The 71927-nt window shown below is 38.3% G+C and overlaps 4 protein-coding genes across 5 annotated transcripts in view; 3 read left to right on the top strand and 1 right to left on the bottom strand.

Moving 5' to 3' along the window:
* The first annotated feature begins 1763 nt into the window (after window positions 1–1763).
* Window positions 1764–5053, top strand: rrad (Ras-related associated with diabetes). The gene is made up of 5 exons (XM_042486582.2): window positions 1764–1917; window positions 2201–2591; window positions 3280–3353; window positions 3457–3661; window positions 4076–5053. Exons 2-5 carry the CDS (start codon window positions 2219–2221, stop codon window positions 4351–4353), a joined length of 930 nt encoding a protein of 309 aa, XP_042342516.1. The 5' UTR covers window positions 1764–1917; window positions 2201–2218; the 3' UTR covers window positions 4354–5053.
* A 177-nt stretch (window positions 5054–5230) lies between these two features.
* On the top strand, window positions 5231–38301 carry cdh16 (cadherin 16, KSP-cadherin). Of its 2 annotated transcripts, XM_042489388.2 has the most exons (18): window positions 5231–5338; window positions 5880–5930; window positions 6035–6127; window positions 9108–9242; window positions 9499–9628; window positions 10629–10787; window positions 13093–13289; window positions 19092–19217; window positions 21462–21612; window positions 22537–22749; window positions 24602–24678; window positions 28021–28212; window positions 32002–32243; window positions 32354–32484; window positions 32786–33025; window positions 35814–35930; window positions 36985–37101; window positions 37357–38300. In XM_042489388.2, exons 2-18 carry the CDS (start codon window positions 5886–5888, stop codon window positions 37455–37457), a joined length of 2466 nt encoding a protein of 821 aa, XP_042345322.1. In that variant the 5' UTR covers window positions 5231–5338; window positions 5880–5885; the 3' UTR covers window positions 37458–38300. The 2 variants fall into 2 exon arrangements, with proteins under 2 accessions (XP_042345322.1, XP_042345312.1); XM_042489378.2 differs by lacking the exon at window positions 5231–5338 and having other exon boundaries at window positions 5865–5930; window positions 37357–38301.
* Window positions 38302–57966: 19665 nt separating this feature from the next.
* Window positions 57967–67093, bottom strand: ca7 (carbonic anhydrase 7). Its single transcript, XM_042486867.2, has 7 exons — window positions 66938–67093; window positions 65745–65942; window positions 63011–63129; window positions 62684–62779; window positions 62157–62219; window positions 61906–62061; window positions 57967–59363 (listed from the first exon to the last, which is right to left on the bottom strand). The coding sequence occupies exons 1-7, from the start codon at window positions 66972–66974 to the stop codon at window positions 59244–59246; spliced, it is 789 nt and encodes a 262-aa protein (XP_042342801.1). The 5' UTR covers window positions 66975–67093; the 3' UTR covers window positions 57967–59243.
* A 1038-nt stretch (window positions 67094–68131) lies between these two features.
* The window catches only part of nae1 (nedd8 activating enzyme E1 subunit 1), an 8148-nt gene continuing 4352 nt past the window's right edge, over window positions 68132–71927 (top strand). Inside the window, exons 1-14 of the mRNA XM_042485740.2 lie at window positions 68132–68290; window positions 68725–68828; window positions 68920–68980; window positions 69055–69085; window positions 69280–69351; window positions 69633–69712; window positions 70162–70271; window positions 70524–70633; window positions 70720–70782; window positions 70915–70978; window positions 71071–71162; window positions 71320–71379; window positions 71513–71646; window positions 71804–71879. Of these exons, the coding sequence (XP_042341674.1) occupies window positions 68241–68290; window positions 68725–68828; window positions 68920–68980; window positions 69055–69085; window positions 69280–69351; window positions 69633–69712; window positions 70162–70271; window positions 70524–70633; window positions 70720–70782; window positions 70915–70978; window positions 71071–71162; window positions 71320–71379; window positions 71513–71646; window positions 71804–71879 (1107 nt within the window). The 5' untranslated portion in view covers window positions 68132–68240. The remainder of the gene's footprint in view (window positions 68291–68724; window positions 68829–68919; window positions 68981–69054; window positions 69086–69279; window positions 69352–69632; window positions 69713–70161; window positions 70272–70523; window positions 70634–70719; window positions 70783–70914; window positions 70979–71070; window positions 71163–71319; window positions 71380–71512; window positions 71647–71803; window positions 71880–71927) is intronic.

Consider the following 71927-nt stretch of genomic DNA (forward strand, 5'->3'; position numbering starts at 1 on the left):
CAATATGTCACTATAATATATGTCGATAAAATATCCAATACTGGTCAGGCTAAAATGCAAATCACTTCACTTCATTTTTCATGGCCATAAGGTGGTGGCCTTGTTTCTCTTTTAAGGTTAATCTGTGAATGTCTTCTACTGTAATGGGCCTTAGTTGTCACATTCAGGTTATTTCAAGTATAATACACGTGCTCTATATATGTATTTTATTGTACAAGTGAAGCACCAACGAATGGCAGCACAGATTTTGCAGAGGATTTAGGGGAAAACTCTTTCAACTATCTTTGACATTGTACTTGCTCACATCAAAAGTAGCCTACATTAGCAGTGATCAGTTGACTGGAACAACACACACATCAGCCCTTAGGATATTGTTTTCTTGTTGTGATATTTTACCATGGCAAGTACCTCTTACACAAACATGTATGATCTCTCAGGACCTCAAGTGAGTTTTAACCAAACTCTGGTCTATAACATTTCCCTGAAAGTGTACAGTCACACTTCTTAAATACTGTGTATAATATTTGCAAAGTATTTCTACAAACTGTGACATAGGATATTTCAGGAAACACTTCCAATCCAATCCTTACATTTTCTATTTTCTGTCATAGAGATCTGAATCAATATGTGGACCCCAGGGAGAAAAGTATGTGGAAGCTAAATAAAGATACACACAGTCACAGATAACAATGGGATACATGTTTTATTGTTTCTTACTGTATATTTATATCTATCTATTTCCCATTTATTTTCTTATGACAGGCATACAGTCAAATGTAATACACGATCTATAGCCACAAGGGGGCAGTAACATACCTTGCAGAATTTGTGATATAAACTGAAAAATAAAACTGTGCAAGAAAATACATGTGAAATATGCTGGATGCAACATTAAACATAAAAAACACGCTGAGGTAAAATAGAGAAAACTGAACTGAAGTCATTTTAGCTCCATTAGAAGAGAGATTTGCCTCAGTTCATGACTTACACAGCTTTGATATTTTAAGTTGAAAGCATTTTGCATTATTCAAATGGCATAGATCAATAAAAGCAAACATTATCGGTGTAATTTAGACCTGTCAGCTGTGAAGAATTACAACCGCCAAAGCGAGGAATTGTGTTTTTCTTGGCTGCAGCCTTCATTTTTCAGTCAGCCAGGTGGGTGGATGGAGAGATACGGATGAATGATAGAAGCATGACCCCGTGTGTGGGATTTGTATGCGTTTTTTTTTTCCTAATTTAAATATTAATTTTCTGCATGTGCACAAAAAGGAATTCAAGCGTTATTGTAGCCTAGAGCTGATTCTGACTACAGCATAAGTACCAAATATTTTGCATGTTATACCTCGGTGCATTTATAATCTCCCTCACATTAAAATGAAAAGAAAATTGGTATTGTGTTGTGCCAATGACCTCCACCTGACAACGACCAAAATAACCAGTTTAAGAAAGGCAAGCTTTCATATTTCCACCAAAGCCTTCATCTGGTTTATGCATCATACCCTAATACACATTAGCATCTTGCATCATGTGGATACCCTTCCACCGTGTCTAAATTTATCTCCAAAATTGATATTAAATATTTATATCACTCTAGCTTTAAGTGGGCTTCCCCCTCTTCAAGGATTCGTCTCTGTCCGCCCCCTCAGAGGTAAGCTCTCCATTTGGCGAAGCGGAAGGGAGATTCCTCAGCTCTTCCAGTCATAAACCCCCTCCTCTCTATGATGGCACCGTTACGCACCACTATAAAAAGCGGAGACGTGATTTTCTGGGGCGAATCCCTGCCGACGTCACTCCCAGTCCTATATAAATATCCCGACTCGGATCAAGCTCGAGCAAAACAGCTTTTCGGCTACAACAAGTCTTCAAACCAAGGATTATTGGATTGCCTTCGTTGGATTTAATTGCCAGCACAGAGTAAGTGCCTTTAATTAATATGAGACATTGGAACTTTAGTTTTATTTTGCTCTGTTCAGTTGAATAAACATTTGGTCAAGCCAGGTCCACATACCAGGAAAATAAGATTTGATATTTGCTTAATTATAAGCTACTGAGCCAGATGTTTTAATTCTACAACATAATTTAATGACAAACATTTTCGTAAAGATTATTCTGTAGACTTTTACACACATCCTTTACGCAAATGTATGTGTAATTAAACATCAGATCACAGATTTACACATGCTGTATTTATCGACAGATCCTCGGTACAAGCACGATGACTTTGAACAAGGGTGACAAATTGCGGAACATGGACAAGAGAAGAGGAAGCATGCCTTTTCCCATGAATCTACCAAACCTACACCGAAGAAGCATGCCCGTAGACGACCGGGACCTGCGCGCCACGATGCCGCAGACGGGGCAGACCGATGAGCTGTCCAACCTCCTGCGCTGCACGTCCTACTCGCCGAACGAGCAACACCGAGGCAGCTGTGCGTCAGACTCCTCCGATTCCGTGATCTCTACCAGCAGCGAGACCGAGTCTCAGGTGTACAAGGTGGTTCTCCTCGGGGAGCACGGCGTCGGAAAGTCCAGTCTGGCGCGCGTCTTTGGAGGAGTTGAGGATGCTGGTCACGACTGCGATGAAGCAGGTAAATGGTGATGCTGGGATGAGTCATCAACCATAGCAACTCGAACACACACTCCCGATGTCTTTTGTCTGTGAAGATAATTAGGGCTGTCAAAGGTTAATTTAGTCTTCCAAATGGACAATAGACAGTGCAATTATATTACAGTTTATGCTTGGAGATACAAGGTTTAATGAAAGAAGTGCAGTTCTGAGATCTGAAGCATCAGAACTTTGAAGGTCACTTTTTGAATTATCCTAAAATTTTAAAAGAAACAGCTACTCAGTAATGAGGCTATGGATTAAAAAAATACATTAAAGCCTTTTTAAATCTCTAATTCAGAATTATGTATAAGGAACATCACATCACATCATAGAGTTTCTCCGATAGATCAGAGAGAAAAAAAATCAGGGATCTTATTTTTGCACGCAAGAGTGTGCATGCATTGATTATTGCTATTTCCATCTGTAGCGAGGCACCAGCCCTGCCCTCAGCTGTCAGACACACATCCAATAGCATAATGTGATGGGAAAACACAAAAGACCAGTGATGGCTTGATCACAGACTATGATCATCTTTCAATGTGTAGACTACAAAAGAAAAAATGTGCTAAAATCAATATTTAGAAATGCAGCAACACACACAAGTGTTCAGAACCGCTTCTCTCCATCAGAGTGTAACCATATATTTCTTCTTTTTTTTTCTCCCTCAGGAAACACTTATGACAGATCTATCGTGGTGGATGAAGAAGAGACATCTATTATGTTGTATGACATCTGGGAACAGGTTGGTTATATATTGTTTGTGTAATGTTCTCTCCATTTATTTTGATTCATTGTAAAAGATGGGGTCAAACGTGTGATGTTAAACATCTGTATCTTTCCTGCAGGATAACAGTCAGTGGCTGAAAGATCAGTGCATGAGGATGGGAGATGCTTACATCATTGTGTATTCGGTGACAGACAAATCAAGCTTTGAGAAAGCGTCAGAGCTGCGTATTCAGCTTCGCCGAGCCAGGCAGTCGGAGAATATTCCCATAATCCTTGTGGGTAACAAGAGCGACCTGGTTCGGTCCAGAGAGGTGTCTGTAGACGGTAAGTCAGTGTGATTGATTAACTTTTGAACCTAAAATGTGCCACAGATGTATGACATGTTAAGATGATATAAGCTTAATGGGAGTGGGTTATGAAGTTTGGTAAACTTAATCTAATTCTATTCATTCTTGCAGCTTAAAAGCTATTCTTGAGGCTTTTCATGATCAAATCTGGCAGTTGTATTTGGGCTTGACTGGCTTTGGTGGATTTGAGCCACATTTCTCACGCGACTACTCCAGTTCAAGCATGACCTATTCAAATACCATGCAGACTAAAGCCAAAGTTTGAAAGCTATTGTAGCTTACTATTTTCAGTTCTCAGCCTTAATCTACTAGAACTTCTACTTCAATGTTTTCTCACTGTGCATCTACTCAAAACACTAATTTTCCATTCTCCATGTGTTCTTTATCTCAGAGGGGAGCGCCTGTGCGGTGGTATTTGACTGCAAGTTCATCGAGACATCTGCATCCCTACACCACAATGTGCAGGACCTATTTGAGGGCATCGTGAGACAGATCCGCTTGAGGAAAGACAGCAAGGAGGAGAATGCACGACGCATGGCCAACTGCAGGCGTAGAGAGAGCATCGGCAAGAAGGCCAAGCGGTTTCTGGGCCGCATGGTTGCACGTAAGAATAAGAAGATGGCTTTCAGGCAGAAGTCAAAGTCCTGCCACGACCTTACAGTTCTCTGAGGAACAGACGGGACAGACGGACAATTTCTTTCTTTGGCCTCTGAAGACCAGATGCTGTGTGTGTTCTAACACTAACCCTAAAGGACTAATAGAGCTGTACAGAAATATATTTTTATTTTTTAGAAACCAACCAAAAGCAAGGAGAGGACTTAATTAATAAATTCGACACTATTCGAGTCATATCATGATAACGTTGATAACCTGCATGACGCTTTGCAAACATTTATTTAATGTTTTGTCTGCCTTAAAAATGTTGCTGTCATAGTATGATCAGTATGTATGAGAAATCCACAAAGGCTTTTTATTTCTAATGAGTTGCAAAGATTGCCTTGCTGTTGGGTTATTGTTTGTGCTCCTTTATTGGAGGGGATTGATGTATATACTATAACATGAATGATGCCGAATGCAACATACATCTCATTATTCTAAAAGACAAGGTAAAGGATCACAGTGCTTGGTCATCTGGAGTCATATTTACTTGAAACGTGGTACGCAGGTTCGTCCCTCGCTCGGCCAAGTCACTGGGGAAAAGCTGAAGAAAACTTCTCTTCTTCTATGTTGTTCCATAACATTGGATTCAGGTTGTGAATGTATGTGTAAAGCAATAAGTTATATTAATCTTGTGAACCATGACATTATTTGGAAATTTGTTTACGTTGATTTCATTTTTTCAATAAAACATAAAATCAAAACATAAAAATCTTCTCCGTCATTTTTCCTGAAGCAAAGCAGAATGTAGCAGAAATGAAGGAGATGTTGGGCAGGCGATTTACATCCTCATGAATAATCATTTGATCGTATCAGTGGAATGGAACCTCACCGGCCATTGGTTTTACAGGAAGGAAACAAGGTAGTTAAGCATGTTTATCTGAAGGTGTTAACCATTAATCCACCAGAGGAGTACAAGTACGCAATTTTTCCACCCAATTTAAACTCCTCTCACACCTCCTCTCACAAGAAGAAGTGCACACTTCATTTGAAGAAGGTAAGAGAAAACCTTTTGTTTAAAATAGGAGAATTTGATATATTTTGCTATGTAATTGAATTTTTTGCCACATTTATTATTGTCATCACCTGCTGTTGTTATTGAACATATCTACAGTTTGTTGTTATTCTTTAGAGGCTTAAATTTGAGTAAAAGGGGTTAATAGGGCATTACTGGTATACAATGCGACATAAACTGTGATTTAGTAATGCTAAAATAAAGCAGCACTATCTAAGAAATATTGGCAGGCATTAAGGCCCTGCTGAAATTACATAATCTTTTTAGCCAACTTGGTTTAACAGACAAATGTTTCACTTGCAAATCAAATGTGTCTCTATTCGTCTTTGTGCCACTAGCATTGCTCTAAACTGTGTTTTGTTGTGGTTATGTATTTAAATGCACACTGTTGGACATGTAAAAACAGTTAAATCTGTGTGTATGAAATATAACCATGGTGGTGAATCAGTAACAAGACAGAAATCATGTTGACTGTTGGGCTGAGGCCATGTGGTTTGAAACACTGAATATGTCACATTTACAGGGACTCATGGCTGACAGAGGTTCAACAACAATGCTCATCATAGCTCTCATCGTAAGATTTTTTTTGTTTAATACTCTTAGCTGTTCTACTTTGTTTATTTTTAAGACTGCATGAACAATGTCTCTAACTACGAAACTTTATTTCTTGTTTCGCAGTTGATGAACACATTTGCACCATGTTCTGGAGCAAATGTTAAAATTGGTGTCCCTGAAAACTACGATGGTATTTTTCCATGGTATCTAGCCAAGGTAAGGCTTTTTAATTTGCTTGGATTCACTAAACGAATGTTCCTCTTGCTCTCATTGCTTTCAGGTGAGAAATTAGACGGGTTATTCTTATAAAATTACTCTTCGTGTCATGTAATTGATAGATCTTTGTAGCCTACAGAACTTAAGGGAGAGATGCTTGAAAGATCTAATGCTAACGGTCAGTTTTTAGAAGGGGTGCCACCTCTAGTTCTGGCAATACTGTTGTCCTTTATGTGTTTAATAATGAGTGATCAACAGGATCAGAACATGCTAAAGCATTGATGGGTATGGTGGAGCGGAGTTTTTGTGGATAACATCTTCTCGCCTAGAGTGTCGAATATGCTAGGTCCAGCACTGATCGTAACCTTTTTAAACTATGTGGATTAGAGCATATGAATCTAAGTGGAATATCAGAAAAAGGTTTTTTTTTTCTTGTGTCATGCTCATAAATATAGTAATCTGGGATAGAGGTTGACCGTAACTCTCTGCCTAGTTGTCAAACAAGCAGTGACTGTTTGAAAAGCCTCAATCCTGATTTTGAGAATGAATATTTTTTTAAAACAATATTCAATTAGATTTTTTGAAAACTCCACTGTCCTCAACATTGAATACTTCAGTATATTTTATAATTACTTAGTTTCCTTGAGACTAAAGAAGGTTGATTAAAACATCTTCTGCCAGCCATTTTAGCCTGTACTGAGAAATATAGTGAAGAGACTACAATCGAGAAAATGAATGTATAGTGGGCCAGAATTGCGTCAGACTCTTTTATTCTCTCCTATCTGCACTTAAGGTTGAAGATGTATGAATATACTGCCGTCACCACTAGACTATAATTGGAGCGTTCACAATGCTGTTGAGGCACCAGCCTCTGCATTCAGTCCAGCTGCGTGGCAGGCGGGGTGCTTTGTTCCAAAATGTCACTCATCCTCTGGATTGTGCGGCAGTATGAGCATGCGGCACTTTGATTAATTGTGACATCATTGCATCTTGTATGAAACATAGTCATCATTTCAACCTGTTGGTTGGACTGAGTGTCATTAACACTCCTCAAATAGCATGTTAATGGCCAGAATGGAGGAGTTGGATAATAAGCCCACTTTGTGTTATAAATGGAAAGGACAATTGTTCCAGGTTTCAAGGTAAAAACTTCTCATGAGAGTTCACTAAAAAAGGGCTCTAATTTTCAGTTCTCCTATTTTATATTCTTAAATGATCAGTTTAGTAATGAGTTTAGCATACTTTATAAAGGACAGAAGCAAAGCTTTAATGGTTTTGTAGGCTACTGTAAATGAGCAGCCAAACACACCACTGGCTCTAAATGCAGACATTTGTATCCTGAGATATTTATATATATAATATCTATAGGACCTATATTTAGGGAATTGGAAACATTTGAACCTTATGGTTAAGCATCTAGGCTGAGCATTCCTGCAAATGATTACAAAGTTGTAGAATTGCTATAACAATTATTTGGTCATCAGGCAAGTTTAATGGCAGGATGCTGGCAAAAATAAAATTAAATGAAGTGTCCATTATTTAATTTTTTTCTTATAGTCAGCAAATTTGTTAAAGGAGCAGTGCATATTTAGTGCCATCGAGCATTATTAAAACTGATAAAATAAAATAAAATGAAATAAACATGAAACAGTTTTGGGTTACAAATCCTGTTTGGCTAGTCACAGATGGGTCTCTTGCCCAGCACCTGCTAATGTGCACTCACCTTTCTTCGCTGATCATTTAAGATCCTGACATTCAGGAGTTCTTACTGGAAGCCGTTTCATGTTTAAAAAGTGTTTTTCTCCTGACACCGTAACGCTTATTGCGGAGAGGCCACTAACTACCTTGGCCTTTACACCTAAAAACGCAAATGGCCCTAGCTGGAGCTAATGTTTATTTTGTCCATTCTGGACTGCCATAAAAACAACGTGGCAAACTCCTTGAACGAGGACTAATTCCTACGTAAACATAAACTGCTCATTCTAAGGTGATGTAAATGCGCAATTTTTTATTTTCAGGTAATTATACACTTATGGAAACATATTTATTATATTTGATTCCATTTTGCCAATATGTCCCCCTTGATCCTACACAGGAGCTTAAATAAAACTAAAATCAGCAATGCGTGGGTCCATCTCTTAATACTTTTTCAACAGCCTAGGCCAAGGCTTATTTCAAACAGCACTAAATAGTGTCAATTTTGGGGACTATTTTCAGCAGAGGATTAATATACATTTAGTGCACTTGTGATTATAGCAACAGGATAGTGTATGTGGAACTGACTCAAAAGACATGTCCATGGTAATAAGGGAACATTACTTAGCACAAAGGTGTTCTCCGTGATTTGTTTATAATAGTCTTTAGATAACAGTTGCCAAAAAAGCCCAGAGGAGCAACACATACAGCACTTGTTAGTTGGATTGATTAATTGTTGGTTTTTAGTCTTTTCACAGCATTTATTGACAGCAACTAATGTAATACTACTACCACTGCTAGTATTACTACTACTAACAATGATAATGAAGCATTTTAATATGCCAGAGACAAGATACAAACACAAAAACACTAGGCACAAAAGCACAAAAAATTGCAAGTGCAGACATGATAAAACAGGAACATATAGAATGTCACCAGACATCCATAATAGCATAAGATACAAGTGGAAATCAGCTGCAGCTCTGGATTGTATTATTGTGTTTATTAGTCAACATTCCACCACACAGAGTAAGAGTTTCATTTTAACTGAGCATGTGGCTTTTTACCAGTAAACAGCAAAACAGACATCACCAATGCAAATTGCATGAGTCATGTATTTTCAATTTGTGAGCAATTACCAGAAACAGTCTGTGTTTCTAATCTCCCCTTCATTTTGTTTTAATCATGCTTTGTTTTCCTAAGTAGTTAATATTTTTAGTATTTCGCAGTTGAACGTCCTGGAATAGAAAGTGATGTTTTTTCAATATTGTTCTGTTCTTTACAGCTGAACAGCCTGCCAGCTAATTACAGTGACCTGGTGGTAACAGGGGATGATGAGGGGATATTCGGAGTCGACGCTCAGTTTCTGTATGCTCAAAAACCACTGGACAGAGAGAAACAACCGTCTTACTCTCTTCAGGTATATCATATCATAGAAGTGATAGCAATTTTCCAAGTCCTAGCCAATGAACTGATGATACAATTAATATAAATTTTCATTTCCTATAATCTTACATGTTCATATGAGGTTCATTGCTTATATTCAATAATGTATGAAAAATGAATCACTCATTAGATCAGTGGATTCTTATGTCAACAGCAGACTGCGTATTCAAACACACCTACAGAACGTGTGTGTTTGTGTCTGTGTGTGTGTGTGTGTGTGTGTAATGCAGGTGTCCTTCAGAACATCACAGCATCGTCAGAGCTTTACTGTTGAAGTGTGTGTCAACGACAAAAATGACAATGTGCCCACTTTCATAGAGGAGAGCATGAGAGGCAGCGTGCAGCTCGGGCTTCTCAAAGGTACGAAAACTTTGAGCTATGAGGTCACTGTGTTGCACAACCTTTTACAGTCTGGGTCTCTTTTGTCAGTCCTGCTGCCTTGAATACAAAAACTCGTTCAGTTAATGAAAAACATGCTGAATGTATCCCTGGAAACTGCAGTTACCAGAGAAATTTCATCTCACGTACTCATGAGTTCATAATAGTATTCATCAAGTAATTTGTATCCACATCTTTTAACCTGGGTACCAGTATATTTTACCTATACAACAATTAAAACATTTTAACCATTTAACATCTGGATGGACATCAGTTTTCTTGTAATTTACTTATTTAAGAAGGTGCAATGTACATGAGTCCACATTTAAACAACTGTAAATACATTTGAGCTATCTTGGGAGCTAGTTGTCATTAGTAGTCCCCTTCCTGATGTTAATAGGCTTCTGAAAATAATTAAAAAAAATATGATATGAAGATACAATATGTGCAATAGATTGTTAGATAATATTACAAATAGCACTGGGGAAAAATGTCCAGAAAACTATATTTAAAATTCTCTTAATTATATATTTAAAATTATGTTACAGAAAAAAAAGCTACAATTTTTTTAAGCTTTCTTGTGGTGATTTTTTTTTTTTTTTGCTTTTTCTATTTTATTATATTTTATTTTAATTTTATTTCATTATTGTTATTAATATTTTTATTTTTTATTTTATTTTTTCTTTTTCTTTGTAGTTTTTTTTCTTTGTAGTTCTTGTACTTCTAATTTCTTTTTTTAAATCTTTTTTTCTTTTTTTTTCTTTTTTGCTATTTTTGCTTGTTGCCTTGCCATGTTTTTGAAAGTTATCATGTCAGTTTGCTCAGGAATCAAAGGGTTAAATGGCTTGTATATATTTGGTTGTCCTTACTGGAAACATCTCTTGTTCTTTACTTTTCTGTGTAAACTGGGAAAGTTAATGTGCTTTGGCGTCTGTAATACAGAAGGTAACAGTTTTGACCCGGCGCCATCACTGTCTCTCAGGGATCCCATTCATGCAGGTGGAGGCGCTGGATCGTGATGACCGCAACACCGCCCACGCCGAGCTCCGGTTCAGCCTCATGGAACAGACACCCAGGATTCCCTCCAGCCAAATGTTCTTCCTCGACTCCATCACCGGAGAGGTTTCCCTCACTGAGGAAGGTCAGTCTAGAAAGTTTCAAGGTAATGTGACATTGTTTGCTCTTACATGCAGGTTTTCTTCAGTAAGCTCACAATGCAGAGATAAGAACTCATTTCTTTCAGGATAACTCCCTGCAACTTTAGAGCAACTTTTTCTTTTCACACACTCACAAATGCTTTCTAATGCATTTTAGCAATGTTTGAACAAGCCACTTAGTCATGGAACCATTTTCATTCCATTAGTTTACCAACATTGCCAAGTAACAACAAATTGCAGTACAGCAATTCTGCAGATATTTTGTCAAAGTTAAGAACCAGTATTGATATTACATAGTTTCTCAACCAGAGAGTGCTGACAGGTTTATCTTCCAAACGTGAAACACCCTGTGTAGTACTTATGTTAAAGACATTTCTTTAAATTAAAAAAAAAACAAAACAAAGGGATTCTACTCCAAAATTTGGTTCTTTGGTTTGTCCATCCTGGGCTTCTGTAAAAACATGGTGGTGCAACAAGGCTATCTCTGTGGACGAGGGCCTGCTCCCTATATTAACATTAACAGCCCATTCTAAAGTAATAAAAACAGAATTTTTCTTATTTTCAGGTGATTAAAAACGAAAGAAAAAACACCTTTATCATATTATATTCCATTTCTTGCAACATACCCCCTTAAATTATACACAGTGGACCTTTAAAATAGGATCAAAAAGGAAAAGATTCACCGTTCACCATTCACATCTGGTGAAAGCCAAACACCATATATTTCAAAGACAAAGATAATTTATCTTGTTAGGGTTTGAGTTACCAGCCTTACTGCATGTTACATAGAAAATAAAATATAAATAATGAATTAAGATGTGTACAAAAGTAATGCATTTATATTGGCTTCTTTTAGGCAAAAAGAATTACACATATATACTGTAATACTGTACCTTTGATGCAGTAAATTCCTGTATGCTGATGCTATTTCTGTAGCTCTGGTGTTGCCCTTTGTTTCGGCTCGGCTTGAGCTGGATGACTTTCACGCTTGCCGGTCCCTTCTGACCCAAACTGCTGCTGCTTCTGGTTTCCACAGAGCTTCATAGTAGCAGTAAATACTGAAAATGACCTTGGTGATTTTCTACTTTATTTTCAGGCCAGCCGTAACTGACGGTTATGATTACCTTCACAGTGGGTTGTTTCCGTTCTTTCTTTTTCCATTTTGGCAGGAGATTGAAAATTAAGTGATGAATCTAGCACTAAGGGACATGTTCAATTTAGCAGGCATTGTGTGTAATGTCTTAGTAATACAAGGGGAAAATAAAGTCTTTCATAGTTTTTTCTTTCATAATTACAGGATGCTTATATGTATATTCTTTGCCTTTTGTGTCTCTTTAAATTTGTTTTGTCCTTTGATTCCTCACATACATTCACAGAGTATACTTAAGACGACTTTGTAAAAGAAGTTAAAGGGATATTTCTAATTTTTTAAGTGGGGTTGTATGTGGTACTAATCCAAAGTCAGCTCATTACATATACAGTAGATGACAGGTTTTGAGAGGCAGACTGGAGTCTGGAAGCTAAGCGGAGTACTGCTGTGGATGAATGTCGGCAACAAAACATATCTGAGATACCTAAAAAAGTTCCACCTAAAAAAATCACTATCAGTTTGCATGTACGCTATACTGAGAGTATTTTCACTGCTTTACCTTTTCATCAGACAGCCCGTTATGATGGGGTAGCCGTAAACCATTTCGGTTCTCGATGTATGCTCTCCTCAAAGTCACCAGACTCCACTGACAAAAATAGTAGTTATAGCGCGCTCAACACAGGAGCTGCTGGTTTACTGCTGCTTCAGTCAAGTAGTTAGTTTGATGCCAAACACAGTAACACAAACAAACTGTTAGAGGCAGTGGTCAACCAGCAGCTCCTGTGTTCAGCGATGTTAAATCACAGTTTTTCTCAATGGAGTCTGGCTTTAAAGACAGCGGTATAACGGCTTTATTTTCCCATTGGAAATCACTGTCCGATATTAAAGTAAAGCGTTAAATATATTATAAATATAGCAAACATATACACTGATATTGATTTGTTTGGGTGGGACTTAAACGCTAAAATGCGTTTTGTTGTTGGTCCCTCTACAGCAGTACACTATATAGCTTCCATGTCAGACTCCAGCCTGCTTCTCCAAACTGGGGAGCATGCTGGCTGACATCTACTTTTTGTGATATACTGTCTCTGAGTAAGTATCCTATACAGCCACACTTCAAAAAAATCTGAATTTTACCTTTCGTTCAGATATAAATCTGAGGAATCATTTAGTGTCATTTATCCCACTGCAACTATCAGGAGCCTCTGCTCTGGACCCGGAGATGTGCGGCCGTTACAAGCTCTTAGTGATGGTGAAGGACATGGCTGGGAAGGCAAACGCTTTCTTCACCACCGGCCTCGTTACTGTGGAGGTGACTGGAAACACCTGGGCATCGCCCGACCCTGTACGACTTCAGGAAAACCTCCCAGGCCCCTACCCCATCCCCATCTCACAGGTGAGGCAGCATCACCCCTATAAACATGTTCACTCTGAAAAAGAAATCCACCACTTTTGCACCTAAAGTGTTTTTACCCATCTGCGTTAAAACCACGTTTTAATTTTTTGATCTCTGCCATAAATCATGCAAACAGCAGGGGGTAAGCGCTGGCTTTATTGTTTATGCAGTTCCAAGTGTTATATCATATTACAATAAAACAAACTCTGTCAATAGCCCGGACTGAGTAAAGTGGCATCACATTGCCAGTTGCTGTTTTTAGTGGCTCTTGGGTCCTCCTAAGTGACCAAATACTGAATTATTGATGCTGTTCAAATGCCATGGATCCTTTCATTCTACCTCCAAACTGAGTCACTATAACTCCCATAATCACTCACTCTCCCACCCACCCAGCACCACCACCACCACTCTGATGGCTATTACACAAACCTAACAGCTTGAGGGCAAAATGCACCCCGAAGTAGACGTCACATATGGCTTATTTTAATCATATTGTGTAGCTCAGTATAAATGATTTAGTATTTCATTTAATTTAGGGAAAAAACCCAGACCAACTCTATAAATTTCCTGGCATGGGTGTCTGTTTTTTTTTCCAGAAATATCTTGATTTTGGCGTCAGCGAACAAAAATATATGCATATATATATGTTAACGCAAATTCACAAAACGAGTAAATAAAATAAAATAAAATAATAATGATAACTGAAATGAAATGAAATAAATTTAAAAACATAGGTTGAGGATTGTGTTAGGTTAATACACTTCAGTTTAAATACATCTTATATTAATGTACATATGTTAAACAGTAAAAACTAAAAAAACCTTTGACAGATTTGGACATTACAGAGGTTAACTTTTAGTATATCCCCCAGTACCTCCATTGTGTGAATTAAGTCTGTCCTCTCTGGACAGACCCCAGATGTGCTGAAAGAGCGAGTCTGCTTAATATCTGGACTTTAATGTAACCTTGAAGTCTGCTTTGACAAACTGATTATTTAATTTGAGCTATTTGGATAATCAATCAATACTTTAAGTCACTTTTCAAGCAAAGATACCAAACACTCTCTGGTTCCAGCCTCTCAGTTTTAAGGATTTTGTGCTTTTCTCAGTTGTATATCATTTTAAACAGAATGTCTTTGAATTTAAAAAAGACATATGAAGACATATGAAGAGTATTTTAGGCTATTTTCTGGCATTCTATAGACCAAATGAATAACTGATTAATCAAGAAAACATATTGCCAGATCAGCTAATGATGAAAATGGCTGTTGGTTGCAGCCCTATTTGCTAAGGTTGGTTGAAATAAAAAATGAAACTGCATCAAGGAAGCTACAACAGTAACCATGGTGACTTCATGAGGACAGGCACATTTTCAGATCTAAAGCTGGAGATCCTGCAATCAAATATATTTTGGCTTCAGTCTCCGTGTCTCAAAAAAAATCTTGAAGCCCACTCACTGTTTCATTGTGGACTAACTCTAAAAAGTGTCACCTTATATATCTGATCAGTTAACACTTACTATTCTAAATTACAGCAATACTGTAATGTAAATTTAGTAAAGAGGTTTCCCTCAGGTTTTATCCAACATATCACTCTGTCTGTCCCTGGTCTTGTCTAACCTTTTGGTTGTTATGATATTAGCCATATCAGCTTCATGTCTATAAATAACTCAAAAGCCCTCAGAGGTTTTGTAACACATGGAAAAAAAATCAGCTAGCAGTGACAGTTACCCTTTGTGAGGAAATTTTTCAAATGTACGCCTGCACCAGGAAAAAAATCTACTGTATTCATTCACTTCTGGGAACTGTGAAAACAATGAGGCTTGTAGAGCTGATTCTGATGCCGAATTAAATGCATTGTGCAGGTCCTTAGAGTCGCTGTGGCCGGTAGGTACATCACAGTGCCTCCCCCTCCTCCTGTTTTCTCCCACCTCCCCCTCACTCGCCCTCAGCCTCTCATCTCTCCTGTTCTAACAGCCCCTTCCACCCACTGAAAACGTGTGGATTCACAAGTGTAGGCACATTTTTTTCCCATAGTTTTCAAAGGCCAGTTCAAATCTACAATAAATTCAGTCTTTTTGTCTTGTAGGTTTCACACCTCATAACCAATGCTATGACACACAGCTTGGTAACTTTTAAAGGTTAACTCATTTTCATAATTTTGATATCAACAAACAACATCTGTGCCTCTATGTAAATGAGGATAAGTGAAAATATTTAATTGAGCAGATTCCCTTAGTGTAACTGCTTCAATGTGTAATGAAACGTGTAGAGATTGACAGATTAAGCATTTGCTGTTCGATCAATGAACTGTTGACATGAAAACCATTTCATCATGAATCTAAATCAAAAACTGGATTAGCTTAACATTGATGTTTACATTGGGGAAGCCTCATTTCGCCCGCGCTGAGTGATTGTACTGCTGTGCTCAGTGGGTGGTGGGACAAACCGCTGTTATGACACATACAGAGATAGTCATGTTCAAGGGCCCACTCTATGGATGTCACCTCCCCTCCTGTCTCAGATAAATGGAGCAGTCGTGTTCATATCCACTCATCTGCAGCAAATGTTGTCTTTTGACATCCTCCGTGGTGTGACGTCATTTTGTCAGATGCTGAAATCAATCTGCTGTTTCGCATATGTAATGCGTTTTTCTGTAAAAGTCAGTGAAGTCAGGATTGCTGCTGCGATCAATTCGACTCACTCTGCAATCAGATTAGAAAAAGCTCTGCTTTAATTTTTAAAATGAAATCCAGGCATTTGTTATCAGTACTTTTGCGTCACTGGGGCTAGGGAGGTTAATTTCTATCGATCGCATGTTTCTGATTGCCTCTCTAAAACTTTGATTATGTAATGCAATCAGTAGAACTACTTGATCTCAGTAATGCAATCTATTGAGACTTTGGAGTGGGAGAGAGGCCTCAGAGCCTGTGAATGAATGAGTCAAGGCTCTTAGCTGCATTGAATTGTCAGTTTTCACAGTTTAATGAAATCTGATATTTGTTGCAGAAGTTGTTTGAGCCCCACTAGACCTTTGTCACAGGATCATAATCAGTGTTCAATAATACAAATGATACTTTTATCAATGTGATGCTTCAGGTAACAATAGTCATCAGAGCTGATCTCATCTTTTGTTTGAATCACACCAGCATTAAAGCTGTTATGATCATTTTTTATGTTCACAATATAGATCACAATTAATGCTATTGTTGGTACATATCTGTTGGATCTGCAAATAAACAACTGCTTGCTATTTTTTTGCCATCTCAATGATAAATGTTATTATTTAGCATAGTTTCTGAACAAAGCTCACAAAGTACTTTGCTGTGTTTAAACAACAAACTAAATCATGAAGTGTTAATCATAAAAACAATAAAAACAGAAACAAAGAAATAAAACATAATAATTAAGATTAAACAATGAAACACATGATGTGGGAAGGTAGGACAGAATGATCATAGGACCGCTAGACTGTAAAAGAGTGTTTTTAGAGAGAGAGAGAGAGAGAGAGATGAAGCCGTCCCAGTCTCCTCATTGAGGTTGTTCGAAAGTCTGGAGGCCCTGGTGGCAAATGCTACGTCACCTTTGTTTTTCAGTCTGGATTAAGGAAGGAGAGAAACATTTGAAGACCTCAGGGCACATGACAGCACATGGGGGGTTAAAAGGTATGACTTGGGGGCCCTGCCATTTTGGTTTAAAAGTAAAATTTTAAAATCAACTCTGAAACTGACAGGCAGCCAGTGCAAAGAGGACAGGATGGATGTGATGTGCTCTCTTTTCTGGTACCTGCTGAAATCCCAGTGGCTGTATTTGTACCAGTTTTAAAGGGTTGACAGATTTTTTTATCACAGACGGAGAAAAGGGTGTTGCAATAATCAAGTTGTGATGAAATAAAAGCATGGATGACTGTTCAAAGGTTACTGGTTTATAGTACAGTTTTAGACACGCTCCTAAGCTGAAAAAAGCATGACTATGAAAAATTTGATTTTGGCTGTTCAAAGTGAGGTTGTTGTTTAAGGTTTCTACACTGTCGAGTAATAAGATGGGAGTTTGAACCTATATGTTTGTTAGTACAGTGTTGGAGAAGTCGGTGCCAAGTATCTTAGTCTTCTTTTTAGTTGAGTTGAAGGAAATTTTTAGTTATTTATTTATGAGTATCATCAAGACATTAAATAAGCCAAAAGATTTCACTGAGGTCATCGAGATCCCAGCTAATGTAAACTTGGGTATTGTCTGCGTAAAAATGAAAACTGATGTTTTGTAATCTTATGAGATGTCCCAGTGGCAGCATGTAAATCGTGTAAAGAACACTGTGCTCTGTGATATTACGTCAGTGTTTTGTTTACAGCTTGTTTATGATGACGCAAGTGGCCAAAGTATTTATATTTGCAAGACTGTTACTGGAGGTTTAATGTTTCAGACCCAAAGACGTCGCTCTCTATGTTTCTGTATCTCTAATCCTTTAGCGCTGCCTTTTAGCCAAAACACACACTCTCATTTTATGTGTCACCTCAATTGTTATTGTTATTTCTAGATTTAGATACTAGTGATCTCACAGGCAGTAAAAATGTCTCTGCTCCCTTCAAGACATCCAATATTTGCCATGTCACTATCATATCATATCTTTAATTTACAGGGCTATGTTCTTTTTTTAATTATCATTAATTTGTAATGTTGTTTTATCAATTAATCTATAAACTGCTATTTTAAAATAAAAAAAAAGTCATTGCAGTTTGCCAGAGCACAAATCACACATTCAGTTTCTTATTTTGTCCACTTAGCATTCCAAAAGCAAAAAAACACAAATAACAGTTTTAAAAAAAATATATATGTATTATTAATGACAAAGAGAGGAAGAAAATCTGTGTGAAAAGCTGCAATAAGCAAATGTTTGACATTTTTACCTGAGTTTGGACTGGATCGATTAGCAAAATAGTTGCAGATTCAGTACCTATTTCGATTGATTGATAGATTGTTTCAGCTGTAACATTTAACTATTTCCTGATTTGATTTTTTGGCCAGAGCATTCGTCTCTTCACTGTAATTCAGCAGTTTATTACTCTCCGGTACACATTGTCTTGGAAAGGAGCACACGCAGATGTGAGGAGCCCTTGACGCAGCTCAAACACAAGCTATTGGGAGAGACAGAACGTGCTCTGCAAACTCACACACTGACGGAGGCAAAAAAAGATGACTTCATAGATGTTTAGTAGAGAACTTTATATAGAGCAGTCAATGATCATTAATCAACTATTCAAACTTTGAAGTTCTGAGGTCCAGAAACACCATAACACTAGGAGGCGGCCAGCTGTGTGAAACAGCTCTGTGTATACAGAAGCATAGTGTTTGGGCAGCCATCTCTAAAACAAGGGAGGAGTGTGTGACAGTGAGCTGAGGAGATACACATGCTGTGGGTGTGCATCAGCTGTGCTGTGACTGGGCTCCTCTCCTTGTTGGGTGCTGTTTGATGGCTACTAGGGCCCTTTCAGCCCCACTGCACAGCCCTCTGTCAAGGGCTGTAAAACAGAGTGGAAAATCCCCCTCAGCCTGCATAGTTAGTTTTGGCTGTGCTCTCTGTTCCACATCATTGTCAGCGTGTTTGGTTGGCTTCTTATCATGTAAACAAATGGTAGCTTAGCTTTGTACTTATACATCATACAGACCCTGCTGAATAACTTTCTACATTTATACTGCATGGTAAATTTTTAGTTGCAGCCAGAATAAAAACTTTTATGTTTGTGTGTGTGTGTGTGTGTGTGCGTGTGTGTGCATGTGTGTGCGTGTGTGCGTGTCTATTTCTGAAGGTGAAATGGAGTGGAAGTCAGGCAGAGTACAGTCTGGAGGGGGAGTTTCCAGAGATGCTCTTCACCATCAGCAGAGAAGGAGTCATTTATCTCAACGCTCCTCTGGACAGAGAGACACAAGACCAGGTCTGTATATAACTACAAGCAAAACATCTCCAGTACCTTAAAATAAATGTCACTTTATGATTACTGTTCAAAGTGTCTAAACATTGAGGCTGTAGGTGCTATAATGGACCTTTAAGATGGACAGAAGCAGATTTATTTCTATGCTTTAACTTTGTTATGTGGTGCTTGTTTCACACATGACAATAAATGAGTGATAAATAAATGAGTTGTCCTATAATCTTAATATAAAGTTTGCTTTGATTCGAAAGCTTTAAGTCATTTACTGGCTCTCCCAAGATTGTTTCCGCTGAAACAAAAAAATCCATTTTAATTATCCCTGTCATATTACTTGCAGCTTTATCATCTTTTAATTAAAAGGGCCATGGGACACATAATTGCAACAAAGCTGAACACTGAGCACAGTCTATTTTTAAACTGAACAGAGGTAATTAAGCACACAACCCAAAGCCTGAAAAGCACAGCTCTAGTCCTTGAACATATTCTGCCTGTGGCATAAAAAAAATAATGATTATATTATTACAAGGACTAAAAAAGTTAAAAGCTTAATTTAAAATCTTGTTCACTTAAGGCTTAGTGAATGATCATTATTTGCGATAGGATTACACATTAAAAATCTTAATTTCTTTGCATCTCGCTCTTGATTTTTGCTTATTACTTCAGCTTTGAATGGCTCACTAAACTGTATGTCCTCGCACAAATTCTCAAGTGGCCAAAAAACAACATAGGGGGTCTGTGTGCACCTGGTATTATCATGCATCTTGGTTGAGCCGATCACAAGTGGACAACTCTATGACTCTCTGTACACATCTGGCATTAGAATGCGTGTCCACATGTATTTGTGATCAGATCTCACTTCCCTGCTCCTCATGCAAATAAACACATACATCATGGCATTCACCATCATTAGGAGATAAATGCTGCAGGAGTGTGAGCTCTGCGCTGGGGACAGTGAGAAAGAGTCGGCCTGGGCTAACTGTTATCATCACACGGCTATTGCTACCGAGTAGTTTTTCACGAGTTTGACAGCAGAGCGGAGCTGTTTCAGTCTCATTGTGAGTTTTTGTTTGGACTGTTTAACAGCTGCTGCTGTGTTAGCTCATGCTAACTGGGCAGAAGTTGAGCTGACTGTTTGCCAGTGTTCTGTCGATATGCACAAATTACTTAGAAGTGCTACTTAGCTGCTTTGTGATTTTGCAGTATACATGTTGTGAGTAGTAGTGTAATATAATATAATTCTGTGGTGGGATAATTAGTTAATAGAGGATAATGGTCTATTGAAATATGCTATCCCTGAAATCTCCAATAAAAATGTAATGATAGATTATCAAAATGCTACCCACATCCTTAGAGTTCACTTATCCTGGTTTGTAATAATTTTTTAGCACCAATCTGCTATTGATTTGTGCTACGTTAGCATCTTTTTACAAGGCGGCTTGAATTGAGCGGCTCTGGAGATGGTCCTTAAGCGCTGCATCTAACAGCAGCGACAGTTATTTTATCCTGTCACCTGAGTAGGCAGTCCTTTAGTGTAGCACAGGACATATGGGTGTACACACTGTGGCCATAAGCACCCCAGACCACCTGCAAATGTGGTTTCAGCAATCAGATCTCAAGACGCTTTGAGGATGTATTTGTTGTATTCACACCTGACCTGTCCGCTTGTCATACAATCACTCAAAGCACATGTTAATACCAGGTGTAAACACAGAGAGGCAGAGCAACATCAGTGGATGTGATTAATGTTTAAACACATGCTTCTAGCATATTGTATTATCTGTCTTCTGTAGTGACGATGTATTGAAAGGGCGCAGTTTGTTTTCTGTGTTCTGTGTTTCTCTGTTTTGCTCCACCTGATGGGAAGGTTTCTAGATGCATACTCACCATCGTTCCAAAAGTGGTTAATAATCAGTGGATTTGTTAAATAGCCACGAAATGCCGAACGTCTGTCGTCTGAATGCAGCTCCGTCTCTATCTCCTTCATGAATGATGGTGCTGATGGACCTTTTTTCACATTGTAAGCTTTGTGCCCCCTCTTGTCAGAGGTGCAGAATGATGAGTATAGAGATGCCTATTCACACAAATAGTTTCTCACTTCATCGCTCTATATTGTTTACCAGTATAGAATCCTATTCCATCACTTAGTTGGCAGGGGAACAGTGTAACAGTCTACTGCAGAGTTTGTTTAATCTTCGTCTAACCACTTTATTTCATAAAACACTGTGTTTTTATTATTTGCTCTTTCAGTTCCAGATCAGCATTGTGGTTGAGCGCCCAGATGGCAGAGAGATTGCCAAGTCTGTGGAGCTGAGGGTGATGGTGGGCGACGCCAATGATAACAGACCCACCTTTCCACAGGCACAGTACCATACTGTGGTGAAGGAGCTGGCTGCACGAGGTAACTGACTGCTTTGCTTATTTTCACTAGTCTCAAAGAATATTTGGAAAATATTTTGTAAAAAAAAACACAAGTCTCACTGTTGCTTCTCCAACATGTGTTAGAAAATACGGTCCAAAACTGCCTTGATTCATCTTATGATTTTTAGTCATTGCATAACAGAGGTGGTGGATATTAAAGTTAAAATCCAAAGCAAAATGGAAATTTCCATATAAAAATGCTTTACTTCAAAATACTCAACTAAGTGTCAAAATCTATTTAACATTTCTAATAATTGGTGAAGTTGGAGATCATTATGAAACAACACAATGAGATCTCTAAATAATCCCTTGTCACATTTGCTCTGTAAAGGGAATCTTTCACAACAAGGTAGAGGAAACACTGGCTGGAGAGACACTGCAGTGATGGAAGAGCTGAGAGTGCCAGATACCTTTTGTGAAAGCAGATTGGGATTTTTGCCAGGACACAGGGGGAAAGCACCCTCACTCATAAAAAGCACATGGTGTGTTGTGACATATCAGGTCCCAGCATAAAAGCTTTTTTGTTGATGCTTTAAAACGGGTGATTCTGGGAAATGAATTAGACCGGACAGTCTGTTTATCTAAATGGAATTACTGGATGAGGATTAAATGAGAAAAATATTATTATATCCGTCCTCCCCCTTATTCCCATTCAGTGTGTTTGTGGTTGTAACTTATTGCAGTGAGAAAAACATTTTGAACTCTGAAAAGATGTCTGTGTTTAGTTGTTGTTTCATCTTCTTTGTTAAAGAATTTAAAAAAATATAATGAAAAGAGATACAGAAATTATAGCAGAAGTAAATGACTATGTTAAAATTGTGTCTCAAGTGATCTTATGGCTGTACATTTTTAGATGAACTTGTCTTTCAGAGGCCAGCTGTTACTGTTTTTTTTGTTTCCCCAGGGACAGAAATCCTGACAGTGCAGGCAGCCGATAATGATGATCCCAAGACGGACAACGTTCGGATATTCTACCGTTTAGTCGGACAAATTCCAGAGAGTCCCCGTGCCCTCTTCAGAGTGGACCGTGACTCAGGGGTCATCTCAGTCCAAGCCGACAGCATGGAGGGCACTGCACCTCAATACACTCTCACCATCACTGCTGAGGATGCCAAAGGTGATTTTGGATCGATGCAAAATAGAGCCTCCCTCATATTGTGATTTAACCTTTTCCAACCTCACTAAGTCTCACAAAAGGTATAAAGACATTTAAATTGTGACTTTAAAAAAAACAACCTTTTTTATCGAATGTCTTGGCATTTCCTTTTCGTGAAGCACTGAGATACATTGGAAGGGAAAAGAATACTAGAGATAATGTTTTTTTAAGTTCAGTTTTGTTTTTTTAATTAAATTACTGGATTGTCAGTATTGCCTTTATTGACCACCAGGAACTAATAGTAAAGTAACTAAGTCATAATAATGAAGTGATAATAAATAGTGTATGTGTATTTTATAACTTGGAAAATTAGCAGGTGAAATGAGTTTTAACTACAACTTTAATGTCTAGATTACCTTAATACAACAACTCACTTAACTGCAAACCAAGGATACATTACATTCGTATGTTACAAATTGCATCAGATACGCTGACACTTAACATTTCTTTGTATTAACAATGCCATGGTTATTATGTTGTTAGGTTTAGGCACAATAACCACATGATTATGGTTAGGAAAGATGATTCAATGTCTCAGTGAAGCTTTTTAAGGCACTAGCCCTGGTGGAAAAATAGCAACATGTCACTAAAAACACCCATGTTTAGTGGCTAAAAATCAACTGAAAGCACAGCAATGACTCATCAAATCACATATTGTTTTGCTGTTTGTGGGTCTTGGGGCTACCATCTCATCAAGGTGTCATGTCATCCGCTGTCCCCTCCACTTCTTGATGACAAAGTCAGCTCATATATTCACAACAGTGGACACATAGACTTTAGACACATTATTTTAGAAATGGACTGTACTTGTATAGCACTTTTCTAGTCTTTTTGACCACTCGAAGTGCTTTCACACTACATGTCACATTCACCCATTCACACATTGGTGGGGTGGCCGAGGCTACCGTACAAGGTGCCACCTGCTACTCAGTAACCATTCATAAGCACGCACACACCAATGACTCAGCATCGGGATCAATTTGGGGTTCAGTATCTTGGCTGGAGGAGCCGCGGATTGAACCGCTGACCTTCCGATTAGAGGACACCCGCTCTACCTTTGAGCCACAGCTGCCCCATTAATATAAAACATATGAAACACATAGATGTAAGATATTTGTGGTTTGAAAAAGCGTACAATGCCAACATTTTTTCTGGTGACTGAGCTGCATACAAATGTTTGACAGTTTGCTAATTAAAATTATAAAAATGTAATTAGAGGATATATTTGTATACTAACAAAAGAAGTCAAAACCTTATTACTGAATTATTTCTCCTGCTCCCTCCCACTATGCTATTATGCTATTATGTAGACATATATAGACTCATCCTGTAGACATATACAGTAGCTTTGCTTTGATTTTGGGTCTACTGCGAATAAGAAGATCTAATTTTTGGAAGAGAATTAAATTATTTTTCCAGTATAAAAATAGTGCTTCCTTAAAAAAGACTTTACGAGGCAATGTTTCCCATTACCATCCTTGTCATTTAACTGTTGCAGACGTGGACGACATGACCAATCACAGTGTCCATTAAATGTCGGTCATGATGAAAAAGTAGTATGTGATCAAGCTGCAAGCCGTTTGAAGGACATTACTGTACCTTTTAGGAGTCAATTAAGAAAAGAGAGAGAAAAGAAAGCATAGTGTTCAGCGGGGTGTACATAAGGTATCCTCAGGGGTGACAGATGATGTCGTCTGCATGACTCATGCATCAGGTTATGATGCGGCAAGATGAGGTACTTGCTGTTCCTCAGCATATTTTATTTGGGCTGACCCTGAGTCACTGACAGAATCTGTGATCATGTCCCTGGCAGGTCTCAACAGTTCGTGCACTGTGGTTGTGACGGTTCAAGATGAGAACAACAACCCACCAGTCTTCTCCCAACACGAGGTACAAGTGCACATGTACAAACACACACTTCTGACGCAACGCTTTGCTCAGGACACGATAAACAATACTTCTTTGAAAAAGGCAGGCCAAACATTACAAGGCCATCATAAGTGGCTGTTGGACTGCGGACTGTGAATCCGCTGCTGCAGGTCACTGATCTAATTTTCCTGGCGGGGAACTAGATATGCTCTCTAATCTCAGGCTTATAGCGATGGCACCGTGTTATTGGAGGAGTTTTATTCAGTTCTTTGTGCTCAAAGTGGACTGTGTTCTTAGGGTTTAATCTGATAAAGCTTTCTTTGGAGAGTAGTTTCCACTCATTTATTCATGGCCACATCTACATCACGACTAGACAATGATACATAATGCCGTTAACGTGTTAGGAATTATAAAGGATCAGTGTCGTCATACTGTAGCTAATACAGTGTCACAGAATCAGCTGGTTCTCTATTTCTGCAGCTTACTGATTTGAATCTACGTAAGGGAGTAGATGAAATATTTTTAATATTAAACATGCACTTTCTGCTTGAAAGGTGGCTGTAAAAAAGTTTGTTTTTTCTTTTTATCATGAAGAACAGCAGCTGTGGTCACATTGTGTTAATTACAATGCATTCCAATGCTGCCAAGTTTTCACAGTGGTGGGGAAAAAACAAAACATCTACAGAAGTGTCACTGTGATGATGTTTAGAGCGTTAAAAAATAAGAAATGAAAACTAAAGGCGCAGTTCAGCCCAAGTATTTTGAAGGAAAAATATGTATTTTTGATTTTGGGGTGAACTGTCCCTTTAACATCCACAAAACCACTCACAGCAAAATCTACTTCTTCACTTCTTGTTAACAGCTACCTTTGAAGCAAACATGAGCTGAGTCTATACCCTCCAAAAAAGATTTTTGAAGTATAAGACAAGCAATTTTGGGGTCCCCTTGTGGCTTAGGGGTTAAGGTGCTTATTATAGCCTAATGTCCCTTGACTACTTCTGGCTGGGGGCCTGTGCTGCATGTTGTTCCTCATTTTTCTCACCCCTCATTTCCTTTTGTCCCTTTACTTTATGTCATCTAAAAATGTACAAATGCATATTTAAAAAAAAAAAAAAAGATCAGCCATAGCACAAGTATTTGCAATGATAAGACATCTTTGGAAGCTACCGCTGGTATCGATTTTTATGATCCAGTTGATCGTAAGTGCAGGCAGCCGATAGATCTGCCTGAAATGTGACAGTGGTTTCCCTCCTTTTTACATAGCTGCTTGTATGAAAGAAAAAATCGACTGCAGATAGGCAGTTACAGAACATCCCTTCACTTTGCACCCACATGTCCCCCATAATAGAAGACAGAAAAGTCTTACAGGCTGGGAGATACGTGGGAGAGCCATCATGCTGTGATAATGGGTAACCCGTCTCTAGCTGTTCTCTCTCTCAGACCACAGTGACACTGAAAGGCTGCACATTCTTAGCTGTGAAGGAAGATTTTATTTTGAGCAGGGAGAGAAGGTCCAAGCTTTAAATTTAACCACAGACATTGGCTGTAGAGCTTTGGTGTGTAATATCCATAGCAATAACAGGAGACGGTGTTGTTGAATACAAGTTTGAGAGAAGATCTCTTTGTCTTTTGTATAGCATCTGTCGTCATAGTGTTCTTTTTGTCCTTGCTCCACTCAATCGTATTTTCAAGCTGTTTCAAATAAATGTGCTCACTTGCTCAGATAATTGCCACCACACACACACACAAACACAGAGGTGGAAAATGCTCTTGAGCAGGTCACGCCTGAGAAGTGCAGCTTTTTCCATGGCAATGTGAAGGCACCACTATAGGGGGTGATGTGGGAGGCGAGTGGTGACAGGGCTGGGTTCAGCAACCCTGTGGATGTAGCAGCTAGATCAGAGGCATGGCTGCTTCACTGGAGGACATGTGTGAGTGTCAGATTAAATGGCTGTCTAAACACACGGCGGTGTGTGAATAAAGGTTAGCGAACACCAGGAGGGCAGGAGGAGGCAAACGTGAACATGTGGTCACATACAGTCATGACGTTATATGTGACTTTTATTAGCCTATTATTGATAAAAATATTTAATTTGATTAATATATAGTGCAGCTGTAATGCTGGTTTAGTTCAATTTGAAATGACTCTGCCTCATAAAAACAACTTTTTAATAATTACAGTTTTGGAGATCTTTGTTGAAAAAAAAGTGCTTTAAAGGATTGGAAAAGGATATAATCAAATCAGTCTCTTTTTTTAAATTCAATATAACAGGATCAATATTTGGCCCCAAATCAAGTATATGACTGTCACTATTAACAATAAAGTCACAATTATAATAAGAATGAGAAAGGGAGATGGTTGCAGCAAAGATCAATAAGAGGTATTATAAATAGTATTGACGCAAGTTTGACATTTATTTTATTAACTTAATAATGAAATGTTAAATTTTTGCTTAGGATTTTTTTTCTCTTTTTTTGCGATAATATTGATACCATTAAATATTGCAATATTATGTTCTGTGATACTGTAATGATTTTCAAGCACACTCAATTTTTAATTGTTTCTTTTTTTATTTAATTTTTGTGTTGTGTTTAAACTCCCGTTTGCTGGATAGATAGCTTGTGTTTTAATTTGACTACAAATTGCATCCATTGTAACAGCATATCATTAACATGTTACGGGGACTGTGATAAATACAAAAGCAGATCACACTGTTTTGATTGCATTAAAAAATGTTAATTTTTTGTACTCAATGCTCTTATGCAGATGGCGGTGTGTTCTTAAGACCCTTTTCCCAAAATTAGTTTTAAAAAATTGCAACATGTTGCTTTGCTCACAGTATTGCAAAAAATCGGAATATATTGCATTGTAACCTCTGTGCTGGGCAATATATATCAGTATTGTGACTAGATATCACCTTAGATTTTTTATATTGTAATATTGTAAGTGATGCATTTTCCTGGTTTTAAAAACAGCATTACAGTGAAGTGAATTACTGAATTAATGTAGTGAATTCATCAAACTGACTGTTCTGTTACTTGGCTTTACCAACTGAGTCATTTTATCCACACTACTGATGATGATTTCTTAGAAATCTCATTGTGTCAAGGTATTTGGTCAAAGATATTGTGATATTTGATTTTCACCATCTCACCCAGCCCTACCCTGTATCATGATATGTATTATATTGCCAGATTCTTGCCAATGCACAGCCCTAGTCAGTGAGGCTTCATGTGAGCTAAAATCTTAAATGTATCATGATACATTTGCACTGTTCAGAACATTTTCACATAGCAGTATCTTGTTGACAAATGAATGGTTCCTGCTGGTTAATCACACATTTCCCATCTCCGTCCCATCAGTATGGACCATTTCACATTCCAGAGGACGCTCCAGTGGGCACCACAGTAACAGCTGTGCTGGCAGGAGATGCTGATGTTCGAGGAGGAGACAGCTGGCAGGTGGACTACCGTTTAGAGTCTGGAAATGAGGAGGAGGTCTTTACATTGGTGACCGACAAGCAGACCAATGAGGTCTCACTCATCCTGTCAAAGGTAAACAGCAATAACCATCCCTCGACTTCTGCGCACACACATTTGACCACCTTATTGATTACTGACCACATACAAATTGCTCAGCTCAAAGTTCCTGCCAAGTCCAAATTAAACTGAAATGTTAATTGTCTCCTCTCAGGAGCACAAATATTAATGTCAAGGACGATTTTTGGTGGTGTGCGTCTGTCCTCTGTGTCTTTGCAGTCCTGAGAGACCGTTCAGTGGCTGGCCATGTCGAAGTAGCAGACACTAACTCATTACAAGAACATGGTTTTAATATGACAGTGTGTACAAGTGAAGCAACAATAGAAAGGTTGGAAAATAATATCCCAGTGCTTCAATACTTGAGTCTGACATGCATCAAAGAAAAAAAGAGTCCAGATGACAATGGAATGTTTTGCCAAATAATCTCTACTGTCCCCGGGGCGCATCACCCTTCGCCTGCCCCGTTTAATCCAACAGGACATTTTAGGGATGCATGAGGGAGTGTGTGTACGTGTGTGTGTGTGTATGTGTGTGTGTGTGTGTGTGTGTGTGTGTGTGTGTGTGTGTTTGTTTGTGTGTTCTAATGGTCTGCTCTCTGTAAGTGGGCCAGGCAGGAGACAGTCTATTATTTCAACCTCTCTGTGGGAGTTGACAAATGTGATTGAACTGTGAGCTGCACAGGCTCTGCTGAGATAAAGCAGGAGATGTCTAAAAGCTAAAAATGGATCTCGTATTATTTCAGATTAACACACAAGGACTTCTGTTTTTTGGAAATGATATTACACAGATTAAATTTCTGTCTCTTTGAGCAGCTGTGTTTAGAGCTATTGTGAGATATTATGATGACCAACTTTGTATCAAAGGATCCTGTTGATTATTTAGCTCATTTTAGTATAAAAAAATGCTAAAAAAGCTTAAATCCTACACAAGTAAAGCCCCAATGGAATAAAGTGCACTTGAGCAAATCCTTTAATTCATTGCGCTACAATGGGAGGTCAGTGCCAGAAGGCAGACACATTTCATTATTAGAAATTACACACTGTTCACAGCCCAAGTGAGTAATTAGATTGTGTGAGCAGACACTAATGGCAGTTTACCACACAGGCTAGAGGGTGCCGATTGAGGTAAATGTATAATGAACCAGGGAGTAGTGAGGAGAAGCTAATAAGGATGAGGAGGAGATGACAATACATCAAAATGTAAAACCATTCTGTTACAGAAACATAAACTAAAAAAAAATACTTAAAATAAAACTTAAATAAAGATTTGCTTGAAGTGAACTTGAACTTACCGTAGCCATTCAATTAATCATGTCAGTGTAATATTTGCCTTTAATGAAATTGTTTAAAGTTATCAGCAAATACATCTTTCATACATATTCATCCATTATGAAAACAGGTATGAGTCATCAGTTAAAAGTGATGTAAGAGAACTGAATCATATGAGAATGACCTTAGCAGGAGTAATGCTGCAAATTTAATGGCAGGAACCATTAATCATTTTGATGAATAGGGCATATATCACAAAGAGATTTGTTATCTTAAATGGCTGATGCTGCTCAACGGTTTTTAACAGGTTTAACGTCAGAGTCTTGCTGTTTTGTGTTAGTGTTAACAGTTTGGTGTTGGACGTTAACCATTGCTGTGGGGCTTTGGCCAAAGCGGCAAAATATTAAAAGTTCGGATGAGATCAGGCTCTGCCATGTTACCTTGTGCTAATCAAGCAAAAAAGAGCAGGAGGAGAGCGGCTTATGGAGACGGTCCTTGTGTGATCGAAAACTGTAACACAACTATATGCAATTTTCACTTGCCCCTGAAATTTAATAGCGAAAAAACACCCATAAACATCACAACTTGTGTCATAACTTTGCAGAAAAGCTGCTGGAAAAATAGCTGCAACAATCCAAAAATGGCCTGTGAAATCTTGGAGTGACTGTGAAAGAGGTCACTTGTAATGACAGACCTACAGAGATTGAGAGATGCAGTTCCCATCAGCTTTATGGAGCATAACTTGGGACATTGTTTTCGTTTTCTGGCCCGCATCTTTTTTGTTTTGTTTCACTCTCGCTGCTATCAGAGTGTCATGTTTGGCAGCAGCGAGCAGCTGCTTTCAGCAACAGAGTTCAAGAACGCACTTTACTCTTCCTGCTCAGCACCAAATGGCAAACGTTAGTGAGTAGCTGGTGGGTACGTGGATCATTTAGCAACAAAAGAGACAGATATTTCCCTCAGGAGTTGTTGTAGAGCAAAACAGATGTTAAAAGAGAGTGAATATTGGACTTACATTCAGTAGGTGAAAGAAACACAGCTCAGAGAAAATCATAATTTTTGTTTGGTGGATGTGTAAATAAGCGACTCTTTGCTAACAAGCAAATTAAAAGGTGTTGATACGTCAGTGTTGGGCTAACTGCTTCTTTAAACAGCTTCTCCCTAATTGCCAGTCAATTACTATGGGATAGAAGAAAAATTACTTACATTTTTTTCTTTATAATAAACAGTGATAGCGAACAGTAATAATAAAAGAACAATCAAATTAATGATTATTTAAAAAAGTCTATTTTTTAGATAATTGAATATATAGATTCAAATATTGGGTACCAACAGTACAGGTGAGCTTTATAATAGTGGGTGAAGATGAGTAAATCTAACGTGGTATCGTCATGTGACGATGACTGACTATAGACTCGAGACAGTACTTGCTCCATGTTCTGGTGCACTGAGTAGTTTGATGCGTCACTTTCAGTCAACGGCAGTACTCATGCACCCTCCAAGGTCTGCGTTTCTTCTCCATGGCAACAGAGACGCACGCCTGCCTGAGCAGCATGATGTCAGGTCAGCGCTGGTCTAATAACGTCTTGCTTCATGGGCAGACAGAACACATTGAAGTGTGAAACCTGACAGCAAAGACAAGCTCCAGGGCAGGATTTAGGGGAAACATTAAGTAATCAACGCATTAGAGATTAAGCTAAAACATGTTTCCTTCAGTCCCTAAGTATCAAAATCACCGACTGTACTGTCAACACCATCATAACTGCAGTTAATCCTTCCATACCTCCACTATGAAACAACAAATTTAATCCTTCGAACAAAGTCAGCAGGTCACAGTTATTATTTTTAGTTTCAAGATTACTATAATACCATCACCTTAAATCTGCTATTCCAAATTTTGACGACGGATTGATATTTTTTTTATGTGATTTTTTTTTTACACCATTTTACAATCAAGAATCTGTATTTAATTCCCTGCAATGTTTAATAAATGTCATACAAATCCTTCTAACAAGATGTCAAGCTCATCCAGTGGTATTTTTTGCATTGTCACAACCAGTAGCAGTTGCTCTTAGTGCATCATCATGGAAAATGTTTCATTAATGACACAGTGAATGAATTGGCTCGTCTCCCTGTGACCATTGTCTGGCTCATATTGGAAATACGGCTACTCACTGCCAGTAAATCCAGTTTCTTTGTAAGTGAGATAAGGGGACCGGACACTGGTGACTGTGCAATGTTACTCTCTTTCTGGTAAAGAAATGTGTGGGAGTTTTTCCATCAGAGTGCTTACAAAATGTGTTTGAATCCAGAGAAATTTGACGACTCCCCTTAAATAAGTCTCATTTTTATGTCCATTGTAAAGGACGAATCACCATGATGTCATGCTAAGAACAGCCGTCACTTGTGGGTAGACAACTGGCAATTTGCTTTCAATTGTGGAGATATATGAAATCAACCCTAACTATAATGTTTAAAGATACATTGTTAAACACAGGTGGTAATTTTGAGTGTGTGTGTACGTATGTTTTCACAGGTCTTGGACTTTGAGCGTGAGAGTGAATACATCCTTGTGCTCAGTGCTCAGAACCCAGTGGCTCTGGTCCGCGGCCGGTATGGACCTGCGTCCACGGCAACCGTCTCCATCTATGTCGACGATGTGAATGAAGGTCCAATCCTGTCTCAAAGCCATTATGAGGTGACTGTCAGAGAGGGCGAGGAACCAGGACGGGTTATCGCCACCATCCGAGGTTACGACCCTGATTCTCACCCAATCAGGTGAGCCTAAGAGCTGATGATTCCTGTCGGAATAATTATCCACTTCCAAAGGTCTTTTTATACAGAGAAGCACATGTTTTACTTCTTGGTTGTTGTTTTTTTTTGAGCAGATATTCTCTTCAAGGAGACACTAAGAAATACTTTTCAATAGGGAAGTATTCTGGTGAACTAAAGACGGTGCAGGCCTTGGACCGAGAGGAGAATAGCACATACACCATGGAGGTCATTGCAGTGGATGGACGTAAGTTCGTTCTGTCATTATAAATAGCAGAATTAATTTATTAGCAATTCCCGGTAAATTATTTTAAAAACTCTGAGAAAATAGCACTCACATATAAAAGCACACATGCACGTCTATACAGACACACAGAGTCTTAAGAATACAGATGCAGAAGGAGAGACATAGCTGCAGAAGAATGAGATCAAGAGAAAAGCAGTATGACTGCGAGAGAACAGAAAACAACCAGCAGAGAAGGTTAGGCAAGGTGGCAAATGAAAAAAGATAAACATTCAGACTTTTTTCTGATTTTTGCTCCTCATAGGGAACTCTTCCTTATCTGCATCCACGCTGGTGACGGTCCAGATCCTGGATGTGAATGACAACAGTCCAGTGCTCGTTGGAGACTACTCCTGGAAGTACCTATGTACGCCTCGCTGGGAGGACCAAGCCCTGGTGCTGGCCTCGCGGGACAGCGATGGGCCACAGCACGGGGGACGGCTCAATTTCTCCCTACGAAGTGATGCCACAGTTCGACGTAACTGGAAGCTGACACCTATAAATGGTGAGATGAACACAGACTTGGTGAACCTGGTTGACAGCATACAGTGCTAGTCTTTATTATGATCATCATGGTGAAAAGAGAAGATAGTTGAGTAACATTAAATTTTAAATCAGGTGTTTGAAGCATCAGTTATGCCCAAGTGCTATTAGAATTTTTGTTCAGGATGCTAGCGTGTTCTCAAAGCCAGCAGGAGTGCTGCTAAGCGGATATAATTATCAGTCTAAATCAGAATCCTTAAATTCATCACATTTGTGATATCAAATCATTCCATTAGTTTCATATGGACATGAACATCCCAATCTTTAGCAGCAGTATGAGGCGCACCGGCAGCTGCCCTTTTTTGAAGTTACGAGCAATTGCCATAACAGAAAGAGCAAGATAGTCCGCATGGGGCGGCCATGAAAAGAGGTGCATGGGTCAAACAAATTCTGGACTTTCACCCAGGACACCGTACTTTCAAGCCCAAACTGGAAATAGAAGAAAAGAAAAGAAACAAAACAAAAAATAAACAAGCAGACAGACAAAACTAAAAAAAGTTTATTTTGAAAAGACACAATGCATGTAATTTGCATAACTGACACGCCACCCATGAGCATCCAAAACGCTGGAATTGGAAGCGAAAATGCGTTGCTTTGGGTATGTGAGCGTTTTGTTTTCTATTACAATGCCACTTTGCAGAATCAGCCTACTTTGAAATAATGTAACAAAAGGAAGTTAATTAGTTAATTTATTGAAGAAGATGGTTGATGTCATCCGCCACAAAGCTGTGCAGTGTGACATTACTGCTAAAAAGATTTGTAAATACAGCCTGTGGACTAAATGTTTTCAGTGATTTTCTTACCTATATGAATTGAAATCGGTGATATGTCTTCCAGGAGGACACAGTCAAAGAAACAAAGTGATCTGACCCTGAAGATGTGCAAATTGCCCTGTTCTTTTTTCCTCCTGCATAATTTCGTCAGTCCTATCAGGAAGGGGAGGTGTAATGTAATTATCCGTTTTTTCGCCATTGTAAACTGCTAACGTTGGGCTCATTTGATGCAAACTATTTACTGCAATGACGTCTGACATTAAGTCATTCAAACAGCTCAACCACTTCCTTCTCAGGTTTTTTTTTTATCTCCCTCTTTCACTCCCCTGTTCCTGTTGGTATTGATTGAGCCAAGCTGTAATTATATCTTCTGTGTAATTTCTTTGGCGTCACTGCTGGGTTCCTGCCAGCTAATGGATGCTAAAAGAGGAATCTCCCAGAATGCTTTGCACCTGGTCGCAGCCTTTAATGGTCGTACCAATAAAATGTGTACTTGTGCCAGTGTAATGAGGAGCATGGTTTGTGTGATACAACCAAGACCTCCAATGAAAAGAGCACGTGTGTGCGTGCACGCATGCTTGCGTGTGCGATTGCAACTCATTTCGAGTCTTTCAGAGACTCTCAAATGTACCATGTGTAAATAATTGGCAGTTCTTTTCAATGCAGAAATTCAGTTAATGAGGCAGCTCACTCTTACTCCACTTATGTCCACTCTGAATGGCTGTTCATGGCAGTCAGGAGAAAGATGTGACACATCCAGTCTTTATGTAACGCATTTTAATAGCATTGCAATGCAAAAAATACTTTTTGGTGTCACAGTTGTCTAAAATAGTTCTTGGTTGGCAGGCGATCACTGATCCAACCTGCGTAAATGTCACATCAGCGGCGAAACAGCACAGATAGAGGATAAATTAACAGCCTGCACAGCTCGTGTTTCCCTTACAGACAAATGGAACATGAAGGGGAACGATGGTGAGGTGTGAGCGTGGAGTTTAAGACCCTCAGATAAGGGTTCAAACAACTTGATAAAACAGGTCTCTTTACGGGACAGGGCTTTTACGTCATGCAGCCAGGCGTGTATTTAAGACTGATTTACAGAGATAAGATAAAGAGTCACACACTCCAGACCCCTCAACGTACTGCTCCATCAGTCTTTCTCGTTCTGTGTTGTGTAGTTACACAGCTGCATGTTTGCGTGTGTTTTTGTTTGATTTTTGTTCCTTTGCAAGTGGAAATTATAAAATATTGTAAAACTGTGTGTGATTGAAATGTATACCAGTGTTGCAGTTGACTTCCCTCTGCCTGTGTTTTCTGATTTTTGTCATATTTTGATATGTTCGGCGCATTCCTGGGCGCAGCGCTCAGGTGAGGTTGGGACTTTATAGAAACGTGGCAACCAGGTGCCAGACTGTAAGCAGCAGGCATCCAAGAGGAAGCTACGAAAATCATGGACATGGTGCCGGATAATATCTTACATAGTGAGGTGAATCACCAACTGGACAAAGCTGGGGTTGGCATTCACTCTCACCCTTGCTTGTGATGTGAAAATGAAAAAAAAATAACAGAGATTGAAGCATAAAAACATGAAAACAAATAAAGTTTAAAAGTAATATAAAATGGCAAGATATGGATGATAAAACCCAGAAACATTTTAAATATGCATGAACACTTACCGGTAAAAGACAGTTTTAAGAAGGGATGCAACAGATGATGTAGCCTCTCTAATCTCAATAAACAGAGTGTCCCATAGTCCCAGCTGCTCTAAATGCAAAGGCTGGGTCACCTTTGGTCACTGTCTAAAACGAGAAAAAAACAGCAGGGCTGCATCCACCGATCTGAGGGAATGTCCAGGCACATAGGGGGTCATTAAATCCTTGATATAAACTGAAAGAAGGTCATTTAGTGCTTTAAAAGAGATCAGTGAAATTTTAAGATCAATACTGTCTTGGTAAAACATTTATGTGTTTTACCCCTCAGATACTCACACCAACCTGTCCTTAAACATCCCGTACCTGGCCCCAGAGGTCTACACTGTGCCCTTCACCATCTCCGACAGCAGCTCTCCTCCCAGGAGCACCTTCATAAACCTGCCAGGTAATGCCGACTCTCCTGCTGCTGAGCTTAAGCGAACGCGGGGAGGTTATGGGACAAGAGCACAGGAACAATCAATAAAGATCAAACTCTGTGTGTGCCAGCTTGTCCCAGCACTGCTCTTGTTTAGTAATGATGCAATGGAGCTTAACAAATGATTTTTCCAGGCTTGTGGTTACACAGCTCTCTTAAGATTGTGCTCGGCCCAATACAGCCTCCTGACACCTGATATACACAACACAACACAACACAACACAACACATTACTTCTCATACAAAGGGTAAAATAATGTGCGTAGGTGTTGTCTCCTCCTATATGACATTCAGTTTTCATAAATTATATATAACATGTATACCTGTGATCATGGAAGGATAATGAGACAATGGGCATTTTGGCACAGATATGCAAAACACTCCACCGCCTCAACTACACAAGACACAAAAATAAATTTATATTGTTTTGTGTCTCTGTAGTCTTTAGGCATCTTTTTGTGGTTGTCTTGTGTCCCTTTGGGTTAGATTTGTGTCTTTTTTGTTGGTTTTGTGTCTCAATGTAGTCATTTTGTGTCTCCTTGTGGTTATTTTGTGTCTCTATCAAGTCAATTTGTGTCATTTTGTAGTAATTTAGTTTCACTTTGTTGTAAATGTGTGTTGCTTTGGGGTAATTTGTGTCTTTTTGGTTGTTTTGTGTCTCTTTAAAGTCTTTGTGACACTTTGAGGTAATTTTCTGTCTCTTTGGGCCCTTGTGCCTGTGCCTAATACACCCGTTCAGTAAGCAATCCATCTGCACAGGCAGGTAAACGTTTAATGTCTTTTACCTGTCATTTTAAAAAGAGTTTATTATCCCTGTAAGTCCTCAAATACATCTTCTATAAGTTTGAAGTTGAGCAGTATTTTTAGTTGTGTTTATAACATAAATAGTTTGAATCCCCAAAAGCCCCAAACATCAATTCCCAACATTACATGCAGTCTTTCAATGACTCGTACTTCCTGTTTTGTCAAAACTGCTCTGTTGTTATATGTGAGTTGTTTTTGTTTTCCCTTAATCCTTTCATCAGTGACAGTGTGTCCCTGCAACGTCAGAGGGAACTGCAAAATGGCTGCTAAGCAGCTGGAAGGCATGCCAACTATTCAGTCTGCAGTGGGGATTCTGCTCGGCACCTTTGCAGTAATAGGTAAGCAGAGAGGTTGATGTAAACAGTTATAATATGATTTATCATAAATATGAGTGCAGTTGAGAATGCATTGTTAGCTCCATTACAAGCTTTATGTAGTCAATGCTGAAGGACCCTTGTACTGCATTTCTTTATATTTTTCATGGCAGGCATCATGATAGTGTGCCTATTCACTATATTTTACCATAGTGCAGCAATTTAGATGAATGTCCTTTTGTTTTTTGTTTATTTAATTTTTTTGTTATTTCATTCCAGGAACTATCCTAATTGTTGTGTTTGTGAGACTGTCCTACCAGAACCCCAAAGAGCCGAGCAAAACTAACCAGGAGAGAGTTCCCCTGAAGATTTCAATCTAATTAGGATGACACTGTATCATCCATCCTGCTCACTGCTCCAGCCAACTGGACCAATGTTGCTTTCAGGGCACTGAACTCATTAAGTGAATGTCTAAAAATGAATGTATATTTCATTTATTGGATCAAAGTATAGATATACACTGACCTGACAGTAAAATGACAATATTTTAGATATTTTAGATTAGTCATAATACAGTATATAATGAAAGTTTAGTGCTTAGGCCTGTGTCTGGGACATTATGTTGACTTGTGTTTTAAGTTTGCCTTTTTTATTGGTGTAGAACTGATAATTTGTTTCTAAATGGTGTCTATACACTACAACAGAGTAATAGGGCCATGGTTTAGGAAAACAGTTGAGAAATGTAAGAATTAAGTCATAATATGTATGGAAAAATGTTGCTATATATTAAAAAAAAAAAAAGGTTAAAAACATGATGTACAAAAAAGTACTGCTTTTGTGAAAATGTTGCAACTTCTTTTTTTAATTTTATGACTTTTTGTCCCTTGATATGTCAACTTCATTCTCAAAATCATTTTTCTATAACCTTGGCCCAAATACTCCATCGTAGCTTACGCTGCATGTATTAGGTCTTCATTTCTACATTTGGTTACTGAAATATGATGCTATCTCTCTAATTTTGATAAATTATTATAAAATGATTGCTGTAAACAATAAATCAGAAGAAATACGCCTGTAAATGCTAATGTGAGTTATTCAGATTTAACACATCAATTCAGAATTAAAACATAATGCAAGCACCATAACTGCATCATTTCATTTAACTTTGTATCTTCATATTTATAGAGGATGATTCTTAAAAGGTCCTAAGGTGTCTTTGAATACATGATATCTTAAAATATTTACTGATTAAAGGCCTGAAAGCATATGAAATTCATATTGGATGGGTATTAAATGTTATTTTAGTCTTTCACTGTAAGAATTTCTGGTGTTGGTACAACAGGAAACATCAGTTTAACAGGACTGAAGCACTATTTATTGGGGGAACAGACTACAACACAGCGCCTGTATGCAAGCAATGACCCTATTTTATTCCCCACTTAGATCATGCAGTGAGTCTCCATCATTAAGGCCTTTGCTACACAACCTGCTTTTTAGTTTATGGAAATGAAAAAATGCATGTTTGACAACAAATGGCTTGAGAATAATGATAACCTTTGGTGCTTACAGTTGGTGCCTGGAAATGCTTGACGAAGTTTCAAACTTGGGAAAGTGGGAATCAAGGCGATGGACTCGCACATGCAGAACCGTAAGTACAGAAAATATCATCAGTGTCATTTCACCCTACTGTTCATTTTGAACTGACATCAATGTGTAAGTTCACTTTTGGTGTGCATTTCCATATATTATTATATTCATCTTAAATTTCATTGAAAATGCTATTAAAAAGGTCTTAAAAAGTCTTACATTTAACTGGTTTATATCTGTATATCTGTATAATCTTTGCATCTGGAAGCTGTTCTTTAGATCTGAGCCTTTCAAACCTGCAGCAATGGATTTGTCACTCATTCAATGCATGAAATCTTTTCCTTTCCACCTGCTAGCTTCTACAAGACAAACCAAAACACTTTTAATCTAATGCGACAGCCTGAGATTGTCTTGTGTTTGTAATTGCATTAGTTGAGCGTTCCAGTCTCTTTGTTCTAGGCTGCATAAATGTCGACCCAGCTGACCTCACAGGCAAGCAAAGCTATATTCAGACCAAAGTGTTGCTATAAATAGCTCAACAATTGAAGTTCCACTGAATGTCACTCACCTAGCAGTGTCCAACGAACTAATCACCTCTCATTCACGAGAGACAAGCCGTGCAAATTGAATAGATTCTGCATACTCATCCATTAGCCAGCTGTGAAAAACGTTTAGTTCATTTTATATAATTGTTTATACCTGACAGAGAGGTGCAGTCACACAAGTGTTTCTTTCATAGATTTAAGAGGTCAGTGGCTAAAAACTTTCAACAGGATAAAACTTCTGCACATATAGTGCAGATCAGTTTTGTCACGAACTGTTTGCTTTAGAATTTAAATAAAGCCAACACTTTTAGTTCACTAAATCAATATGCTTTGTAAAATGTGCAGAAACTAATTTTGAAATTTTGGTTGCAGGTGGTAGTGACGAACCCCCCTCAGAATTATACCCCCAAACTGAACTGATCTATAATAAATATAATGAGATAGGTCCAATGGGATGATAATGTTGCTCCATGCTGGATATATCTGTTTGCTATCACTAACACAGCAGTCTTAAAGTTCTTCAGACTCAGCCTATAGTCCACAGAGGCATGGATAATTTAGTAAAAAGGGATTTTGCTTCATTTTGAAAAAAGTCCCACCTACCAGTAAAAAATTGAAGCACTGTCAGGAGAGTACCAAAACTCACAGGCGCTGACCCTAAAACCACGGTAGGAAGAAGATGATGATGTTGGCCTATCAGAAGTCCGATAAAAGCTACATGCACTTATATTGTGGAACAGGGGTATATTGTTTATCAAATCGCTCTGAAAGTGATATCTTTGCCACTATTGTTGTCGTTGTTGTTGTGGTGTGGATTCCACCATCCACTTGTGTTAAAGCAAGTTTTAAAATGATATATTTATAGTTATTATTATAGTTATGGTGCTGACGGCCATGAGAGTGTGACAGTCAGCCAGCATGAAGAATACCAGGAGCCTGAAACTGAACTAGGCCATCATTCACTTTATTACTTACACCTGTGCTTTTCCCACTTTGACACGCTAATTCCATAATAAAGGTCAAACTGAATATCTATACTAATACAAGGGCAGCTGTTTCGATGTTATAACAGTCCTTATCACCTACAAAAACACGATACCGCACATTGTACTGTCGTGTCAAAAATAGAAAACGAGGTCATACATGAAGGATGAACAAATATTCAGACCTTTTTAAAAATAGAATCACATGTTATAAAGGATGCTGACGTACACAGGAGTAGGCCTCATCTGTGTGAAGGTTAGCAGCTGTATCATTTTTTCATCTCCCAGGTCAGAGTTAGTAGAATGACAGCAAACAACCACATTTTCAGCTGCTCGTTGTCTTTAGCAGGCATGAAACGAACCGGAAAAATACAGCATCAATTGGAGCAAAAATTAGATGTCAAATCTAAAAATAGCCACATTTACATATTCATTAATACAAATACATGTGTGTGAATTTCAATGTGCCATGAGTCAACAAATTTACAGACAATGCTCCTGATAGCCTAAGCACCCACTGCCCATTTATATTATGGTATTTTTATCTCTGGATAGCTGTTCCAATCAAAGCAACATAGCTCCAAGTAAAAAGAAAAATACACTGCTGAGGACCCCGAGGGAGATGAGAGAGCAGAGGGGAAGGGATTAGCTTCTGACATGGGGGTCAAGCGTTACATTTGGGAGGTAATGAGCCTCCAACTTTAGCCGTGATATGTTCCAACAGATCCTCCAAGGACAGAGATGGTTCTGTTCAGCTGGCCCGCTCGGGGTGCAAGGCCACAGAGAGAAATGGGGGTGAGATTTCCAATCACTTCAAGTAGCTTGGGAAATGAGAGATAATTCCCCACATATGGACGGATGCTCAGGGACAGGAACAGTGGAGCAATGGACGGTTTTCCCCAAGCGGCCGGCCGGTTTTCCATTGCTCAGTTACCGGCACAGACGAGTGTTTTTCCTAATCCCTCCTCCCTCCGTTCTGAGTTTCCCCACAGCTTTGGCTATTTTAAGCCTGTTTGAAGATTGTGTAGCTTTATTTTTTCATCCAAAACTTGACAGATTTCCCATCTGTAGCTGTTAGAGGCTTTCTGTGTATCTGTACATCTTCCATTTTTATGAATATGACATATAACTCTTCCCCAGCTAAAATACTCGCAATTTCTTCACCTGAATCTCCCTGAACTATCGAAGCAGCAATAATCAGTATTTCACATTAGTATGGATGGCATGACAATGTGAAAGGGCTTGCTCATGCTAATAAAGCGACAAATAATTATCACCTTTTTAGTTTTCTAGAGAGATTTTTAATGTCTTTCAACTCATTCTTTTGGTTTCTGGCCAATGACTTTACTATTTTTGATTCACTGTCACCACTCATCAGGTGCAGGCAGCTGTTTACAGTGGAAAGGGTCTAAGGTTTGACGAGGGAATGAAGTGCAGGTGAAAAAAGGACGTAGAAGCTCAGGTGTTTAGATGGGTAAAGGAGGAAAAGGCAGCACAGATTAACAGGAGGGGAAGAACACAGTAAACAGAAACCCAAAAGCCAAGAAAATACAGTTTTCTTAATAATAAACCGACCAAGTGAAAACAAAGTGAGACCAAGTCCTGTTTTCAAGTTAAGTAAGTCTTCTCTGCTAAAAAGTTATATTCACTTTTCTAAGGTGATGATAGTGTTTAAAGCTTTTTTATTCTGAGCAAGCAGAAATTTATCAGTTATTACAAGCAATAATGACAAAAAGTCACTCTGTATCGGTATGAATGAAAAAAACGAGGTGTGTTAGTTAAATTTAGTTAGCTGTAGAGCACCCGTGCACAGAGCCAGGATAGCTATTTCTAGTTTTAATGCTAAGCTAACCAGCTGCTGGCTCCAGCTTCATATTTACTGTACAGAAGTGAAATGATATCGATCTTCTTATCAAATTCTCAGCAGAGAATATAAAGAAATGTCATTCCCAAATAATTAATAATTAATTTTTCAGCTACCAGACAACCACTTCCAGGCACATTACCTCATTAATTGTTAGTGCAAAAGTGGATCACATCATGTTTTCTTCAATAAAAAACACTTATCCCCTGCTGCCAGATCTCTATAGATAGGGTAAAATTTGGCCCCTTTAAAGGACTTCTCCGCCACACAAAAAGAAATTATTTGGCCTATTTTGTCAGGTTTAAATATTTCAGTGTCATATAGAATTTCCATCCAACAGAGTCAATAATTCTACCACTAAAAAAAATAAATAAAGTTAATGTAATTACTGTTAATAAATTCTATGAATTTCAAATATGTTCATCAACATTTTTTTAAACACATTGAATTTATTAATAGTAATTACATAAACATCATTAAAGTAAGTTTGACATATTAAAAAATACATAGAAAATAATGTATAGTAATTAGAATCTTTATTAAAGTAAATTGGGTAAATTCTTTGCAAAATTGTTACGTTCATTTTCAGTCTATTCATTTCAGTTGTATTTGATTTAATTACATAAATATATTTTTTTGTTTATGTTAGCATTATTAGACTGAATTGGATGGAAATGTATTATTTAATTATAATGCGTAAACTTGACAAATAATTTCTTTGAGTGCATGATCACCATCCATACTCACCTACTGCCTAAAAGTGACACTTTAATATTTGAAATATTTGAAAGCTGAGTAAATCCCTACCATGTCAATGTAAAAAGGCGGAGCAGCCCAACCCCTCTTTGTTTGTTTCCATGTTCAGCAGACAGAGGTCAACTGAATGTTAGATAACAAGAAACGAGTGTCTCCATCTCCTCTGCACTATTAGAAACTGTCCTGATCTGATGCATATTTAATCACTTTGAGCTTCAGTGGGTTTGAGAGAGTACAGGCACGAAATCCAATTTGTATTTGTTGTGATACAGATCTACTCAGAGGCTTAGGAAGACGTCTCTGTGAGAGGCAGGCTCATTGTTCGTCATTTGAGTGATTTGTCGTATCTCCATACATTACAGAGGTGTGGAGATGAGGTACAGATTCATATAGTACAGTGCTCATTTGCATTTTGATTGCAATATCTCTGATTACTTTCCATCTGGAGGCAAACCTGTTTTTATCATCTTATTTAGTACCGCTGATTGCATTCAGAAACATACAGGCTTTCATTTGAATATACTGTGGAATAAAAACTCCCACCTGCGGAGGTGGAGGAGCACGTAGGCAGCTGCTTCCTGTTAATATACCTAAATCTGAAAAGGTTAAAATCCCTTGGAAATGACCTCAAGAAATGCTGCAATAAGTGACCCGCAAAGTGTGGGAATCAACATGCTCTTAGTAGTTTCAGCATCCTCCTGCTCTTTCAGTAAATTATGTTTGAATAATATAAATTGCCTGCAATTACTGGCAGTTGAGAAAGGTCAGGAGCTGTTCGGGTTTTCCACTTGCACGATAAATTGATTCACTGACAGGAACAGTGCTGCGTAACAGCGACACAAGTCAGTGGTGCGTTATGTTGCATCATTGTGACTGATGTGCTCCAGCTGTCCACTTTTACCGTAACATCACTTTAACAGTTCATCTGGCAGAAACTTTGAGTTTCACTCAACAAGCGGTGCTCGTCTTTGCAGAGGATATCATAATTGAAAAATAGTGTACTTGTATAATCCAGCGTCCCCTCAACTTTAAAACAGGGTTGAGAGGAGATGACCTGTGACTGTAGGAGGCTGCAAGCCCTCACATAACACTGTCAGTGGCAGCGTGAGAAGCTGTTAATCCTGCTCGCTTCAGCTCTGCTCCAGTAGTGCTGGAACGTAAATAAGTACTTTTACTCAAGAACTGTGCTTTAGCGCGAATCTGAGATACTTGTTCTGTTCTTTTGTAGTAAAATTTATTTTAAGTTGATTTTACTTAAAATAATCCTGGAAACTGATTGCCTTGAAAAAGGAAAGCAAACTATAAATCTATAAATAAAAATGCATGTTTACTTTATATTTAAATGTTAAATTTACTTCAAATTAACTGTATTTACTTAGTTTTGTGACATTGTTGCAACTTAAAAATGATAAATTAAATTACTTTGTTCTTTGAGGTGTTAGCAACTTCAGTAAACCAAGTTTGTCTGACTTAACTTGATCATAACAAAGAGGATTTTGCCAATGATGAAGTTCAGAGGTTTGTAAGTTCTGTTTTGTTAACATGTTTAAGTATATACAAATATGACTGGCTAGTTTGCAACCATTAGAATACAGATATACAGCACAGTAAACTTGGTTTACTCAAGCTGCCAAAACTTAGAAATATTGATTTAATTAAACTTGTCTTTTTTAAGTTGCAACAACTTCACAAAATTATGTAAATATAAATAAATTTCAAGTAAGCTTAACAATTAGATTAAAAGCTAACCTAAAGACTTATAGTTATATTTACTAACATTTTTCAAGGCAGTCGGTGTCTTAGATTCTTTAAAAGGAAATCAACTTGTCAGATTTTACGGTGCACTCCACTATACATTAATCTGATACATTATAGTTACTTTAAAAATTAACATTTTTCGTACAAAACCGAAGTTTTAAAATATGGTGCATTGTTATAGATTAAACTACCCAACAGCATTTGCAATAGTTACTTGTGAAGTACTTATAAATGAATGCAATTATTGCATTTTATAAAAATCCAATAATATGAAAGCAATTGCGTAAAGACTTCTCTTGGAGACTTTCACATGAAGAAGTACATTTCACTTATGATATTTCCAAACTTTTAATGTTTTTTCATTTGTAACATTACATTTGAGTATTTCCATATTGCAGTGGTGCAATGATGCTTTACTTTTATTCAGTACAGGATCTGAAAACTTAAGTCATTCTTAAGTCATTTACATTATATTCTTTATATCAGGGTAGTTTTGGCTCAGGGGATGGAGAGGATTCTCCACTGATACGATGATTGGTGGTTCAATTCCCAGATCTATATATCTGCATGTTGAAGTATCTGTGGATTGCATTGTGTGAGAGCATTTACACTGAGTAGCATGTGGCACCTCATGTGTGTATGAATGTTTATGTGAATGTGTGAATGTGACATGTAGTGTAAAAATGCTTTGGTGCTATAAGAACGCCATCCATTTACCACATTGTCATAACAACAACTTTTTAAAGGTCACATGCTCTTTTGATCCGTAGCACAGTAGCAAAAAAAAACATACAGCATTACACCAAAATAAAGAGGATGAAGGTTGTTTTGTGCAGCAGAATTGTGTGCTGAGTCACATGAGAATTAAAATATTAAGAGCTCAAGCCCTAAAATAGAAAGAGTCAGAGTTCTGTCTTATATTTTATGTCATTTGTTCAATACAGTAATTTGATATCCTGGACAGGAAAACAGTTTAAACTGCTTGTCACATGAAATGGACATTTGACAGAGTATGTGCGTCACTCCTGCTATTTATGGCATTTCAGAGACTATAATCACTCGTACATTTAAGGCTATCAAGACAGGAAGCTGGAAATCAACAATGTGATTCAAGAAGTAGCTGGAATATAAACAAACCAGACTCTACCACGTTGCACTGTGAAAATGCTGCCCTCAACCTCTTATATGGCTTTTCAGAAGTTTTTAGTGGTAGATCAGCAGTACAGGCAGTCAGTACAGATTACATGGTTATTCATGTATCCGTTTAGAAATAAGATATTTTGTTAAGACATATATTTAGATTAATCTGATTTGTTCCTCTTTATTTCTTTTGTTATATGTCGGGGCCTTTGCTTTTTGTAAAAATATATATATATATTATTGAGTGGACAATTTAATCCCATCTGAACATTTGGGGAATGTCCACTCCCTCCCCTCCCATACAGCTATACTTATAGATATCACATGGATATTACATTTATTGACTTCATGATAAAATCATCCACTCTGTAACTGTTCATCCCAGACAACTGATATAACATGACAGACAAAAAAAATCCTAAATGACTAATTGACTAATAATCATCAGCAACATGTGTGGTGTCATACAGAAGTGTGAATATGATGGTGCTTAAAGGATAAGACCGGCTAAGGTTTAGTTTCAGTAACAGAGAAGACTCATATGAAACACAACATTCTTCTTTTAATTTCATTATTATGCACCAATTTATTGTAACTCGGTCTTTAATTTGTCAATTTGTTAATTTGCTACTTTTAAAAATTTAATTTAATATTATCCAGGGGACATGACACACACACACACACACACACACACACACACACACACACACACACACACACACACACACACACACACACACACACACACACACACACACACACACTCTTCTGTAGCCTGCTCATGACTCTCATCCTCAAGACCATTATTTAAAAATGCTTCACAAATACATACTTTCATTTTTAAAATGGCTTTTCCCATAGTTTCCTAAAACAATTTGGGCACTGCAGCTTTTAGAAAATGTTACTCAAACAGGAGTAAGACAGCCACTATTTTCTGCTCTGAATTTTGTGTGTATTTACAGCAGCGGCAAAATGTATGTGAGAAAGACCCGCAATAAACTCTGGTGCCCAGGTCCATAGCCATGAAGAAAACATGTCACCCCGTGCAACTATATGGCTAACTGGTGTGTGTTTGGTAGTAGTATCCATTCATTTTTCGTTTTAGTCATTTTATGTGATTTTTTGACAGTAAGTAAAATATCAGATATCACCAAGCAGGTTTATTCTTTAATTCATCAAGCTAATGGACAACAGAGGGAATACACTATATATGATTATTGCTTTAATATATTGCATGCAGCACTTAAATATCCACATGAGAGTGATGGAGGCAAAACATGCTTCACAACTGGAGAGGACCGTGAAAGAGGATCACAAAAGGTTCGTATCAGGGATCAGGACAAAGGCTGCTGAATGATAAAATATCCAGAAAGCATCATGAAAAGTCCTCTGTGACACCAACTGTGCATGTTATTCTAAAAATCAGAGCATATGTTAAAGGACATGAGCAAAAGAGAAGAAAATTACCTTTTTTATCATCATCTCCTTCATTTCTTTCCGGCCTTGCTTTTAATAACCTGCAACTTGTTTCTATGGTAACAAAAAAGGGTTTTGTGTAGCTTTTCGCTCAGGCAAAATTTTAGGATTTCAATTATTTTAATGTGACTTGTTACTTAATATTAATCAACATTCATGGGGGATACTGTATTTTAAATTAAAAAAAAAAAAATCCACTAGCTGTTCTGGAGCTTTCTGGCCATCCACATGATCTTCATCAGCAGAATTTTCATTTTTTCTAAACAGTTCTCCTAAATCTTGCCATTTGAAAAATCTAAACAAGCTTACCTGAAGCAGTGGTGCACCCAAAGGGGGACCAGGGTGACTATGACATTCCTGTTATAATTGCTGGACCCCCCTGGCAAAAATAGTTAGAGGACAACATTATCGTCTTTAAGAAGCTATTGACTCACCTTTTTCAGTTAGTGCAAAGGAGGCCAATTATTTTGAAACTAGACAAAGATCGGGGGCTAAATAATGCTCCAAATTTTTCCCCTAAACATGGTTTGACTGAGCAGCTGATTTTTGTCTCTGACTTTCCACTTTTTATTATTTAGCTCCTCTATCCATCTAATTTGTATTTACACTCCAGTTACTCTGCTCTCTGTCTTGGTTTCATTTATTTCACACTTGACCTCTGACATTACATGCACAGCACTTGTCTTACAGTATCAGTAGCCTATTAGATGGGCTGTCCCAACATCAGGTGCCAGAATTGCCTGATGGCCAGTTCGAACCTGCCCCTAAACTTGAAAAGGCTTGTTTACAGTAAATGTTTTGTTACTTACCTATGTACCTCTTAAAGCTGCATATTGGTCTTTTTGAAGAAAAGGACAACCAGCCTGTTGAAACAACAATGAATCACCTAACACATTTAAACAGGATTGTTGTGGAATTCAAAATGTTATGTGATTCCTTAACTCTCCATATTGAAATAGTCTTTATAATTAAACCAGCCTAAATAGACCACTTCAACAGCAAAATCAAATTCCTCAAATTCAGCTATGACTTTCGGTTTTTGTGTGACACCTTAAGATTTTCAGTGGCCTCCTCTGGCCACCCTTGTAAAAAACAAATGAACTGAAGATCCATTTAGAACATTGTTTTCTGCTCATGGTTGGTCACAGTTGGTGATGAATGATCATCATCACATCAAAATTTCTGTTATTCAGTCTGCATTTTAATAAGGAGGAAAGTCTCTGTAGAGGGTCCTCACATCTCCATCTCCTTATAAGTGACGGTGGCAGAAACTGCAAATTAGCAGCCACACAATCAGATGAAAATGTTCTAATCATTCATTCCTCTCAGACTCACTCATCCCACGCACATCATCGACAAGCGCTGACACATCTCCATCTTATCGACAGCATTTGCATGATTGCACTCCTCAGACTCAACACAGATACAATGCAAGGTTCAATAAGGGATTATAAATAGAAACGATGACCACCTTTTCACTGCATTGGTTTAAATAATAATTTCATGGAGAAGCTGAGGAGAGAGCAACAGGCACTTGTACATTAAGATGTGGCAGCGCCCACATTCAGAGGCTCTGAGGCTTTTAGTGTAACAATGCTGCGGTCTTGTGAAGAGAGTAATAAGCCCACACACACAGACACAGACACACATACACACAGTCCACCTACACTATCTCTGTTCACTGTGAATGCGGCCACCGCCATCAGTCATGAACTGAAGCTTGAGTGGGATGAGACCTTGCTGTCTTTGTGTGGGCCAACTCTGCTCTGTAATATTCTCGACAAAAAAAACATGAGAGAGGGGTTACAGGGAAAGAGGGTGAAGAGGAAAGGTCACAGAGGAGTAGTAACACACTCAGATTTCTTTAAATAAGAAGAAGACCATTTGTATTTCATTTCAATACATTCTTGTCACAAATTGTCACATATTGCCCTTTTGTCAGTGGACTTCTGCTTCAACATATTATGCTCTAGGTATACACTTGCTTCTGCTGGTGATGTTTTGGGATGGTGCAACCAATGCTGGGATGTTAATCAAAGCACACGGTTAGGCAACAAAAGACTGTGGTTGCGTTCAGTCAACAAAAGCACATGGTTACCAACCTGCTCTCATTGCAAAAGATTAAATGCTAATAAAAGGCGTCTGAATGCAGGACAAGAAAACTGATGTCAATCCAGGTTTCAACTTTCTTGCAACGGGATACTTTCATGAGGCATTCAAGAAGAAGCTTAGCATTTTTTAAGGGCTAGCACCAATAATACAGTATGTTTTATTCTTTATTATTTCATGGCAATAACATTTTTCAATCTCGGTTTAGACAGAAGATCATGATGTTGCAATCAACTGACATTTAAATCACAAGACCCCTCTATATTGTTTGCAGTTATTATATATATTATAAAGTATATACAATTGCTTTGCGTTATGTTTATGTAGCATTGTGTTCTACATTTGAATGGATAATATAACTTGTCCAGTGTGTTTTGCTACCTTCTATCTATTACAGTCTTGCAGAGAAATTATTTTTAACTATTCAGGGTCACAGGGCCTCACTTAAGCCTTTCCCAGCATGCATTGGATGAGACAAGGCTACAATAATGGCACTAACCTAACAAAAAAATATTATCGATGTAACCAGTGAGGCGAACTATAATCACATTTCCTGCAAATACACCCATTCTTTATTCTCCACACATTTAATTTACCCAAATGTAAGGAACTGAAATACATTGAATGACTCATCTAACATCTGAAATAAATTAGTTCCATTCACATAAACTGCAGAGCCACACATAATAGTGTAAAACATATTCCTTTGTACTCACCTTATATTTGTTCTGTATTTCATCTTTGTCTTGAGCTTGCACTCATCCGCTCCTCTTTTCATGTCTTGTTTTGTAATACAAACTAGCCTTTCTGGTAATACTGTCTGCTTTTTTGAACTCCTCAGTAAGATGTTATCCCCATGACAAGGCTGCATGCTGCAGCAATAAAAGTGCGAGGGACTGAGGCGCCCAGCAGAAAAGCTGAGGATGAGGGTTTATATGCAATGAATGAAAAAAAGATCATCAAAAGACAGTGACATGAGTTAAATAAAGCCACAGTTATGGGTCTTTCTATTTTTACAGCGTCCGTGTAACAATAGTCCTAGTCATGTGACATAATGCTAATCATCATTTCACAATAGTGGACATGCTTATCTGTCATCAGACGAGAGCTCCATAAACACTAAGTGGATGGAAAGAATCTGAGGGCAAGAATCATCAAGCCGTTAACTCAGCAGCTGTTAGGTTTTTCTGTACGGGATTCAGGTTGGCCGGAGCTGTAGACCCACTGATTACGGTTTTTACTCGACGGTGCTTTCCAACATCGGGGCTGAGGTCTCGGCACACATGTGACCTATTGAACAGTGACTGGAAAGCTTTGCAAGTGGCGCTGTCAACACCAGGACATAAATAAAGCTAAAGATAGGGTGATGTGGCTTCAGCCCAGGTTTCTGGTCAGCCAAAGGCTTTTTATAGAAACACTCTGATTTATAAAAGGCTAACAGGGACTATTTTTGACCCAGTGGGCTTGGAGGATAGAGATCTTGGAAACTTGTGACGCTTCTGGGTGCATGACTGACCCCTCTGACTTGAATGTGTCGGCGGTGGTTGGTTGTGGGAGTTGTTGCAGATCAAAGCGGTCAAAGGCCTGTGATGTTTTGGAGACGATCCAGAGAGACAGACAGAGATGATCACATGGGTCTATCCCAGTCAGACCCATTAAGTTATCAGGTCACTCTTTAATTAGTCTGTCTGGGGAGGGAATTTAAATAAGCTTTGAACGAGTTCACTTGGACTGCTTCACTTGAGTTGAACTTACATGAATGAATTGTTCTAAATTTCAAAAACTAAGTATATACCTGATTTAATTCTTCTACACCATCTGTTATATTTCACCAGACATATACACCAATTTTTTACCAGGCTAAAACATCTCAGAAACTATTGGATGGATTGCCACATTTTGTTCAGACATTCATGGTCCTCAGAGGATGTATCCTTCTGACTTTGGCGACTTGTCCTTTAACGTCACCATAAAGCTGATTTGTGGTTTTATGTAAAATACGTCTTGACCTTTGTACGGATTGTGGATATTTGGTAAAAACTTATCCCTTCATTTTTCTTTTAACACTACCATTAGGTCTAAGGTCCTGTCTACACATATACAGATGTTTTTTAAACAGATTCTGCCGAGTTTTGGCCCCTTCATCTACACACAGAGTTCTAGGCCACTAGAAGATTCACCAGATAAAATCACTTTCTAAGGTGAAGATTTTACTCAGGTTGCTGTGTTTCTGTGTGGACATATAAAAGTCTAGGAGACAATGGTGTGCCTCAATTTTTGCATCCCTACTGTCTGATGAACATGAGCCAGAAACAATAACAAGAATGGTGGACTATTGGTTGGTTACATTTTGTAAGCACTGCTTGGTCTAATGACTACTTGACACTTAAATTAGTATTGCTGCACCACTTTCTGGTCAAACGGATACTGGGCCCAATGTTTTTGGTTCACCTCAGTGTCCACAGTTTTAAAGTCTGCCAGAAAAAACTGTTTTACATCAGGCCAGGTCGAACAGGCAAATGGTGGGACAATTTTGAGAAAGAGATTGTTGTCAATGAGGACTGGAGGAAAAACTTGCACATGTCCAGAGCACCACTGGTATGTCTGAGTGAGATCCTTCATCCTAATATTGAACAGAAATCAGCAGTGATGAGAGCTCCAGTCAGTGTCGGAAAGTGTTTGGAGTCATTTTTGCATTCAAGTGTGTACGGAGATGATTTGTAAAACTGAAGTCATGTGGACAGAATTACTTTTTAAAAACGGAGGGAAAAACATCTGATTTTAATAAAAATATCTGTGTAGACAGGGCTCAAATTTCAATTTGCCCAATTCTTTGATTCATAATATCTGAAAAAAGAATGTCAGTTCCATCAGTTAAAGCTGAACAATGTATTCAGAGCTAACAAGAAAATATTTGTGTGCTAAAAATAAAAAACTAAGATGGTAAATCTGGTTAATATCACCTGATAAACATCAGCATCAGAGTTTTAATATGGTTTCAAGGTACACCATGGTATCATTCTGTTTACATTTACTTAACTATGGAGAATCCCACCTTTGTTTGATCTGTTTTCAAAAGGGAGACTTTTTACACATACTTTTATAAAAAAAAAAAGGTTCAAGTTTCAATTATAATAATATAATTTTTTTTTTAACCCCCGAAAAACCTTTTTTGTCATTCCTTAAAGGGTCTTTGTATCTGATTTTAATTACATTAATTACATTACATAATTAACTGTGAGCATGTTAACATGCAAACATTACTTTTTGGCTAAAGCATTACTGTGCCCCAGTCTCTGGTCATGCAGGATTTTGTTAGTACTTCAGAAGTCATTGAGTAGGTCACGCTTATGAAAACATGATGTCTAATGATCAGCAGTCATTCAAAATAATTCGTAGAGGATGGCATCATAGTGGCGTTTATATGGTGTGTCAGCTATATGGTACACTATAAAAAATTGTACCAGTGTCAAAAGAGATGCCTTTAAAATGTATCATATCAGTATTCACTGGAAGATGGTTTAGTAATTCCTGCAGAGGAAATGACACCAATAAAGCAGGAGGCTGTCCAGCCAATTTGAACACCTGTTTATTGTAATATCTGTGATGGCTGGTTTGTATCAACTCTCAGCAACTTTGCTCGGAATATAATTCCCTGATTCTTAACCCCACCGGTGTTAGTTTTATATTTCTCCTCAGTAAGCCAAATGTTTGTGACACTGATTTTAAACAGACGTCGCGTTTGAAATAAATAGTTGTTGACTGAGGCGTGACGCAGCACTGACTGTGTGTTGCCATAGACACTGTGTGCAAACAGCGAGATCTTGGAGGGTCATCGAGTAAAGTCAGACGAGTTCCCGGAAGACCATGTAGGTGTCGTTTGCCCACTCAGAATATGTCATGGCTCGATGCTGGGTAACCCCACACTGTTGAGATCAGATGTCAGGGGTCAGGGCGTGACTGTCATACCTTACGGATGATGTCTCAGTCAACATTTACTGTACATATACCAAGAGAGGCCAAAAATCAAGGCAAGAGGGAGCTAATAGATATTTTCTCAAATATAGTCCATAGATCAAGGCCTTTATGGTTCAAGAGCCGACAGCCCAGTATACAATTACAGATCGTGACCTCTCTCCCATCACAGCAACGCTCTGTTTTCTTTAATTATCATAACAGACCACCAACAGAGCACCCAAGAGAGGGAATCTCATCTCTTCTCTTCTGCTGTGATTTATAATCCACTCTGTGAACCAAGGCCACTGCCTGACAACCGTAATGTCATCTGGTGTATATACTCAACCTATAAAGGGTGTATATTCATTGGTAATTTGTTACAGTTGAACCCTAAAACCCGACCGTGAACCTCGGTGAGGGCCAAACGTCAGCATCCAGAGAGGACAGGTGCTGTGTGTGTGTGTGTGTGTGTGTGTGGTTGGTTTGGATGGAATAAGTTGGAGATCACAGGCCCGTCCCCTGAAGAATAGATAACATGCTGCTAAATAAAGCTCTCTAATGAATCAGAAACACACACGTGTCACCAGCGGGGTGTTTAGGGGAAAGAAGCGTTGGATATTTTTGAAGTATGGTTTTATTTTCTGACAGGGTGATGGCGATGGATCACGGGCTCATAGACAAGTAGGGGAGATATGAGCTGGCCAACAACTGTGTTGTGCTACATGTGCTGTTTGTATCCATGGCAACTGTACCGTTGGCCATGTCCCCTGATTGCCAGATAGAATCGCTGTCCTTGACAATATTGGGAAACTTAAAAGGATTTAGGAATGGAGTGTCCTGTTTTCAAGCTTTAACTGCTGAAACAGAGGCGACTCATGGCGTCATAAAAGCTGAGATTAGAGGGTTAGATACAGTAGTCTGGTTTATATTAAGTAGTGTTTTTTGTGGTACGTGTGGTCTAAGACTTTGCAGCTTCATGACTGTTAACAAAAATCTGATATATTTGGTATGAAATCAGATAATTAAACGTCACTTAAAAGGGCTTTACAGCAATTTATTAATGCACCTCAATATGGTTAGGGGTCAAAATCACCACAGCAAAGGTCAGAGTATCATAACTTTTAGTCTCTGTTTTGTACAAGCTCAAAAACACTGAAACCTTTCATTCTCATAGTGCAAATCAATAACAGTTTTTTTTGTTACTAATTACCCTCTGTCCTGTAACTGCCCCATCTTTCAAACTCCATGCCCTTAGCTATGGTGAAATGTAACTGAGTATATTTACTCAAGTACTTTACTTGAGTACAATTTTGAGGTATTTGCACTGTATGTAAATATTTTCATTTGCAGTAAGTTTATCCACTCAACAGTCTATTAATTAAAATGAGCTCCTCCTGCAACCAGCTGCAACATAAAATGCTGATGCATCATTAACAATAATACAATAATATGCAGATATAACACTGACTGAAGCCATACTTTGAGTACATTTTAATACAATTTATGCACTACTGCTACTTATGAAACACTTTCAGGATGAATGTTAGCCAACTTCTCGTGACTAATAAATTGAATTTGACATGTAACATTAGTGGATTGCTCCTTTAGAGGAATTTAAAATACTGTGTATACACTATATTAGTAGATTAACCTTTGAGTTGTAGACATGGGTAGACATACATGTGTTGCATATATAAATTGATGATGAGGTACCTAAAAAAGGAAAGTAAAGGGCAAGTGCAGCCTCCGTTTTTCATCATTTAACAAACATGTAGTTCATTCAAACACTCTGAAAAACTTAATTCTTCTGTCTGACCAGCAACTTTTCCTGCTGCTCGTTTGTCCCGGTTTGTATTTCACAAGTTGCTCAGATGTTGCTGTGTCTGGGAAAAATCACTACAACAAGCAAGTATAGATATCCTGATGCTAAAAATACGCGTGACTGACTCTATTTCTGAGGCCTGACTGTAATATCATATTACATGGCACATCGATTGTGGCTGCAGATGATGTGCCTGCTCAGGTATTCTCAGTCTCAATAAAGCTCCCTGATGCTATTTTGGAAGGATTATTTGAGAATATGTGTTAAATATACTTCACACACCCCCACTTTCATTCCTTATTCATTAACCTGAAACTGGATTTTTCCACAGCCATCAGCAATTAGATGGAAATGAAACCAGATGGGGTAATGCAACCTCTTGATTCAGACAATACGTACATAGTGGCAGAGAGGACGGACAAAAGGCAAGGTCAAGTGTTACTGATAGCAGAAAATACAGATGTGGGATATGAGTTTCTGTGGTTGTCAGCCATTTTCTATGAAATACACCATGTAACTGTCACATGAAGCCATTTCAAGATGTCTTACAGTTGTCTGTGGTTTATTTTTACTTTATTAAAAGCAAACCTTGTGTCTGATAAAAAGAAAAACAGAGTGCTCACTGCATGTGGCACAACAGAGAGTAGATGCTGCCACCTACAGGAAGACCGAAATAACCTGAATCCATTGAGTAAATGACAAAAACATCATCATAAAAAAACAGGAAAATTAAATCATGTCTGTAAAAGAAAATAAAGCTGAAAAAATAAGAAGTAATAATAATAATAATAATAATAATAACAATAAATTTTGTATATAGGCGCCTTTCAAAGCCCTCAATGACACCTTACAAGACACAATGAAAAACAAACAAGAATGTTTCCATAGATCATTAAGTCAAACACATCAGTAATTTGCAGTGATAAGTTGATAAATTAACTAAACAAAAAATACAATGATAAAAGTTAGGTATAAAATCATCTTCATAAAGTCATCATCAGTGCAAATGTCGATGTGTGTCACTATTAGATCGCACAGATTATGGTTTAAAGGTTGAGAGGGAATTTGTTTTATGACTGCTTTCTATGGTTTTCTTGCATTACATTTGGACCTAGTTTTTAAAATCTCAGAGTAATACTATTTTAAATCTTATTTCTTCTAATCATAATTCTGACCTCACAAAGATCTTAAATCTGTTCAATCAAACTAAATACCCTGATTTTCATTTCAGTTAAAAGACATATTTTGTCACAATTATCATTTTGTAAACCTAATCTAATAACCACAATATAAGACCACACAGTCTAGTTTTTTAATGTTCAAATTTAACTCCATCTTGCCATCTGTTGGACAAATATTGTAGCTACACATTAAAGCCACAGAAGAATGAATTTAGATTAAAAGAAGTTCACGTGATACTTTGTATACCTCCTACTGTCAAAACTCATAAGTGTAATCAAATAGCAAAAGTGAAAACATTTGACTGTTTTTTTTGTTTTTGTTTTTTGTTTTTTAGAATTTCCTTACTACGGTGTTTCCCAAACTTCTCCTTGAGTACCACTTGACCTGCATGTTTTAAATGTCTCCCTGCTCCAACACAGCTGAATTAAATAATCAGCTCATTATCAAGCATCTTCGGGAGTTCAAAACGAGTTGATCATTTGAATCAGCTTTGTTACAGCAGAGAGACCCAACACATTCAGGACAAGTGATACTCGAGGAGAGGTTTGGGAAACACTGCTTTATTAAATCCAAATGTGAATAAGAAACTGTTTTTTTATATATGTATATATATATATATATATATGTTATAAGTGTATCCATTCACAGATAGTTGTGTTTTTGTGTGTGTGTGTCTCTGGATGAGCAAGGAGGGGTTTCTCCCTCAAGAGTATCTTTTTTTAAGAGGTTCAGTTTATCGGACATGTGACGGCCCCTCTGCTTGTTTCCTCTGCTGGTGCTGTGTTTTGTCATTGGCAGTAGACTTGAATGATTGCAATCAGTGGTTTGATGGGCCCAGTGTGCTGTATGTACACATAAGACGGATCAGCAGTCATTCAGTGCTTGCAGACCTCCTCAGCACACCTCTTTGTTTGTTTTTGCGGCACATTTTCACTCATCCACTCCCTACTGACTCTAAAGATTTCAACTACTTGTTTGACTTGACTGGATTACTTTCAATCACTTTGTTAGTTTACCAGTGGTTGTGACAGACATGGTACTTTATTGATACAAGGACATTTTTTTTATATAAGTCTCTAAATAAGTCCTCTGCTACAAGTGCACTAAATATTGAAATTGAAACCTGAAATCTATGCCTGTACAAAGTGGTGTAATGGCCTCCCTCTACGTTACAGCCTCATCCCATTGGATTTATTTCAACATTAGCTTATTGAAAATAACTAAGTATTTAAACATTCCGAATTTAAGGGGCAAATCAAACTGTCTCGATGAAAACAGTTGGTAAATAATTGACTGTGATCACAGTTCGTGCTCTTCTCTGTCCCCCGCCGCTGCAGGCTAAAATCTGGCTACTAATTACCTTAAACCAAGTGTTGCTACTTCTGATCAGTGAGAGCAAGTTTAAACATTTGCTTGAATGGCTCCTCTGTCCAAAAACATATTGTAGATACCAGGTACAAGGTTCAGTTACAGCAGCTCAAACAAAGAAGGTGAACAATGCTTGATAGTAAGAGGAGAGACCATCAGCTGTATTTTACGAATTTAGAGGTCTGCTTGTACTTGTCTGTCAACAACTTGATATTTGCCATTTGACTGGATTTAAAACACTCAACAACAAACCTGGAAATGTGCAGTGTTAAGCTGAGAGCAAAAGCTTGAAAACTGCTAAATTTGTTAATGTCTGTCTTCAAATGGGAGAAGAAAACACAGTAAAACTAACTTCAAATTTTATTTTGATACAGCAAACATGGCAAGATGTTAAATGCATTACAAAAATATTCAAACCACCCATAAATTACAATTTTCATGTTCAACAACATAAAACAATTGTAAATGAGGTGCCATTTTTTATGTGTGCATTTTGTTGTGCAGTTTGGGAACAAAATAAGCTTCTCCCTGCCATACCAAGTCCATCTAAATAAGAACCAGTATTACACAAAGCTGCCATTACTCTCCAGAGTGAGACACCGGAGCCTCTGTCAGACATTAACAAACTGGACTGTGCGTGTTTCCCTTACATTGCAGCTTCAGAGGTGAGCTGTTAATAACAGTGTGCGTCTATGCATAGTAAAGTCACCAGACCATGGAGCACTTCAAGCAGGATGCAGTTTAAAGACAAATACATTATTCATGCTTTGTTCGGGCTGCTTAAATGTCAAAAAAACCCAAATGAGAAATAGATGTGAACACAAGTTTTTGCTATAAATAAAACCAGCTTGGGGGTGAAAGTCTCAGTCTCTTGAGCTCTAAAGGACCTGAGACTTTCATGCCCTATGTCATGGTCAAATGGAGCAGTTTAAGCAAACAAAGCACTAATCCAATCCCAACTGGAGGTGGGATTGTTGGACTGGAAGGGATCTATGGCCACAAGGACTGGGAATCCACCAGCAACAGGCTGGATCAACATGGGATCCACTGGGATCAGCAGGGAGGCTGAGGTCGTGGACCTGTAGATGGCAGAGTGTTGTGATGTTAGGCTGCAAACACCAACAGACTGCATGAGAGTACAGACTTACTAGATGCACATACAGTACATGTAATATTTACATATAATAGCACCTTACAAGAGGTCACGACAGCACTTGTTTTTTTTCTTGAACAGCTATGGAGGTACAAGTACACATCCAGCCTTTGAATCTTCATCAAAATAGAGATTAAAATATTATGATAATATCAGCAAATAGCACAGAGTAGTCAAATAAATTTACAAAGTCTTGTCATGATCTTATTTCTTTATAATATCCCTTTTATTTTTCCCTTAATCGCTGAAAAATTTATTCATCCTACTGCCATGAAGCTTCTGACCAGTAGAGGGACGCGTGCATCTCAAGGTGACGGCGGTGATGACAATGACTCTTTTGTACAAAGAAAATCAGAAATCCTCAGGACAAGCTACCATGATGTAAAAAAGTACAATCAAATTAATGCATTCACTGTTGTCTAAAAGAGCCTTTGTTGTGTTTGGCTTCAGATCTCTCGGGGTCACATTAATTGGAGGAGCGCACTTTCCTTCCTTTGAGAGGCTGAGGAGGCCTGAAGTTGTTTTCCATGCGTGTCCTCTGATCCTCTTCCTCTCCAGTGAACAGAAGCGTTCTAAACTTGCCCAGCTGCATCGGGTAAGACAGAAAGACAGTGTTTTCTCTTAATATGTTTGCAGAGAAATTGACATTCTGGTGTTAAACAGGTTCTGTACACAACTTTTGCTCCACACTGTATAATACAAGCACATTAAAAAGGTTAAGTGTGGTGATATTCTGCATATTAAGAAATCCCATTAGAAGACCAAACCCCATGACACATTTGTCCTTTTTCGAATACTTTCCTACCCTGTGTGTGGGATGTGTGACACAATGAAAGTGGTGAAATGTATGTCCCTTTTTTCAGTTGATTATAAACTAATGAAAACATCATTCTGAATAATATACACCATTTCTGCCAGCGGATGCCTCTAAATCCCACTAACTGGACCTTTAACTTGTGCCACTTTCAAAAACCTAATTACTTACACATCCCAACCTCTTTTTGGTATTTCCCTTTTAGCTCTATGTCTACAATTATGAGGGAAAATGAAAAACAAAATAATAACCTCTTATATAAGGGCTTTTCCCTGCTGGGTCTCCATGCAAGCATTTCTCAATTAAAGCCCTGCACACATCCAGCCGTCCATCCATCAGGATAATCAGCTGGAGGGGATCAAAGGCTTGAGGCCTGGAGTCGTAGGTTGTGGGGCCAGTTGCCCAGCTTACGCCTCACCCCCAGCTATGCTTCAAACATGGGTTTAAAGACGAATCGTTCGTGGCTACACCCCGAGGTGCCGCCGTCATTAAAACTCCCGACTCCTCACGTACAGTCCTGGACTTAAAAATGGGGAACTAGACTAAAAGAGATCAACAAAGTGGGAGTGTCTAATCCAGAGGATGGTGGCAGTCGCCACGGGGCCTGCTCACAGGGGGACCTGGACAGCATGTGCTGCAGACATCCGGTTATTCAGCTTAACTTGTCAGCAACCTGGAGTTACCAGGCTTAAACTCTTTGATTAAATTCAGCGTTAAGAGGGGAGGATGAAAACAAGTCAGCCCTAAACACGGCATCCCCCATGATGATACTCACTCTTGCTCTGGCCTATTGCTAAATAAAGCATCATACCTTGGGGCCAAACAGTAAATTTAGGACTTAGTAAAGCACAGTGGTAAACCCCACCATGACTCAAACCTGGCATACTGATCCAGTGATGCTCAACTTTGTTTGACAGCGAAGGAAGCAGTGGCTAGCAGAGCATGTAGCCTAACATTATGCAGAAAAATGGATGCATGGATCACACAGAAAACGTCTGTCTCCTGGTATGACAGTGTTAGCTGAAGGTATTCTACGAAGGATTGTAAGTTACTGTCAAAATGCTTGCCAGCAAAATTGAAAAGTAAAAGCCAACCCCAGATTCTTGCTTCTTCGGCAGTTTGTCCCTTGGATGTCTGCCTGGTACAAAGTCGCTACCTTTTTATAAAGTCCAGACCTCACCTGAGTGCTGTGAGGGCACACACCCATAAATGAAAATACGATGAAAAATACACGCAGATGGCAGAGTCTCTGCAGGAAAATACACTGCGAGGCACTTCTGGAGGCTCACAAGTGATGACTGAGAGGGATCACTTCTGTAAGAGTCAATACCATAGACTGTAAATAAAAATGGACAACGTGCCACCAGTTACCCCTACCATGATTAAGTGAAATATCCGAGATACAGGCGTTGCCATGCTGCACTGGTGATGCTGAGAGCCGGAGTGTAAATTCTGTACAGTAGCGATATCCATGGTGGGGAGCTCCCGCCAAAACACCCGTCTGACCAATTGCAAGCAGCCCCATTGAATGCGAGCACACTGATTGGCTGTCACAGCTGTCAATCATCGTGGAAAAATCCCCTTTTCTTATAATTGATAACTCATTAAAACCAAACTTATCATAAAAAACGCACACTTGAACAAACATTATAGCGATGAGAACTACCTTCAGTGACAGAGACCATCTTTGTAAAAAAGTTATTTGGCTTGTACTTTGAGTTTTTAGTTTGGCTTATGTCCCATTCACTAACATGATGGGGTGAGCTTTATGGCCTATACTGCAGCCAGACACCAGGGGGCGATCAAGATTGAAAAGTTACACTTTGGGAGAACTGTCATGTTGTCCATCTTTATATACAGTCTATGGTCCATGCATTGTTTTTAGGATATCCTGTATGGTATATATTAGATTACAAAAAGTAAATCTAGCCGGTCTCTTTTATATTTAATAACATATGCAGTTCGGAATCAAGAAAATATGATGTCCACTTTGTCTATTTGTCTTATTTCAGATATGAATATTTATCTAATATATATTTTTCCATTTATTGTGAATGAGAGATGTTTGGCTTGTACAAATATGGTACTGTAATTGCCTCATTTTAAGCAGTGATTGTAGATCTAGTTGTAGTTGAGTGGTTTCCCACCATTGGCCTGCAGCTAAAACCATTGTGTTGGTGTTAATGCTGTGTACGAATGGCAAGCCACCTGACCTGGAATAATAAATAACTATCACGATGTTCTACGTGTTGGAAATCTGGCACGTATTGTGGTGACAGGAACATGTTTGCAAAACACACAAACACACACATACCTGTTTTTCAGACACTATAATTGGCTCCTTCACGACGATCCAGATGACGCTCTCGTGCAGGGGGGGGGTGGTCAGCGATCCCAGGTACGTCCAGTAGTGGAGGCTGCTGGGCAGGAGGCACTTGGGGTTGAAACCTTTGAAATCGGTGACACTGCCCTGTAAACAGAAACAGAAAGACAACAGCTTTTATATCACTGCAATATAAAATTATATTACACATGATAAAATCCAGTGAAGATCATAGTGCATACCTTATACTTCACCATATACAGAGCGTCTGTTAGTGTGTGGAGCCATCTGTGGTCGTCACCTGTCTTACAAAACACACAGTATTGCTTTTGGATTTCATTTGAGACTTTTGAAGTGAATCCATATAAAATCTTTGTATATATAATCAACAAAATATCCCAAATGTTCATTTTTGTTGAGGGTGATACATATCAGAAACACAACACTCATAAGGGCAGTAATTACTGTAAGAAACTACTATGTTAAGTCTTATTGTCATAATGAAGCTTTGCGACAAATAGTTTTTTCTCACTAGCTTACATCTTCTCCAACCTTTCGAAATCACTGCCCACATCTTAGACTTTAAATTTAAGTGACGATAAAATTCTGAATGAGTACAGAATTGCTGGACTACAACACATCATTCTGCATTTGCTTCTGTTCAACTTGCCATGACCTAAAAAACAACTGCGAAACTGTTACACTAATACAAAATGGAGAAGAAACACAGGGATAGAAAATGGGAGTACGCTTAAGAGAAACATCTTACTTCTAAAAAGATACCGAGGACTGCGAGGCCGTCAGGAGCTGCTGCCGCCTCCCCAAACGTCTTGTACTTTACAGCATCCCAGTGAACTAAATGAAGCTAGAGGGGGCAAAGAGGAGGAAAGAAAGACTCAGAGAAACAGAACTGGCTTTTACAGAATTAAATGAAGTCACATGCAACATTAATGCACAAACAAAAAATACTATAATTCTTTAAAGCAGCTTTTATTTCATAGCAAAACTACATATACATAATCATACCTAAGCCAAAAATGGGTTAATCTGGATTTTATAATAAGACAGTGACAAACTGAAGTATTCGGACACAGACCTCAGAATCATAGCCCCTTCCTGCAACAGTGTGCTCAGAGCCCTGGCAGCCCTTTCCACCCCAGTGGAAGTGAAACTGTTTCAGCCTGTAGGGGTTGTCAAGAGGGCCTCCCCGGATCACTGCGGAAGATCAGGAGATGTAAAACACATAAAATAACAAAAACGTTTGGCATTCTCACACACGCCCACACCCCTAACCCTCTGTGGCTGTTACACAAACTGCTCTCCAGCAGCACACAGCATCATGTGTGCAGCATCACCCAAACAGCAACAATGCATGTTGAGTCAACCTGGTAACACCCAGCATACTCAAAGGGTTTCGTGCGTAGGATATAGGGGTATATATTGGCAGAAATTGAATATACTATAAGTATACTTCTTTTTAGTGTAAGAATCACCTGAAAATAAGAATCATTGTGGTTTTGTTACCATAGAATGAAGCATTTATATCGACATAGGGGGTGGGTCCTTATCTACGTAGTTCACCATGTTGCACCGCCATGTTTCTACAGTAGTCCAGAACAGACAAACCAGACACTGGCTTTAGATAGAGCCACTCTCATTTTGGCATATGCAGAAAAAAACTGATTTTTTTTATGTGAAACTGTATTATTCTGCGTTTTTACTGGTTTTTTATCAACTGGACTGTTTGTTTTGGAGAGGAAGAGACCTCTGTAGGTAATTCAGCTCCCAGAAAAAAAACATCATCTGGATCTTAAGTTATCAGAAAAAATAGGAGAGCGCACACAATCAGGTTCTGAACCAGTGGCCAGTCTGATACGAGCCAAAGACTATTAAAGAAACACTGATTTGCAACGTTAAACTGCTTTATTCCATGTTTTCACCTGTTTTTCACTGATTCATTTGTCTCAGTGAGGAATTCAGCTCCTGGTAAAATCCTCCTGAACGATTAACACTGAAGGAGTTCCAACCAGAAGAAGTTTCAGCTGGTTTCAGTCAGCAAACCTCACTGCTAGATGTCACTTAATCCTACACACTGCTCCTTTAAATTCAATTTCTAACTCAAAGCTGAGACAAGAGCACCAACAGACAGACCGTCTGCTTTACCAACAAATCTATCACAAGAGCTTTGCAGTGCAAGCTTTAGTTTGTGACACAAATAGACAATCCTCTGCTAAATAAAGCGACGTTAAAGCTACTTTTAGCTTGGTTCAGCTTTACATTCAGGTCCATTGGCCACGAAGGATGAATAGAAACATTAATATGTCATAATGACGTTCAGCCAATTATCAGAATAGTACAGACTGTTTTCAGAGCCTATAACTGGCTGATGCTGCTGGGTATGAACACCAGTTTAATCTGACTGTTATTCATTGTGATGCTGCTGACATCCTTCTGACAAACAGGCCACACATCAGTCCAGGTCAGATTAGCGAGGCATGAATGGCACAGAGAGCAAAACACTTATCTAGTCTATCTTACAATATAGATGGAGGATATTCACAGGCAAGGTTGTAGGTTTCATTTCAATAGTTGGGGTGAAACATATAAAATTGGGGTTCCGGGACCTTAACTGGAAGTTTTTTTAGCATCACACACTCAATTACTTGCATTTTTTGAGAGCTTTTTTTTATACAATTTGTGCATTTCCTGCATCAATTTATGGTGAATATGTGTTAAATTTTGTCAAAGTCATCTTCTCCGTTGATGTGTTTATTGGGAAGGAGGGGGGATGAACAATCTTATCTGTTAAAAAAAAACAGTTTACTACAGAAATGCAATAGTAGCAGGTATGACGAATTCTTTATCTTGAGTATCATAACTTATGTGCTGAATCAGGTAGTTAAAGATGATAATAAAGTTGTAAAATTAGACCTTGGTAATGCCAACATTAATGACTGCCTTAAGAAAGAAATTATAATTAACTTGACTCCTGTCATGTTTGGTATTCTAATATGGTAATATGATATTTTGTTACAGGTTTTATGTACTTGAATGCTATGCATCGACCCTTCTTTTCTTATCAAAACAACAATGACACAGAACACTGTCATGTGTAAATATATATATGCATGTGTACAGATAGACTTAGTTACATGTGGCAAAGTGACAACAGGAGGTTTAGGGGGATTTGTGAACCTCATTTGATCTACGGAGAAATGCTGAGGAAGGGCAGTGGTTTTCCTGCAGGTCTCCTTTTTCAGAAACCAGTTTTGGTGATAGCCACTTGCTTGCTCTGTGGAAACTGTCTGAGCCAAACAACCCCACATTTCTGAGCTTATCATTCATGTTGATGATGGGGTGGTTAACGTGGATCCACCCAGTGATAAAAGCAAATGGGGTCATAATAACCACTGAGATCATCTGACATTATTATATCTCTTGTCCAGCAGACAGATACTCATACAGTTAACTGCTGCCTTCACTTTCCTGCAGCATAAGCAGGCTTTTTTGTAACCTCTGATTATGGTCAGTTGTGCACATGGTTTGCACTTTTCTTAAAATGAAGGTAATCCAACCTTTCAAGCATGTGTTTATTGAAAGTAAACTTTGAGTGCAGATTTCCTGCATGTTGCTGACATTAGACATCAAATGATCCCTGAACTGTGATCTCTGTCAAAAACAAGGCTGTCAATAATCATTAATACAGTCATAGATCGTATCAGTTCACACAGTCCATGCCAAGACGTTAATATCTATTCACATTTCAACTGACTTGCTTGTGTGACCTTTGCTTTCAGAAGTTAGAAGTAAATAAGGACAATTTTTCTCACCTGAACGGTCATCTGAGTCTTCAAACTCCACAACGACAGAGTGTCCGTTGTTGGCGATGTTGATGGAGGTACAGTGATCGTAGTTTAGGACAATCGGACCCAGATTGGCGTCATGCACAGCCTGTTGAGGGACGATGTCAATTGGAGACTGCCTGTTCCCCTGGGCAACGGGGAAGCTTTTGTGCCACACAGATGGACCTTAAAAAGACCACGATGAAGCAACAGAACATTTTCGACAGCTTAAATACACCCAGCACTGCATTTATGCTTTCAGGTCCAGTTCACGGTGTTTTGATCAAATGTACTTTACAACAACAGCACTTCATCCTGTTTATGTGTGTATATATGTATGAATCTTTATGTGTATATGCAGTATATTTTTTTTACAAGGTAAACTATTAGTGTTTCAAAGTGTTTTAACAATCCAATGAGCCTTTGTTTATATATAATTTATCATGAAATTTTATTTTAGTTGTATAGATTTTATTTTCAAAATTGCTATTTATATTACTATTGTTAGTATTATTTTTGTATTTCTCTTTTTTCCCTCTAATTTATTTCCTTCTTAGGTGTCTGGGGAGGGTGGGGGTGTCTGAATGTTTGTGTGTATTTACTGAAAAACACATGAATAAATTCAACAAAACTAAAAACAAAAAGCAGATTTCTCTGGGTCAACTGCAAAGACAATGATTCATTTTTTTTTTTCCAGAATAACGCTTTAGTGTCTCATTTAACATTTAGTTTGAACTATTAACCGCTGACTGATCAAAGTCTGTTTCTAAAGCAAAAACTTAGCCTACAGGTGGGACCATCAGAATAAAATTAAGACCCAAAGAATCAAATGTTAAAGTCACTCAAGACTCATCCCAAGCATTGTAACACAATAAATACAACATCTTGTCTTGAAAACATATATTTTGGCCATGACACTGTGGCAGTGCAATGTTTCTCAGTCACGAGCGCAGGGCAGATCGGGTGTAAAGTCAGGTAAAGGTGACATCCCTTTAAGCACGAGGCTAATCTCGCATTAACAGTCTCTATTTTACTCCTCTTGAAAGAACGCGCAATGCCTCCCAGAAAAACGAAACAGCAGTAAAACTGGATTGTAGGATCGCAGGTTAATTAACAACCAAAATTATGAATGAGAAAGAGGTAAAGACTCTGCCGGCAGCTCGGATGCTGTGAGGTCTTACCGTCCTGTTTTCCATATCCCCAGTGACTCCCGGGCATTGTCCCTGTAAGTGGATTCAAGTCTGACCAATCTGTCGGTTTGACTCCTGCACTCCTGCGTGCACGTGGAGGACGGACACAGGTTTCAGCCAGTGCAGCTATTGATCAAGTTTATCTAGTGGTCCAAGGGGAGGGCAATTATCCCTTTCTTGACACGCCCCTGCAAGCCCACACACGCGCGCGCGGCACGCACACACGCGAACATAGTCCACCTGTCGAGGTTTTGAAGCTTAGTTTGTCTGATGTCACTGGCTGGGTTTTTTTTTCAAATTAAATGATTTCAGGAAAATATTATTAGGCCTGCAATGCGATTATATTACCAACATTGTTATTGTATGTAGCCTTATTATCATAAAAGTATTTTCTAGCTAAAATGATAATGTCTGATAAGCCTGTCATTTTAGACTATTATTGTGAAGAGTGTCATTTAATAGCGAACAAATGCATGTCTAATGGTCCTGCAAACATCATCTACTTTAATAGCCCACTACTTAAAGTGAAGTCTAAAATAATGTTGCTCTTCTATGCTTTTGTGCTGTTTTATATATTTTATTCTACACTTTGTACCTTTTCATAATTTACTCTTTTTATTTGTTGATTTATTGTCAATATGTCATATAAAGAACTGTTTACTCTGTGTACAAAATGCACTGTAGTTGCTTGCCATTTTGTTAAATCAGTCTGGTTTATATTGATCAATCAATTTTAGAAAATGATAATGACTGAGTGTTTCAAAAACTGTTCGACACTCTGGATTTCCAACTTTTTAAATGTGAGGATGTGCATCTTTTCTTAAACTGAATATCTTTGAAGTATCAAAGATAAAATAATAAGAAGAATACATTTTATTTATAAGTGCCTTTCTCAGCACTCAATGACACTTTACAAAGATAAAATAAGATAAAAAATGAGCAATGTGATGACATAACTGTAGGCTTCAGTCAGTTTCACTGGCTATACTGTCTACATATGTGTGTGTATATATATATATATATATATATATATATATATATATCCTCAGCATGTCTGTGAGTGCCACTGCCTCAACACATTTTTTCTGTTTATATTCAGCGAATAAGAGAGTTTTTTTATGTATTACTAACACAATATTTATGTCACAATTCAATAACATTATTCCGGGTAAAGTTTTGAGAATTTGTGTCGAAAGTGCGCAGCTGAATTTCCGCGCGGGCATGTTTGTGACGAATCTGTCGTTGCGGAAGTAAAAATGCGTCCGTAGGTGTTGTCACTCATTGGAAAGATACCATGGCAGCAACCAAAGCCTCTAAAGAGCAGAAATACGACAGGCAGCTCAGGTAAATTAAAACTATATTGTAGGTTTCACAGAGAATTTGTATTCCCTTTGCTAAATATCGTCGGGTTTCTTTCTCACAGCAGAAACGTTGGTGAGGCAGGAGTGTGAACGATAGCTAGCATTAGCTTGCTATGTGTGAAAACAGCATCGGCGAGCTAACAAATACTGTAGCTGTAAGGTCAATGGAGGGGTTGCTCTGATTTTCTGTTTGGTGTGTGTTTGCCCTTCAGAATAACAAAGTTGTCTAATGACGGGCATGATTTATATTCATTGTGTTTCATGGTAGGATAGAGTAAATACATGCTATCGTTAGTGCTGCTGAAGCTGTCATAGCATTAGCTCAGTCATTCTTGCAATGTGTCTAGCTGTGTTTTTACAGCGGTTGAGGATGAATTGTGTCACTAGATGGCAACATCTGCCCGTGTTGTGTTTCAGACTGTGGGGAGATCATGGTCAAGACTCGCTGGAGAATGCACACGTTTGTCTCATCAACGCCACAGCAACTGGGACAGAGATACTGAAGAACTTGGTACTTCCAGGTAAACAGATGTGACTGTCAGTGTTTGTGTTGATGCTGCAGGAACAGATGATTGCATCTTCCTGATTGGATTCATTGATCTTCTTCCTCAGGTATTGGAGCATTCACTATTGTTGATGGACACACCGTTTCTGGGGAAGATGCTGGAAACAAGTAAGACAACAAATTTCAGTTTTAAATATGTGTTTGCCTGGCTTGTGTGTTGACCTCTTGATCTTGTCTTACAGCTTTTTCCTCAGCAACAACAGCATTGGAAAGGTATGCTATGCTGAAAAAAAATAACTTACGTGTTATGAACATCTGCAAGTGCACCCACAGACACACAGTTCGTTAGCCCATTTTTTCCACCTGCATCTGCATCTGGTTATTCTTAAGGTCATTGTTTAATAGACTTAAAAGTGCCATGGATTAGCATGTTTTTATGAGCCCTGACCTTAGTTTTTATGTTGCAGAACAGAGCACAGGCTGCCACTGAGCTACTACAAGAACTTAACAGTGACGTCTCTGGAAACTTTGTCGAGGAGGTTGGTATTGTTGAAGTTTTGACACAGTCGCAAGGATGGTTTCAAAATTATTACAATGTTTCAGTAGGAACTGAAAACACATAAATGTTTTATCACACTAATACACATAAGCCATTTGACAAAATACCTTGTGTGGACTTAGAAGTTAAAAATGTTAAGTTTTCGTTGCATAAAAGTAGATTATGAATACAACATATGCTATGTAAATATGTAAATGTATGTATGAGTGTCATGACTGACAGTGACAGAGATCCCTCTTGTATTTTGTGTTACGCCTGCAGAGTCCAGACAAGCTTCTGGACAACGATCCAGAGTTTTTCCACAGGTTTACCATAGTCATCGGTGTCCAATTGCCAGAAAGGTATCAGATTTAGTTCATTTTTACTTCAAAATGTTATTTTAACTATAGAGTTAGTGAGAAATTATTAAGGAACCGATCGTTTACTGAACTAGAATATTTCAGTGTAGTTTTAAAGAAATATCTCAGCTTTTATTTTAGTCCATCATGGACAGATTTATCTTAAAGAAATATGATGAAGCAACTTGTTTATGCTTGTTGAAAGTGCAAGAGCCTTCCATGTGTTTTTTTTTTTTTCTTATGATAAGTTTGGTGGCTCTGATCCATCCAGAGATTACAAAACATGTTGCCATTCACATATTGTAATTAGCAGGGGGATTTAAACCTTTTTGATTTGATAGAATTTGTTTACCTCTTACCACTATATTTGTGAAATCTTTTATGTGAATTGATTTTTATTGTTTTTTTTTTTTATTTTCATTTAACTTAACATTTTCTCTTAAATCCAACAGCACATGTTTGAGGCTAGGCTCAGTTCTGTGGAGTGCCTCTGTACCTTTCCTCGTCTGTAAAAGCTACGGCCTGATCGGCTACATGAGACTAGTGGTGCAGGAGCACACGGGTTAGTTCAACAGCATTTTGCTTTGTACTTTGCTTATTATGACATTGCAACACATTAAATTACAACCTTTAATTTAAGTTTTGATTGATATTATATCTAAACGTAATGCTTTCTGTTCAGACTAGATCATGAACCCATGCAATTGCAAACTGTGCATATCCACACTTTGTGTGACATGGCAATTTCACCGTGGCTCATGGTTTATATGTAAAATTACATATAAAAAAAGTATTTTAACATCTCTCTTTTCAGTGATTGAATCCCACCCAGACAATGCCTTGGAGGACCTGAGGTTATACCAGCCTTTTGCTGAGTTCAAGAACCACATTCAGTCCTACGACCTTGACAGTATGGACAAAAAGGTGTGTACTTTGGGCACATTCATCAGTTTAAACTGTGTAAGCTTTACACTAATACTACTCATTTTTATTTTTAATTTAATCTACAGGATCACAGTCACACACCTTGGATTATCATCGTTGCTAAGCACCTGGAGAAATGGCTCAGTGAGGTGCAGTAAATCTGTCCTCCTTCATGTTAACATGTCTGATAAATACTCCACCACTGATATTTAAGCTCGACTGTTCTCATTAGTGTTGCTGTATAATAAAATGTCACCCTACTGTTGTTGTTGTTGTTGTAGCACAACTGTCAGCCACCAAAAAATTACAAGGAGAAAGAGGCCTTCAGACAGTTGATTCGAGAAGGTATCTGTGGATCTGTGGACTGTATTTGCTTATAAGTACAGGTAATCGGCTGTTTAATGCAAAGTGATCTGTGAATCTTTTTGTTCTTTCAGGGATCCTGAAGAATGAGAATGGCGTCCCAGAGGATGAAGAAAACTTTGAAGAAGCTATTAAGAATGTCAATACTGCTTTGAATCCAACCAAGGTGCCAGATCTCAATTACATCTGGGTTTTTAAGAGTTATCTTGTGTCCAGTTCAACTTATTGCACCATTTAAACTCTCAGTCGCTCCGTTTCTTTAGTGCCACATTGAACAGTTGAGTCTTATGAGACTCTTGTGGTAACATCTCTTGCTTTTACAGATTCCCGGTGCTGTTGAAGACCTCTTTAACAGTGAGCAGTGTAACAATATCACATCACAGGTATCAACTTTTTTTTCTGAGATTATTCTGTTAAGAAATACACACATAGTTATATCATAGTTTCATATTTTTTGTTCAGATTATTACCTTTGTAAATTGTAGCATATACTCTTTTGGTGTGTGTTAAACAAAGACCCCGTCCTTCTGGGTGATGCTGCGAGCGGTCAAGGAGTTTGCTCTCAATGAAGGCAGTGGAAACCTACCTCTACGGGGAACCATCCCAGATATGATCGCAGACTCTGAGAAGTTCATCAACCTTCAGAATGTGTAAGTGTAGAATATGTGGATGCCAGCTGTAACAGAAAAATACTTGAGGAGTTATTTGATACAGCAGTAGGTTCAGTTTTATGTGTCTCTTTCTAATAATGTGTTGTATAATGTTGTGAGTTTGTGTTGCCGTTCACTTTTTTGTGTTTTATTTCAGTTACAGGGAAAAGGCCATGCAGGATGCCGCAGCTGTTTCAAAGCATGTAGAGAGTCTATTGCAATCTGTTGGAAAGGTATGTTGTAAACCCACATACTCACTGAATGAGAGTATTTAAGCTCGT

Source organism: Plectropomus leopardus, chromosome 1, assembly GCF_026936395.1.
Source record: "Plectropomus leopardus strain MGB_pleo_1.0 chromosome 1, ASM2693639v1, whole genome shotgun sequence".
Taxonomy (NCBI): Eukaryota; Metazoa; Chordata; class Actinopteri; order Perciformes; family Serranidae; genus Plectropomus; species Plectropomus leopardus.

What these genes read in the sequence shown, in the direction of transcription:
- rrad (XM_042486582.2), top strand. Translation starts at nt 2,219, where the DNA reads ATGACTTTGAACAAGGGTGACAAATTGCGGAACATGGACAAGAGAAGA. An exon ending in TCACGACTGCGATGAAGCAG is followed by an intron (nt 2,592 to 3,279) that starts GTAAATGGTGAT and finishes TTTCTCCCTCAG; the next exon opens with GAAACACTTATGACAGATCT. An exon ending in TGTATGACATCTGGGAACAG is followed by an intron (nt 3,354 to 3,456) that starts GTTGGTTATATA and finishes TCTTTCCTGCAG; the next exon opens with GATAACAGTCAGTGGCTGAA.
- cdh16 (XM_042489378.2), top strand. Translation starts at nt 5,865, where the DNA reads ATGTCACATTTACAGGGACTCATGGCTGACAGAGGTTCAACAACAATG. An exon ending in GCAGCTCGGGCTTCTCAAAG is followed by an intron (nt 9,629 to 10,628) that starts GTACGAAAACTT and finishes ACTGTCTCTCAG; the next exon opens with GGATCCCATTCATGCAGGTG. An exon ending in CAGTCTTCTCCCAACACGAG is followed by an intron (nt 24,679 to 28,020) that starts GTACAAGTGCAC and finishes CCGTCCCATCAG; the next exon opens with TATGGACCATTTCACATTCC.
- ca7 (XM_042486867.2), bottom strand. Translation starts at nt 66,974, where the DNA reads ATGCCCGGGAGTCACTGGGGATATGGAAAACAGGACG. An exon ending in TCCTCGGTATCTTTTTAGAA is followed by an intron (nt 62,220 to 62,683) that starts GTAAGATGTTTC and finishes GTGTTTTGTAAG; the next exon opens with ACAGGTGACGACCACAGATG. An exon ending in TGTATATGGTGAAGTATAAG is followed by an intron (nt 62,062 to 62,156) that starts GTATGCACTATG and finishes TTCTGTTTACAG; the next exon opens with GGCAGTGTCACCGATTTCAA.